The sequence below is a fragment of the Ylistrum balloti genome, unplaced genomic scaffold, assembly GCF_031769215.1.
Source record: "Ylistrum balloti isolate Yb309-2 unplaced genomic scaffold, AGI_CSIRO_Ybal_v1 Utg369600, whole genome shotgun sequence".
NCBI lineage: Eukaryota > Metazoa > Mollusca > Bivalvia > Pectinida > Pectinidae > Ylistrum > Ylistrum balloti.
Window position 1 is genome coordinate 21,099 of NW_026781881.1, and position 72,089 is coordinate 93,187.

Below are 72,089 nucleotides of genomic sequence, written 5' to 3' on the forward strand. Positions count from 1 at the left end.
TATAGAAAAAATCATCATATCTATTTATAGAATCAGAGAATTGTCCTTGTTTCTGATCCTTAACGTTGTAGCTTTGTAACGTACTTGTTTATTCAATTATATCAAGATAACCACATCACTTTGGAAATCCAAGGGTTTAGAAAATTTCGAAAAATGAAAAAAAATTTGGATAAAATTTTCGTTTTGTTTTTTTTTTTTTTTTTCGTTTTTGCATATTTTTTAATTCAGTCAAATATCTATTTTATATCGCCTAAAAAGATATTCTACCTTGTTGCAAAATTACCAGAATCGTCATACTTGATAATGCGCCATGCAGGATTTCGGATTATGAAAGTATAAGAAACGTATGCTGAAATTCAGTTTACAATTCGTAATCAGCTTTTTAAATGCCGTTTATTATAATGTCACCAGTTCTTCTAGAGACATTGTCCTTTGTTGAAGTAGGGATCAAAATTCCTGTGATCACTTAAAACGATAAATACAACGGTCCTAATTCTTAATGTCAAGACAGACTTCTGTCTGAATAACTTGAACGGTGTTAAACATCAAGCTCAGACTTTGTGTACACGCGAGTTTACCTCGCAGTATCTGGTAACCGTATACAAGCTATGGTTAAGACATTCGACGGTAAAACTTTTATCTTTTCCTTGTTTTCACGTTTAGTTCGTGTATGGCATGGTGTTATATTGTCACGTAGCTGTTGTATAATATTGATACGATGTTGTTATTCCAACATGCGACATGTAATTAGATGTGGTTCGTGCTTGTTAGTACATTGTTCTCCAATATGAACATCGCAGGTATCATCGAATAAGCAGAAGACGTTGACTCTTGCGGAACATCTAGACTTATTCTTGTATGTTTTATGAATCTCAGTGTAAATCTTTCTTTTGTTCATATTTTGTCCTGGTTCCATCGAGATTGAGTTTGAATTAAGATTCTGCTGGCATTTCGATATTTTCGTTGTTTGTTTTTTGTTTGTTAGTTTATTATTCTTCTGTTTTGATTTGTTTTTCTTTCTTTTTGTTTCATTTATTTCATGAAAGAAATGAAACACATGTCTTTTACAAAACACCATTACGTGCACACGATTGAATGAGAAAAATGAGGTTGCCGTTCACATTCTTGAAAAACGATTTCGAAATTAATAGAAATGTTTGAAATACATATCTGAAAAATATATATAAAGGATTGCCCAGAATAACACTTAAAGCACAACATACATTTGTATATCTTAACACCAAATATGTTGATATAGCCTAGTACGGCACTAATATTATAATATTTGTTACATATGCGGGTTCATGACTGCAGCCGAAAGAACAAACTGTAATGAAGCAGAAGACTCTTACTCTTACGGAACATCTGGTCTTAAAAGAAGTGAGAGAATAAAAGGTTTAAATACACTTAAACATTTTAGAGAGATGTTAAAATGAATCCAAGTTAAACATGTCTTATTTAACATTTCTTTTAAGACAGATTTGGTCCATTGAAATAAAGGCACAATGATATATATTCACATAGAGAAATTTTAGAAAGGGGAAACCAGAAATACCACGAATGAGGCAACCCTTAAAGTCCCTGTAATCACAAAGTCCCTAAGTATAAAATATATAAATCGTATTCAAATAGTTTATGTTGTAATCTTGCTTTGATAAACCCTATCTACTTTAATGTGATTACGATAACATGGATAGATCGGCGAGCTTACATACCTCTGTTTAAGGGTTTTCAGTACACCATTAGCAAACACGTGTGTCCTTTAAATGACGTCATGAATGTCATAGTAACACTCCTAGTGTACGACGGTCCCGTGTCTAGTGATCCTATCAACAATGATATGCCGTGACCTTGACTTGGTGTTTTAGAATAAACCCCGGCGACAACACACTGAAGTTAGGACATTTCCTACCAGACGTATGGAAAATCTACTATCTTTGATACACCAGGGGTGTCATAGAAACGGAATAAACAGATTTTTTTTATGAAGATTTGAAAAGTTTGTTTATTTTGTTTGTTTTTGTCCTTATTTTTGTTCAATATTGTTATTTTCTTCACGATAAAGGACATTTTGATTTAACAGGGTTGTAAGATTATTTTCACACCTTTGATATCTAGTGTATTACTGATCAATTTAAACATCAGACAACAACAATAGTAATGAATACAGATTTGGGTTTTTTCCGAAAAGTTCTAACACTTACACTGGAAAGGAATAACCCAGTGACGATGTATATCAGCCAATGAGAATGGCAGATCCAGTTGAATTGACGTTTTACGTGGGGCATGCTGATTAAGTCAGATCATCCAGTTTACGATATCAGCAGCTTACAGTAAAATAACATTTTACCATAAAATAACATCTTACGAGAAAGTTAGAGTAATGTAAAGTGATTTTGTAAAAACTCAGTACGTTTATCAGTTTTCCGTTCGATAAATCCCTCTGCACTCGGTACCTATCAACATCCGTAGGTTTTATGAGTTCCATATCCCTTCCGGAATGCCTTTGATATTATCGTGCCGAGTAACATTATCTTATTTTCCGTAGCATTAAGTATTCATTAAGTGATTACTGGCTTTCATCCACATTGCATCTATTACAACAAGGCATGCTCTGTTCAGGGAGGGACACCGAAGGCTTTTCTATCATTAATTGTTTGCGCTTTATGAATAATTTGAAACAGTCCCACCAGCCATTAAACTGATATCGACAGGTGTATTGATTAAGAGACGAAGAAATATATCGACCTATCGCTTCAACTACATGTATAAAAAACAAAAAGGGGAAAGAAAGAAAACATTAGTCATTATTTTTAAAAACACGATAAAACGATAAACATATTAATAATATCTTACTTCAGTTTCCATTTCATATAAACTCAATCATGCATTTACGACGCCTGTCTTTAGAGATTATCTGCTATCTATAGAGAATGTCTGTCTCTAAATGATCACCTGTCTATAGAGAATGTCTGTCTCTTAATGATCACCTGTCTATAGAGAATGTCTGTCTCTAAATGATCGCCTGTCTATAGATAATGTCTGTCTCTTAATGATCACCTGTCTATAGAGAATGTCTGTCTCTAAATGATCGCCTGTCTATAGAGAATGTCTGTCTCTTAATGATCACCTGTCTATAGAGAATGTCTGTCTCTAAATGATCGCCTGTCTATAGATAATGTCTGTCTCTTAATGATCACCTGTCTATAGAGAATGTCTGTCTCTAAATGATCGCCTGTCTATAGAGAATGTCTGTCTCTTAATGATCACCTGTCTATAGAGAATGTCTGTCTCTAAATGATCGCCTGTCTATAGAGAATGTCTGTCTCTTAATGATCACCTGTCTATAGAGAATGTCTGTCTCTAAATGATCACCTGTCTGTAGAGAATGTTCATCTCTTAATGATCGCCTGTCTGTAGAGAATGTTCATCTCTTAATGATCACCTTAACTCTAAAGGCTGTACAAGGGAATAAAATTGATTCGACATTTTAGTGATCTCAATATCACGATCTTCACGAAAGATATCGATAGTCGACAGATAAATTTACAACAGTGTGTTTTGGAAGAAACAAGTTGATAAGTCTGTGGAAGCTCCATAATTGCTAACATGAATTTATCGAAAAATGTTCTATCTCCTCGCGCGAAAAAATGTTCTATCTCCTCGCGCGAAAAAATAAAACCTGACACATTAGATTGGATGCTTGCTGTAACGGAAAGCAGGGGGATCAGGAATTTATATTTCACTGCTAAATATTTGCTAACGTGGCATTACTTATTTGTTTGACATAGATTTTGCATAAGGGTGAGCTTTCATGATCGCCATAGTGATCTTATTGAGAAATATTCTATTTCTTTGTATGATATGAAGCTGGACATATTTGATGCTCGTTAGTTTGCTTGTTGGTTCCATTGTTGTATACCTTGTTCTCATTTGAGAGAGTGACATTACTTACTTGGATTGACCAAGGTTTACATGACGGGTGTCGTCGATGAAGTAGAAGACGCATGCTCTTCCGAAACACCTGGTCTTATTATCCTTGTATTTTTTCTGGAGTCTCCGTGTAAACTTTCTTTTTTCATATTTTGTCCTAGTTTTATGGAATCTGAGTTTGAGTTCTGATTATGTTGCCATGTTGGTATTTTCTTGTTGTTTCTGACCGAAGAGAAGGGGATCACTCCTCCAGAACACCTGATCTTATCATCTTTGTACTTTTTTTATATCATCCATTCAAATAGTTAAGCTCTGCACTTGTCTCGCTGATTTAGAGGTTAAATCAAAATTTTATTTCAACATATCGTCATTTTTATTGTGACTACTTAATGTGGTGAATGAAGACTCTTTAGGAAGTCTTGACCAAATCTCTCGTGAAATCTTGACCTTTGGAGTGATGTTTAGGAGGCGGTAGTCTGATTCTATGACAAATTCTGACATTTCTTTTACTAGGCGTTAACTAAAGTGTTATTAAATGGTAGTGATAACTTACAGAAGGAACAAACATCTGTGTAATACAGATTTATTATCCATTTGATACTACATCCATTATAATATTAACAAGCCAACTACTGAAAAGGACGAGAAATACATATGGATTGAGATTTACAGTATTTTAGTAGACAGTATCTAAATCTTGTGTATAATAAATTTGTTAATACACGTTATTTGTATTATATTTGTAAATATGCATGAAATATTTTATCATATTTGCAAATGTATGTAAAATCTTTTATCATATTTGTATAACAAAAGCTTGTATGTGTAATGTTACAACATGACAGTGTGAATCTTGTTTATCTAGAACCCTTATCAAATCATTATCAAGGTGGCATGTATTCTTTAACTATGTGTAAATACTTTTTTGAAGTGAAGTAATAAACATACATGATAAAAAGTGATAGGAATTTGACTAACGTTATGACGTTAAATGGTACGGGATCACAGATATACCTACTCACATGGGTTTTCTCAGGGAGATTGTTGTACTCCCAAAGAGACAACTTTAATCTAAATCAGTGATTTGTATAAGTCATTAGATTTAAGCTCGTGATTGTATTTATAGCTATAATTTACTACGGCTTACCAGAATAATCAGGGGAAGGGAAGTAACTCCTGTTGTCCTATCGCACACTCCGGCACAGTTAAGAAAACATTCAGCTATAACCGTTAAGGATGATAACCAGTAAATAGTTTAGATGATAAATGTATAACGTCTTTACCAGAAATTATCAATGCTTCAATAAAATAAATAAAGAAATGATAAAATAAACAAATAAATAAAAGAATAAATAAATAAACACAGGTAGCGAATCACAAGTACCAGGAAAACTTGACAGCCATCGATGAGGAAGACATGTCATTATACAACTGTAATATACATTTCTTTTTCCGGGTATGATTTCAAGTTAGTAAATAACAAGTATGGAATCAATAACGCTTCGAAACCTCCGTATAAGAATGGTAAATGTTTCATTTTTATATAATTCTTTACACTTTTCCTACAACATGACAGCCGCACGAACATGACTTTCATACCTACCGTTTCGAACATACTGGGTACATATGATATTTTATATAATTGAAGGTTGTAGATCAGGTGGCTTTGAACTGTAGCAGGACAACATGTTCAGATCAGAGAACTCAGACAGAACATTAGTATAGATAAACTTGGATAATGTTATCATACTTCCTATACATAAATTCCGAGTTTTATTGTCTGAAACGAAGTGGTTGGTCGGGTGGCGCAGTAGTAACGCACTCGCCTTTCACCTAGCCGTCCAGGGTTCGACTTCTGCCCGACCACATGGGTTTTCCCTGGGTACTCCGGTTTCCTCCCATAATAAGACCCCACGCGCGCTTTCATCTGGGCCAACAAGAGTGATCAGTATAAGTTGGATTAACTTGTTTCGCAATTGTTGTGAAATAATTAAAGTTTTAACGTTATTTACTATATGAAAAAAGACGAAAATCGTGATAATGGGAACAGGTCATTGAATATCGAATCAACTACGACATGTAAACACCATACGCTGGGGATGCATGTATGTTGCTATCAAGAAATGGAAAATTCACAATAGAGAAATAGAAATATTCATGCTTACAGCATAATTTGACAAATATAACAAAAGGAAAATTCGAATCATCACACCCGCACCTAGTAAATAGATTTTTTGTTAATGTTTACAGTCGTATCATTTACGGTCAAACGACATCGGAAGTATCATTTCCGGATAAACAGACACATTGAATTGTAGTTTTGTGCTATCATGACATAAAAATCTAAACATTATTTTCTATTTCATGTCTGTCAGTAATAAAATTGTCACAATGTATCATTTCTAAATGTTTTCTCTGTCGTAACCATGGAACTACTTCACGCATGACTACACGCATGAGGCTGGTAAACGTCGGCGTGTGGTCCAGGTCAATATCCTACAGGTAGAAATGTTAATGTCGGAGTTAGGATACATTTCACCTTTCTGTTAATAGCAATGATGGGTTTTTTCATATAAATATTGGTATTTGTCTCCCCTTGATGGTGTTACGAACCATATAATTTGTTTATATCACATCATACATATACTTTTACATATACTGAAGCATGACTACCTAGTATTTCACCTTTTCGAAATACACGATTTCCGAGTTATCGAGCACGCCTGTTTGTTTGGATTTCCTTTCATTTATGGATATTTGTTGTTTCGTTGGTAGATTAAATCGCGTGTTTATGTAAATGTAGATTGTTTAGTGTGGTCTCTAGTGACATCGGGATCAAGAATGCTGACTTACGTTCTGCCTTCATGTAGAAATTAAAGTTGCTACTAAAAAAAAATGTGAAGTAATTGATATTTCACACGTTGTATCAAATTAAACAAACAATTTGTAATAGTATATTTTCATGCTGTATATTATGTGCAAAGTTACGATGAATTGAACTGTGTAAAGAATTAGCTTAATAAATGTATACCTGCATGTAATTATAAGAGAGCGGTTTCACCTCTCTCCTTAACTCGTACACAAATGTTTGTCAGTTCCTGGTGAGGCTACACTACAGGTGTCTTTTACACGTCTTATCATAACAATAATTTTATTATGTATATTAAAGTGCTGGTGTTTATATATACATAGTCTAGCTAGCTCATCAGTATACTTAAAATAGAACAGGTGTGTCAGCGTGGATGTTTCACACCTGTGTTAACAAAGAGATACGACGCAGTCTTTAAAACCTGTTTAAAGCATTATATAATGAAAATTCTGTGAAGAGAGAAAAATGTTTTCTTTTTTTAAAGATCATCATGTTATATGAATGTATATCTATACTGCGATCTGATGTTTTCTTTACGTTCAAACAAGGAAGTTTATGAATTTCAAATATCAGACGATCTATTGAAGATGACGTGGGAATCTAACCTATAAATTCAATGTTTCTAAATGCTTGCGTTACGACTTACTACAACGATTGATATTGAATATTTCCATATTTTGGACTCGACCATACCTTACTGAGCAACATACGGGAAGACCATTGCATGCCATCCAGAGCAATGAGAGTAAAACTTTTTTTATATTTTGGACTCGACCATACCTTACTGAGCAACATACGGAAGGACCATTGCATGCCATCCAGAGCAATGACAGTAAAACGTTTTTATATTTTGGACTCGACCATACCTTACTGAGCAACATACGGGAGGACCATTGCATGTCGTCCAGAGCAATGAGAATAAAGAGAATTGCTCAAGTAAATAATCATATCGGGACAAACCGTTTATTTATTCAGCTTCTTCAAACACAAACCGCCATGGGTATGAAGCGTTGAACCACGTCCCGATACTCTTTTTATTTCTTAAATGAATTCTGTTATTCACTCATTGATCAACAATATCTCAGACCATGGGTAACACATGTTGATGACATGGTCTCTGATTTAAGAGTAAACATACTGATAACAAATATATTTAAAATTATCGAGTTTATGTTAATTTCGTGTGAGGATTACCTATCTGAAGAATACATGTACTCGATTTTTAAGCTCTGTGATTGGCTCAAATAGAGAACAATGTCTTTAGTATCATACATTGTATATCATAACAGTTTTGGTGTTACATTGACATAATAAAAATGTGTGTTGCTAGATATAATATAAACTGGAAGTGTAGATTCTGAGGCATGATATGTGATATATATATTACCCGAGTTAGTGTAGCCTTGAATATCTTGACATATTATTGAATCTTCTGGTGTGTTGAGAATGCAACTCGCCAGCAATTATAAACATTGTGCCATATGGGTAAATCTGTTCCTATATAACGGCGGGATATGTTCCACATGACCATTGCTTCTAGACACCTCGGTTCAGACTCGTCAGCATGTGTCTACGTCTGATGTGCACAGTCCTCTGCCTTCCTGTTCTCGTAACGACGTCAACCATTGACACCGAACCGAACAGTAAACGGGTAACTCGACAACTCGGCATTTTGAAGTTTGAGATCGAGATATTAAAACAAGCTATTTCCTCGAAGAAATTGGTATTGCAGGATTTGAAATCTTGTACCGGAAGTACTTTACGGATTTTACGAAATACTGATGAAGTAAGCACATATCCGACCTCAAAACTCCTTAGGGAACTGATAAAACTGACGGAATTAGAAAGGTCCATGTATCACAGCGTTAGACTGCATATCCAGGAGATGTTCCCGACATTTCTCATAGCGGGTGGTCCGGGGAAATCTTTGGAAATGATAGCTGCACTACGGACTCTCCTTCGGGATATTACGAATGTGACAGTCAACCCGGAAGACCGGAGACACAACGTTTCGTGTGAAGATGGCGATATTCAAAGTAAGTGAGAATGAGATAAAATACAACGTGTTTCTTTAAACAATGGCATCATCTTTTTCACTATTGTACATACACCGTACGTTTGGTTTGTAAAGAAAAAATAACCTTTCAATTATGTTGTCTTTATATATATATTATTTTATTTCATTTATATAAAATAATGTTGTATTTGGAGATATACAAATGTACACTGAGACAAGATTCAGGAGCAGGTTACATATTGTATTAAACATATATATAAATATGTAAAGATTACCATGGTCAGCACAGCTGGTTCATTTGATTAAGTAGAGATATATACGCGATATCAGTAATATATACCAATGTCATGTATGAGGAAAGAAGTTAGCATTTTAATTATAGGACAACTAAGATTATTTAACCCGGATTGAAAGAAGCATCACTATGGAAGCCCATAGATTTAAATGAGGGTGTTTGTTTTTTATCAAGAAAATACAGCTAAAATAATGAGACGTTATATTCATTCGATGGTCCCTGTAAGCTTCCATACGTTTTAATTAGATGTCGTCATCGATAACGTGAAAAGACCTCGGATTTTGTCACAATTCGAATGATTTTTAATATTGGAAGCAAAATCGTTTATTTATACCGCAAATGTGTTCGAGTTTTTTTATAAACAACTTAGTAGTTCGAAGATATTTTGTGAACAACGGACCAATAATTCCTATACCGTATAAAGATTTATAAATACACAAAAGTGAATAACAACTTCAAACAAATATTTAGAATTAGATAGAGTAGAGATACTCAATGAATAATTTGCATACTGATTCAGATGTTTCGTCTTCCTAGGACTCGACAATGACGCTAAGTGTCTGTTGAAATTTATAAGGCACTGAGGAAAGTTGATCGATTAGAATGTCAGTATCGAGATGACTTTATCAAATTTTGTCTTTATGTCATAATCAGTTATGTGTCTATTTTGTTCAATATCTCATTTAAATATATTTCCAGGACCACGTCATCAATTGGTCTCGAGTCATAACATGTCGTACTCCTCCAATCAGTCATGTTCAAGTCCTTCGAATGGCATTATACTACTTCCGGGGGGATCGTACGTACTTCCGTTTTTTGATCATCTCGAATTTTGTGGACAAAACAATACATTGTTTCGAAATAAACGTTTAAGAAGAGATCCGTATAAAGTTGTGTTCTATAAACACCAATCAGTCCTTGTTGAAAGCTTCACACAACGGACAAAGATAATTAAAGTCATGCACTGGCCTGGCGGAAGAGACCGAGTGTTTGCGAGGTCAGGCGGACGAGAGAGCTCGGGAATATCCGTGATCGGCGGAAATGTGTTTATTGTGTCCAAATACACTAACTTAGAAGTTCGTGCCGGTAGGGAATATACATCCATCAATAAAAGACATGGTCGGTATCATTTTGCAGATGTTTTCTTAAGGAATACTGAACCTGGATCAGAATACGGCATTATTGACGGCGAAATAGTTGGACAACTTCCGGTTTTGATTCACAGTTCCGGTATGAGAAGGTGTGTGATACGTCACCAAGGACTATCAGCTAGTGGTTATGTAAATGTTCATGGTGATGCGTACATTGCCGGACCCGGAAATAATCGAGTGCTTATTTTTGACAAAGATTGCATTCCCTATGATGAATATATACAACTGCCACCAAGGCATTACGTTGACGACATCGTCGGGCTTGGTGACGTCATAATGGTTTCGGTTTATTCCAGGAGGCAGAGATATGTATCCATTTACGTCAAAGGAAGCAGTGGGTCGCCATTTTCTTTCAACTGGGACTAGAACAGTCAGATAAATACAAATATACCTTACCTATGCTACTTATAGTGCACAGGTCTAACGTTGTGTTAGTATGTTGTTGTGTTTTGTTTTTGTTTTATTTAGATAAATTATGCATCAGAATTCAAGCGCCATTTCCAGAGTATTTTACCTGAGCGACTTCTCTACAGGCATTTGGGTCATCAGTCAATGTGCTTGTCTTCTGTTGGATGTAAACTACTACCAAATACATGAGTACCATTTTGAGTAAGTCTTGTAGATAATTAGAATATGCTCTCCCAACATTTTCACTTAGGATGTGTACACGTCGACATGCTTTCTTTGTGTTGTTAGTTCACTTAAAAGAAAAATTTCGACCAGACATGTAAAATCAGAAAAAATCAAACTAGCAGAACATGTGTCGTTCTTATCCAGTAAGAATCGACAAACGTAACACATTGAAGACTTCCAATGCCTGTGGGATCAGCCAACTGACCTGCGGTCGATTGATGAGGCTGTGCTGCTACTCTGACGTCACTAATTTTAGAGCCTCGTTTTCGGTCAACAAATATGCATAAATGCCGTTTCGTGATAGCAAGTTTAATATTGAAGCAAAAATCTTTTTCATATCATTTTATTTTTTTTAAATAATTCACCGAAACTTATATAACAATTACTTCTGATATAATATATAGTTATAATCTAGAAAACATGACTTTAAGTAAAAGTCCTTTTACAGATATTTATGTTTGACAAGGGGGCATCTTCAAGGGTTATTTCATTTTGAAAATGAAAATCTCCATCAAGACCAAAAATGTCCACGTGACAATTTTGTTTTAAAAACCTGCTCTTTTTTAGTAAGTTCTTGATGCCGTGGACACTTAGGCTAGTACTAAAGGTCACAAAACTCATTCCATGGCAATTTAAAGATGGTTGCCGCTCAGTTCGAAGCGAAACGAGAGACGACCGTAGTACTCAGGCTAGACGTTATGCTGCCACGTAGCTGTCGAGAAATTCTTCACAATTTCTTAAATATATTGACAAAATCAATTATTACAATTTACTTCCGTTTTTTTTTAAGATTTTTTCAATGTGTTGCACAATCTGATGTTTCTTGAGTAATACTGTTTGATCGTCCTCTAGTCTCATATATCGGACGATATTTTAAAATTCAATTAGTTAGACTTGTACATGTTCTAGTAACTGCAGACTTCGATTTGTTCAAAATAATGAAAACAAACCATCTTAACTGAAATATAAGCATTGTGTCTTGCTTTTGATTTTATGGGGTGATGAATTAAGTTCATTTTGAGATTTGAGACAAATTCAACATGAAACAGCGTGGTTCATTAAATTCATATCAAAAGTAATTCAATTCATTACCCCATGAAATCGACAAAAGGAAGATCTAATGCTTAAATCAACGAAAATCGACAAAAGGAAGATCTAATGCTTAAATCAACGAAAATCGACAAAAGGAAGATCTAATGCTTAAATCAACGAAAATCGACAAAAGGAAGATCTAATGCTTAAATCAACGAAAATCGACAAAAGGAAGATCTAATGCTTAAATCAACGAAAATCGACAAAAGGAAGATCTAATGCTTAAATCAACGAAAATCGACAAAAGGAAGATCTAATGCTTAAATCAACGAAAATCGACAAAAGGAAGATCTAATGCTTAAATCAACGAAAATCGACAAAAGGAAGATCTAATGCTTAAATCAACGAAAATCGACAAAAGGAAGATCTAATGCTTAAATCAACGAAAATCGACAAAAGGAAGATCTAATGCTTAAATCAACGAAAAATCGACAAAACCTAAGATCTGCGCATTTTCGTCCGAAAAGGTTCCTCATTTATTCTTAGCCAATTATAACGCTACTTTCAGTCATTGGTGACGTAGAAGCTCATCCCACTTTCAAGCCAAGTTGTCGATAGATTCGGGTCATGATGTAGGTCGAGGCAATCATGCGAGCGAAATCTGTCAAAATTGCTTCTGGATTGTAGGAAATGACAAAGTTATCAGGAAATGTAACAATGCAATGGATAAATGTGGAATTCATGTTTTGATACGTGTAATGAGACATAGCCGAGTCGGTCACACAAATCACTTTTACTTAAATCGAAGATAGGTAAAAAAAGTGACGAATCTTTACAGGCCATGTAACAAACAGGTCACGGCAACATATCGTTAATATTTGTAATGAGTGATTCCATTTACATTTTCCTATTTTGAACTTGCCATAACTTAGCTGTTACCTATAAATATCTTGATGGTGTAGATGCGTCGTGGTCCCTTCATGTGGATCCTCCTTCCTCGGTTGTTTCGGCGCTGTCCACGACAACCTCTAGAGGTGCACCGACTGGGGTGATCAGGTCCCAGGCCGGAACCACTCGGCTATCCGCTAGTGACACAGGTGGCGTTTTGCTTGGTGTTATTAAATGTTCGTATGCCACCTCCTACGACGTTATGTCTCCGATGTTTCTCGAGATCACTGATGTTTGATCCACTTCTCCTCTCTTCCTCCATAGCCACAATGAAGCCATCTCAGTTTTTTACGGAGACAGCTTATGAGCTGCCGCCTGTCTGCACCAATGATGCCTATGACCCGCATAGTTCTCCACATCAACTGGCCCACAAATCCTCTGCAACCAACCTCCACTGGAAAGCACCCTACTTTCCATCCTCTGTGTTGGCAGTCCTCCACTAGACCCTGATACTTACTCGTCTTGCGCTCATAAGCTTCCTCCATTCTTTCTTCCCATGGCACAGTTCCACCAGGACAGCCTGTTTAGTGGACAAAGACCAGATGACGATGTCTGGCCTTTGATTTGTAAATGCTACCTCTGGGTGAAACTGCATACGACCATTCAAATCTGCTTTCAGCTGCCAATACCCTGCTGTTCCTAGTAGCCCAGTTCCTCCAACGGTCCCTCCTGTGGTAGGCTCTCCTGCCCGGACAAAGTTTACACATTTCAGCTGTCCCTTGCCCCTTTTTGGTTTCCTCTTGCACTTTTCCAAGGCATCTGCAATGACGGACAAACCTTTATCGTGACGCCAGGTGTATCGTCTATCTGTCAAGGCGACTGAGCAAGAAGAAAGCATGTGCTCCAAGTTAGCTGGTCTCCCGCAAAGCTTGCAGCTTGGATCGTCTGACAGCCCCCACGTTGCCAGGTTTGTTGGGCTCGGCAAGACATCGTGTACTGACTTGAGGTTAAGTTGTAGACTCTGTGGTTCAGTATACCAAATGTCTTTCCATGTCAGCTTCCTCTGGCGGGCTCCAGTTCATCCAACTTCCTTGTTTCTTCATGCCAACCGCCTTGACCATACGAAACTGCTTTTCCATGGCTCGTACTTCCCTCTGGACCATGTGTCGTCGGTCTACAGTTGAGGCTGGTCCCCATCTAGCTGTTGGTGTTGCTCCTAACCCTGTTCTTCCCACAGCTACACTGCCAACAATGTCTGCGTGTCTAAGACGCGACTCTGCATCTTTTACTGCCTGTGATGCCGACCACTTCTTCCCTGCTCTGTTCATGACCTTCGCTGCTCTTTACCTTCTCATCTTTGCTGTCTCTAAGCATGATGAATTGTCTAACCTTGGTGACCTTAAATTCCTCTGTTATTGACGTCAGCGGCAACTGGAGCTTTGTTCCTGAGCTATATAACCCCACACTGCTGAAGCTTCGAGGCACTGATAGCCATCTCCTGAGACAACTGCTTGCCTTGCGCTCCATCACTTCCACTTTTGTCAATGGTACGTCGTACACCAATAGAGGCCATAGTACATGAGGTAGAATTCCATGCTGATAGATCCAGGCCTTGTATTTTCCTGGCAGACCACATCTGTCTATTGACACTCGCCACTTCTCCAGCTGTTCCAATGTATCATTGGCATTCTTGGTGTCGTTCAAAGTATCATCAAAATACTTCCCCAGGCATTTGACTGGCTTCTCGGAGACTGTTGGAATGATGTCCTCTCCAATCTTGAATACCTCTCTGCATACTTTCCCTTTCCTTAGTACCAAGCTCCTGGACTTTACTGGCTTGATTCTCATCCGAGCGCAGCTGATGATATCCTTTATTTCCTCGAGAGTCCATTTTGCCTCCACCACTGTCTTGGTACTGCAGCATTCCTAATTTCTCTACCTACGGAATTAGCATGTCGATGCAGTTTATTTGACAGAAAAAAGTACAACACGAGATTTCAAATGAAGGAAGTTGATGAAGATTCTGGATAAGGGTAAAAGTCGTCATTATCATCTCTTTAGGGAAGGTTGGTTTCGCTGTCGTTATATGAAATTATACTCCTAACTGTGCTTGGTGGTTTCTCTAATATCCCGGTTCTCTTCTTGAATACATTACATTGAAATTGGATTTAAACGAGACATGGATTAGTTTCACCAGTAAACTTCTTTTGTCTATTTGTATTCGTAAGAATGTTATTATTTTATCATTTTATCTCCGCACGAAGGGAGGCATATTGTCATCATCATCATCATCATCATCATCATCTCCCTGGAAATACTTCCGAGCAATAAGTTTTTAATTACTAAAGATGTCCTGTTAAAACTGGCCATATAACTACATCTTTTCTTTACTGAGAATTTAAAATCAAAGGTCAAATGACCCATATTTTTTCCAATCATTTATTCTTAAAAGAAAACATTAGAGGCATGCTTTAGATTAATAAGTGTTTGTATCATCCAGAGGCAGTAAAAACAAGAAAATAAAAACGTGTGAATATAGTCATAATCTCAATAAAAATTCAATAAAACTACGGCAAAATATGAACAAAATAAAGATTTACATGGAGACCTCTGAAAATGTCCAAGGAGAATATGGTAGATGTTCCGGAAGAGTAAACGTCTTCTGCTTCATACATGACGCCCGCCATGAAAAAATTAAATAACAGCGACATTCAAAATAAGGTCAAAGGTTAAAGTGTGCAGTTTGTCGTTGACATATGCCAATGTCGTAGTCTTAAAAACATTAGTACTATTTTTTCTACATATACTAATCTTTAAAAAAAACAACTTTCTAGTTACTTTTTTTTAGTTGACAGTCACATTCCGTTATGCTACAGTGAACCCTTTTCGTCAGACATCCGGTATCAGTTATGAACCCGATCATATGACGCAAATTTCACATACGTGCCGTGAAATTTGAATGAAATATTTGTCTCCTTTAAGCAAATGATTGATTGACATGATGATTTAAACCTATCCCATTTTCATGGAATGTATTCACGTGCTTAGGACGAGTAGTTCTTGGTTTTGAGGTACTTTACAGTAAATATATTACTGATGGTATAATGTCAAATTGTGATAAAGTACTGATTCTAAATGAATTTCCGTCGTGTCTATTCCTGTCGTCTTCCTTCTCACTGCCTGTCTATGTATGGATAATGTGTACATACAAAGTATTACAATAGATAAGTATACTTGAACTGTCTGTAACCTTTATATATATATATCTATTTAATACGTTTATTTGAAAGCGTTATAACGCTGTCAGTCTATTTACAAGTTTTTTTTTTATCTCTCACTCGTACAAATATGTCCGTGGTAGTTTAGGAGGTTGCTAATTGAACTTTCTAAACGAGGGTGAATAATCGGGCAGTCTACGGACCTTCCTGTGCTGATGTGTCCCTAATATTGCGGTCCTCTCGCACGTGGTTCAATAAGAGAGCCACCATCTACTACAAGGAAAAGCCTTAAACTGGTACGGCCTGTTCACAGGTCAAGATCTAGTACAATAAAATGTATGTTAAAACAGTGGATTTGTTTTCTTTATAAGTAAAGTTTGTTTCTTGTATACATTGTACTACGTCATTGTAAACAATTTACTATCTTGATTCAGTTTATTTATAGTTAGATACACTAGAATCTAGTACTCCACGTTATCACGTGTATGTATGTACACGGTAGATTTAAAATCATTCAGCCGTTTACTGTATTCAAGAAACACCTAGATATCGCTGTTTATCATCAAAACATAATTTAACACCTGTTTACGTCCGCTGTGACTGAAGAAACGTACTCAACACGGATTTTCAAATAAAATCAATTAGCAGAAGCACGCTGTTGTTGTAATTGAAGTCACACTCGATTGATTTTGCCGCCTTCATTGAAACCACTGATCTGTGACGGAGTGGTTTTCATGGCTAACTGTTTACAGTCGTCAGTTCACTCTACCTTACAATCCGCTTCGCCAAAAACGTGACAACACATACGTCACTTAGAGGGGTACAAATCGGAGTCTGATTTAACGGTTTCCGCTCATTGAATGCATCGGTGTATTTCCTTGTGTGAATTTCACTTATATCCGTGAAGGTCTTTTGTACCGCACGTTTGTATGCTAACGTGTGTAACCGACCGGGACCTCGCAGGATATGTCCTCTTACGTTGGTGCTAATTATGTGCCGAGTTTCCTCATTCCCGTGCTCATTGTTATAGGGACAGTCTACTGGCTGTGGAAGAAAGAAATGGCACGCGTTCCCGGCCCACGGGGCCTCCCAGTCATCGGTAACATACCACAGGTGATCGGTGGACGGTTCGATCACAAGTTACAAAGGTTTAGGGATCGCTATGGAAACATTTTCCGGGTCAAACTGGGCGAGATGACCACTGTATTTGTGTTCGGACTTAAAAATATACAGGACGTTTTACTGGGACCTGAAGAGAATTTTGAGATGCGTCCGAACTGGCTTTATATACCAGATAAAGTCATACAGAAGAAAGGTAAGCAGTCAGATATTTCACTGCCAAGTTAACCATACTTTCCTTGTCCTAAACACAATCTATTTATCAAATGGTGTGTATCTTATTCACTAACACTAAACCTTCCTCGGATCCTGTGGAAACACTCGAGATGAAAACCATTTAAAAACCATATCGAAGGCACATAGTACAAATTATTGTTCGTCTCATCACATAGTTTTAAATCGTGTATACATTCTGTGGTCTCGAGGGGAGGGGGATTGATGTTAAAAATGATAACATAACATCATTTTACCAGTCTCGTTTGGTTCTGTTATCGGTGATTAGGAGGTGAAAAGGTCAATGGTTATACTGATGGATTGCAATGAAGTACGTACAGGTTGAAGCTTCATGATACATGCATTATTATGACATTAGCCTTAAAGGTACTGGTCGATTACCTTACACGCACACACATTCTATCAGACTAGAAAAGACATTATTTGTGAAATACGAAAAAGAGATTATTTCTCTGTAGATATTAATGTTCACGCTTTTGTGGAAATACCATACAATGTAGTTATCAATGACGTGAGTTGAGAGGTTCTAGGAACTCAAGGCGATCGGACGAGTAAAGGCTGTTATAAAATGTCACAAATGGATTCACTAATCTTGACGATGGTTTAAACAATTTTCTCATACGACAATTCAACAACATCTACATACAATACATTTGGGACAGAAAAACAAACTAAAATGTTATGTTAATTCTTGAACCGAATATCGATTTGAATTAGAATCTGAGACTATTTACAATGTTACACAGTTAATTTAGAAATCTTCCAATAATTACACTGTTTGTTTGTCCTAAAGCAAAATACTTGGCCTAAATTCTGTGTGGCTAAAATAACATTGTATGTTTACTGAACCGAAAAGTGTAAATGTCCTGCTACAGGAAGGTGTTGACGTCTCAATGTCGTGGACCCATTGTAGTGTTAACTGTTCGGACAGATGGCCTATAAGCCTTAACACAGTGTAGATGGCACAAAATGTATCATTGTCACTTACTTTTTTTCTTCCTTTCACTCTCGTGACAATTTCACACATGAAAGTTTTTGTGTTACCTTTTGGTCACAGAGGTGTGTTTTAATCTCGTTCTACAAAAACTTCTAGTGGTAAAGTGGTCATGTTTTACGCAAAATAGGTTTAAATGTTGCCTTACGAATTATTTTATTATTTTAAATTCCGAACAAAAACCACATTCCGTTTTAATGTTGACAAATATTGTTCAAATTAGACCAGTGATGTTTGAAATAAATGAACCCCGCTGCATCAAACGATAACATCCAAACGATAACATCTCTTTTCTTTTACAAGAACATGTGGGATCTGTTTAAGTTACATCCAGGAGTCGGCTGTGTTACCACTAGCCAAAGACCACAGTGTTTATCAACTCGTTAGAAGCTGCAAAAAAGTATCGCGTTAGAACCTGAACGTTTTTCCCTTGACAAAGTCAAATCCACTACATTAGATAAGCTTTTAACTTTTAGCAATTATCTCCGTTATATGAGACGTCTACACGGAACGGTATGTTAAAAATCGGATAGACTTGATTCACAGGATTCAGGGCCCAGCAGGAACGGCGTCAACTCTAATCCCCCCCCGCCTCGCGCGAGACTGGAACAAGATCAAAGCAAGCAACAAACACAGAAGTTTATTTACTGAGTTAACGACCCTATAATTAGCTAGGGTTGTTTTGAGGCGAGGTCTCCTTGTAGTAGCTGGTGACCAGATCACGGAACAGCATATGAGAGATCCGCCGCATACCACCCAGAGCAGTTTGAGTTTAAGTGTCTTGCCGAAGGGTACGACCGCAACAGCAAAGGCCGTCCTGTTTGTCAGTCCCCTATGGTGTTTCGTTTTGTCGCCCCGACAGAACGATAATTATCGTCTTTTCGCCAACGCTAAATTTCGTAAGCGACATAACGAAAAGACGACAAAACTCAACGCGAAATAACGAAAACTTGAAGTCGCTATTTAGCGGGGCGAAGTTATTTGCCCCGCTAATTATCGGTTTTTTTCGCAGCGACAAAACGATAATTTCCGTCTTTTCGCCACATCAAAACGATAATTATCGTCTTTTCGTCCCGCTCATTATCGTCTTTTCGCCGCGACATAACTAAAAGACGTCCTTCTAATGACTGAGCTATCATGACCCCTGCTTAGGAGATATCTAATAGAGTGTTCTAACGACATGTAAAAGTCATATTCTGACATACTTATCACTGTCCCGTAGTTTCTCAAAATACCAGAAACACATACTTGTTTACAGATATCAGAACTGAGAAACACACCTCAATTCCCAAAACAACGACATTTTCAGCGCTTTAGGACGTCCCCTGTACTCTACAATTTCCACATTATAACACCCACTCAAGTTTGACGAGCGCGTATCTACACGAATGTGTAATGTTTTTTATGTATATGTTGCACGTATTCTAAGTTTGACGATGCATCATAATAATGACATCGTAGATATAACATTACTTTCAAGTGCTATACAAGTACAATTACATGTATGAAGGCAGCTTGATGTCGCCGAAACTCTTTTTTTCCAGTTACATGTGCATGTCTGTGGGCCTAACAAGAGGCCCATAGAGCCTGTATCTGGAATTGTTTTTTATTTTTTATTAAAACTAAAAGTAATTCTAAAGGGCTGTAAGTAATTCCCCCATGAGACCCTACACCTCGGCCACAGCGGACAGCGAAACATTCCTTATCTTTCAGCCGACCCTCCTGTCCCAGGACTCGAAACATTTCACCCATGGGTGCTCTGGATCAAATCGGGACATCTGATATTCCTTTTGAAGAAGAGATATATTTCCCCCTTGGGGCCCCGCTCCTCTGGTGGGCCCCGCTCCTCTGGCCGCCGGTAGTTGAGATCCACCGGCTACACAACATTTCTTTCCCTAGCATGGGTCAGACCAAATAGGACAGAACCGTGATATTCTTAGAGGCAAAGAATTATTTTAAAATAACTGCTCTATTTTCCCTTTTGATACCCGTCCCTCCTGCCTCAGGAAACATAGTCCCGTCGTTTATATTAAACTGATTTCTCTTCATCCCAGGATGCATCAGACCAAATTGGTATTGAACCTGACATTCTTACAGAATTAACGGTTTCCAAATAATTTACCCTATGTGGCCAGTTCTAACTGCTCCAAGGGGTAGGCACACATAATTCATACAAAATCAATTCCTCTTCATTCAAGGATGTTTCTAATCAAACAGTTAAGAAATCCCAACATTTCCACCGACAGATATTTAGTATATGTTTCTGTATCTCGTATATTGGGCCTAGTACTCCCTGTCCCAGGCGACCGACACCCAACATATTCAGAACGATTTTTATTCATCCTCATCCAAAGATGCTTCACACCAAGACCACACGATTGGCCAGACCAGTCGAGCTTCGGATAAGTCTGAGAACTCATGTCAATTAATCACAAACATGTAGCTGGCCTGATCTGTCACGCAAGACAGTAAAACTACCGCAAAATTCATGCTGCTGTACCACAATTTTGACGTCATAACTAAATGACGTAACACGATTGTCTCAGCGGCGGAGAAGAAATTGATTAGACATAGGTATGTAATCTTTACCAGAGTTGTCGTTCCTTAATGCTTACAACACACCGTTATTTAGGGCACCACAATGTACTCTTGGTGATAACTGCACAATTTCCCTGTTATGGATTTCTCAATTGCTTGATAACAATATCCAGCATCACGTATGGTGTTTACATTTCGCAGTTGATTCGATCCACAAGGACATGTTCCCCTTATCGCGATTTTCGTGCAAGAAATCATCAACTGACTCAACAGACTGACAAACTTGTAACACAAGGGTTCAAAAGATACAGGCTGATGAAAATAATTGGGAAGTTTTATGGTCGCCATAGTGATTCTCATTGAGAAATATTCTGTTTCTTTGTGCTATATGAAGCTGGACGTGTTTGATGCTCGTTAGTTTGCCTGTTGGTTCCGTTGTTGTATACCTTGTTCTCATTTGAGAACGTGGCATTACTTACTTGGATTGACCAATGTTTACATCGCGGATGACGTCAATGAAGCAGAAGATGATTACTCATCCGGAACACCTGGTCGTGTAAATCCTTCATATTTAGCCCTAGTTTTATGGAATTTGTGTTTGGATTATGCTTATGTTTACATTTCTCTTGATTGTTTTGCCTTTGTTATTGAGAGACGCATTCGAATTACATGTATATTCCATTTACGGAAGAAGGTGATTGTTGATAAATAAAATCCTACACTTGGTTGGGTGGTTGGTTGGTTGATTGGTTTGGTGGTTGGTTGGTGGGTTGGTTGATTGGTTTGGTGGTTGGTTGGTGGGTTGATGGGTTGGTTGGTCGGTTGGTTGGTTGGTAGATAGGTTGGTTGGTTTGGTGGTTGGTGTACTGTCTCCGTTACTCATCCCATTGCAAGGTGTTATCTCACAGACATCACGATAAAGTATACATGAAGAGATATTAGTCTATTTCGATGGGAATTATGAGGCATGACTGAATAAATGCAGATTGAACATGAATGTTACATTTTTAAATAGGATTTTTAATAACTTTTAAAAATCCCGACGACGCTTATATCATACTGACATAGTATATTGTATCAACACTACAATACAGCGGATACACTTCCTTCATATAAGAACACCACTTCAGTCTCTTCCGTAAGCTCAAGTATTACTGATTTGTTTGATCCTAACCGCATGTCATGATTAATATCACTTTCTCTTTTTATTTGAAAACAAGGAAATTTTAAATTCACATTGAATTCTGGTTACAAGTGCATGTTATATTGCTGGAGTCAATTCCGGTCTCGGGTCAATAGTGATCTTGCGGTTAACAAACCCGATGAAGAAAATGGCGATTTTTTCCAGTTAAATTAATACTGATGACTCGTTAAGACTGAGACCTTGATTGAAAAAGACTGTTTTAACTTTTCTATATGTGTACAATTGAAAATGCAAGGGACATAATACCAGGTTCGAAAGCATGTCTTCTGTGTCAATCTCAGAAATGACAGGTTCACCAAAAGAGAACAAGGCTGATAACAACGAAGCGACTTGATTTATTACTTCGAATCGATCCACTCAACTTAATAGCGAACAAAATCTATTTCTGGATGTTATAGGTGTTCCTCCATAAATTCACCCTTGTCAAAACCCGTAAATTTGCGAAAGTACGTGTCAATCTTCAATTGCCCTTTGAACCGGAAGTACTTCCCGAAATTTAAACTCTTGTACTTTTTAAGTCGTTAATGTATCACTTACACTTTACACCTGGGTAATAGACGTCGTAAACAGGTGATACAGAGTTAGGAAATAAAGTACTGTTACATATTTGAGCACTCACGTGAAATAAACTCCGTTGGCAATACATGGTACATGTACGATTTGTCTGACTAACTCGTGGAAAATGTTCCGTACTATTTAGTTTATAGGTATCTTCAGATAGAAAACGCAATTTTAGGTTCAGATTTTTTTTAAAAGAAGCAAAGTTTTCAATGAATTATTGATACAAATATTTATTACCACGAATTGTCAGGATGCCGACTAACATAACGAGGAAACTCTACATCAACACGAGAATAATTGACTGGGTGATAAGGATGTGTTTGAAAGGAAACCGAAAAAATATGAAGATTTGAATTTTGTGTCGATCCTAATAGAAAACCCTGGTATACTACTTGCGGATCGAAAGACCCCGTTGCATATTGTTTTTGTGCTGTCTGATTCCTATTTGACAAGTGTTTCTTGTTACAATGTTAAGTGACCTTTGACCTACAATTGAAAGTAAAAAAGAATCATTGCCACAACGAAGACGCAAGTGTTTCACAAAGTGAGCATGCAGTTAGCACACGCCTTACACAGCACAGTTCTAGTGTCCCAATTCAAAGTTTTGTTGCAGCCGAGGACATACTGTTTCACAAACACATATTAAACTCTCAAGGCCAAGTTGATTTTTGAAACTTTATAGTTTACGGAAAATCAAACAATAATTTGACGGCGTTTATAATGTTTCAAACAATAATTTATATCTGTGTTCGTACTGTAATACTATAACCGGTATTTTGTCACTGAACAAGATTTTAGAGTTTTATGGCTGGGCAAAGAAAGTCCACATTTGCCAACTCGGATACAATATCATGGTAAGGGATTTATCAATCTGTGAATTTTTTTTTCAAAAAAAAAATAGAAAAAAATCATGCAGATAATGAAAAAAGGGCACAATTTATGAAAAATATCGTGGGGGAAATATATTAACTTAGAAATTGGAAATTAAATGATTTTTTTCCATAGTGACATCCCCGCAAATGTATTTGTAGAAATAAAAATATCTATTTTGAAGTTACGCGCGTAATGAAGATTTACCTGTTCACTGGTATAGTGCTATCCGGAACTCCCAAAAAGTCGGAGTGACCGCCCTTGAAATGGCATGTTACTTCCGTCAAAGATAATTACATGGACGATAAAACGGTTATTGAGATGTTAATCTCATTACGTATTGTGTTGCCTGTAATGTTATGCACCAAATAAAAGGTAAATATACACACTACCTACGGATACATATTGTTTTACAAGGAACTTATCATAACTACTTTTTTTGAGCCAGTTTCCAAGCGAGGGGTCGATTTTTTAAAATCTGGAGTTGCTTGCCTTGTGTATTTTTAATGACCGTGGACCTCGGATTTGTCAACCGGCACATAAATTTGAATTCTGCTGATATTTCGTTTAAATAACGTCAGTCATGAGTGCTAAAACAAAAATCAATGTTTAAAAAATAATATCCTGGCCTCGAGTGCCTGTGGTATGAACGCAATCTCGACTTCCGTTTTATATCTCATAGCCAGATTTCAATCATACTGAAAATAAATACATTTCTACAATTTCACAATCGTTCAATAGAAATATTAACATTTTAGATAAAATTATTTCATATATATGATGTCTAAGATTTATTTTTTACGAACCATTTTAGGGATAATTTGGACGAACGGTGAGATGTGGCAGAGAATGAGAGACATAACGACCACTACACAGACCTCTCCGGACAGCAGTCAGCATACAGAGAAACAGACCATGGCCGAAGTAAACCACGTGGTTGACCTGTTGAACAAAGGAAGTGAATCAGATGGTTCCGGTGTTGACCCCAACAGTCTGTTCAGTTCTTCCACATTCAACATACTGTCTGCATTCGTATTTGGTCAGCGGTAGGTCAATACCACACATACCTTATAATGTTGTAATGTAACATCGCATAACCCAACCCAACCCCCCCCTTCCTCCACACACACACACACTTTCTTTTATTTATTTCTAGACGCAAAATATAATTAATATAGGAGACATGGGAGACACAGGGCACAGATGCACAATCCACAGACAATAACACATTCGTCCCCAAACCCTGTAATGTGCCACGCGTCATCTTTACCCAGAGTTGTCGTTCCTTACACTCACAGTCACAGCAACTGTTATGAATAGACAGTATATTATGTCTGTTAGAGGGGAAGGATTGGAAAATGTTATAAAATTATTGAAAATTAATGCAGAATCCATTCCATTGTTTTTTTTTAACTCCGCACTTATGTCACACCTTGTAATTATGACTTTTTTGACAGGTTTGATGTGACAGAGAAAGACTACAGTTTACTCAAAGATGGTATTGCTGATATAACAGAGAGAAACAAGACTCAAAATCCTGTTAACATGTTTCCGAGTCTGGGGGCTTGTATGAAACGAAAGGTGTGTATCCTACTTTATTTATTAGATTAAGAAGTGATGGATTATGGCAGCATAGACGTACTAAAATGACATTGTTTGGACTTGTGTTAGGAATTGTAGTAAAAACTGCAGGAGTTATCTCCCTTGGTTGGATCTAACCTCGACACAGAACGGACGTGATTCGTTTAACTGTATCACGTGTTGCTTAGGAGATGGGATTACCTTAGACAATCCAGTGTTACACCTTGTGGTAAATTTCTATGTGGAGTTCATTCGACATATTAATGTACATATGCTCTTGTATGTTCTGTAATATTGCGTGGTGTTATTTTTCTATCTCTTGACAGAGGAAACGAATTCTCCTTCGTCTGTCCATCACACAGTAAGACATTCTATTTAGCTTCATGAATAGAGCAGTAATTAAAGTAATACAAGTGTTCGATACCATTACATAGAAGTGTCAATTCTTGATAAATGTTTGTATAGTCGTTCGGAATAGTCCACTTTCAGATAAATACACAATAAAACACGGATAAGTCGAAGTCGATGGGACCAAATGAAATATTCGACTTATCCGATGGTCCGATTCAGCCGTGCTTCCATAAATGGAGACATTATGCATTGAAGATTGACTCCTTTTTTCATCGGTTGTTTACTGAAAACGTGTCTCATAACATTACATGACACAAATGAATTAATAATAAATAAAAGTATTCTGTGATTTTATACTTTAATGATATCGTTTATTTAAATATATAGATTTAAGCACGGATGTATATAAGATAGGTAATCTGAATGGCGTGGATACGCAGTCACTCTGGTCAAAATAACTTCGTGAAATCGATACCAGAAGTAATAAAAATATTGTGCTCACATTTGTATTCTAACAAGTCTCGACAACAATATTTTAAAAATGAAACTTCATAAATACGTAACATGGATAGCGCTGAGGTAGGTGAAGGCCGCGGCACCATCACTGAAGCGTAACGTACGGCTCTGTAAGAGCGTAATCGTTAAATACAATAAAATAAAATTTGTAAATGTATATCCAGTAAATGAATTTAAAATCATAAACAAATTGTCAATGACAAATAAGTGTTTTTATTAATCAGCATAGGCGCGGTAGTTATTTGTGTTTTCCCTTTGGTTTTCTGCAGCCATGTGCATAAAAGTAAACAAAGCACAGTAGATTTACGGTTAACAGACTACAGTGTATTTTTTATGTTTAATTATCTAATATGTATTGTGCACGTAGGTAAACGCAAGAATTAATCGATCGAGAAGTACGATAGGGCTCGTTAACACAGATCAATGGACAAACTATTCTAGTACCATTTTAAAAGTCATTGATGCATATCCAGAAAAAAATTCTGCCTTTTACCATGACAGTGTTTCCTTTCCAGAGAGATGAAGCTATTGTTAAGGAAAACGACCTGTTTGTAATTCTTAAGAAATATTTGATCTCTCACGAGAACCGGTGTTGCCATGGAAACGCATCCCTTGACCTGATGGACACCTTTATACAGCAGAAGGAGCATGGGAAGGAAACTGACCAAGAAACAGGTTTGTCTATATCGGATACAATTCTTTATCACGGTGAATCTGCTCTGTGTTTGTAGACTGATCCACGGTCCTGAATGTTCGGTACTGTGAACACGGACCTAAATACCACAGAGAGATGCCTTTAGACCGAGTAAACTGCTAAAGATTCTTACATTTTTCAGATCTTTCTCCTTCGTATGAGTACGGTTTTCGCGAATTATCGTTTTTTTTTAATTTCGACACGAGGGTAAGTTTCTCAAGTTAGCAAATATGAAGCCAGTCCAGTGATTGCCAACTTAAGTATCTTTTCCGTCTGGTTGAGAAAACTCACCCTAAAGGAGACCTCCTCTTTTTTCATCACGAAAGGTTTCCTAGAAAATGTATCTATCCAAACATAAAATAAGAAATCAAATCTTAAAAGACGGACAAATAAAGGATGTCATTAATTTTGGAACATTTAAGTTGGTGGCTATGACAATGATATTATCAAATAAAAACTTCTTTTATAGCCAAGTATCATAACCTTCCTTTGTTATGAAAGACAAAACGTTGTCGCAAATACAGAGAATGTATCTTATTCAGGACAAAAATGAGAATGATATGTGAAAATGAATAAGTTTCTGCTAAATATTTTCTGATGTCTGTACCGGAAAAAGAAGTGAAGCATCACATCTATGTTTTGCATCTGGACTATTTTCTAAAATCAAACTTATAAAAAAAATCATCATCAAATAAAAGTGTACTACTGAAATTATTTTTACTTCTCAGAGGAATACATCCTTAATAGTTGGCGTTTCTGACGTTGAATTGTTGACATGATGTCATTGAATTAAATTGTTGACATTACGTCATTGAAATGATGACATTATGTTATTGAATTGTTGACATGATGCCATTGAATTGTTGACATGATATTGAATTGTTAAAATGACGCCACTGAATTGTTGACATGAGGCCATTGAATTGATAACTGTTGTCATGACACGGAAATCCCCGTCTCAAGCGTATGCGACGACACATTGTATAGTGTGAGAGAAATTTATTTAAGCTGCGAACTCATTTGGACTGTGTATGTATATGTACATGGGATTATTTTACTTAGAAATATATATCACAATGATCTATTCTCCTCTGATACAATTTTTCTCAACTGTAAATCTTGATACTGACGCAAATGTATTTTTCATCGATTTTGATATTTCTGGATTAAATTGATTAAACTTTCCTCAGTAATTCTGTATAGAAGTTGTTAATGTAGGCAGATATGTGCAGCATGTAGTTATTGTCAACTTTCTTTCCTCAGAGAACAACTTCCTTAGGTCAATACTTGACCTGTATATATACGGGTCAGAGATGACAACATCCTTACTTCTATGGACAATCGTGTACCTTGTCAGATACCCGGATGTACAACGAAAATGTCAGGAAGAGATGGATTCTGTAAGTGTGACTGGTTGATACTTTCTTGTCATTAAAAAGCTGCGCCTTCTGTTTATAAGAGGTCAAATATATATATACCGGATATATATATATGTATATACATATATATGTCGTTTTCCTGAATACTAAACTATTCACATATTCTAACAGACATCTCGTGTGATTTTAGATAACACGCCCTGTGATACAAGACTCACTTTTTGTGATTTCAGTCTATAATCTATGATTGAAGATAATGTTTTTTTCGTTCACTTCCTTTGATGTTAGGTAATTTCCTGTGATGTTAAGGTTATTTCCGGTGATGTTGAGGTCAATTGTTGCGAAAGTCAAGTCACTTCCTATGATGCTTTGGACCATTCCAGTAATTTAGTTAGTAAATTTACAGATGTTATGATTAATACGAGATAGATATGTCATAGCTTTTTCTTAAAACGTTAACATCAATGTACGAACAATAAAACTAGAAAGGAAATGTTGAAAATACTTTTTCATAGGTTAACAAACCCTTTGTGTTACAGGTTGTAGGAGATCGTGACGTGTCGTCAAATGACAAGGCCAATGGTAGTCTACCATACTGTGTAGCAGTATTGAAGGAGATCCTGCGAATATCTAGTCCAGGTCAGGGTTGCTATTGTTTTGGCCTTTGAGACAGATTTTGAAAAATAGAGCATTTGGTTATAGCGGTCGGATAGGCTTGAAAATGGTGTGTCCTGGTGAATGTTGCTATGGTAACAAATGGTGATAGCTCTCTGATATATTTCAAAATGGTGTGTCCAGAGAGTGTTGCTATGGTAAAGGTGACGATAGCTGTCAGATATATTTCAAAATGGTGTGTCCAGAGAGTGTTGCTATGGTAACATTAAGATATATTATTATTACTTTAAGGAGAGCAATCTGTTATCTATATCAACACTGGTCGTGAGAACTGACCTTCAAATTTATACAGGATCCCAATCAAGCAACTTGCGTCCATTGGAGAAGTAATCAGTGTCCCGAGAATGTCCAACGGCATTTTACACGCCTAGGAATTCAACGTAAGAGAGATATTATTTTGATCTGCTTTCAACACTAAGAAATGGTTGTCTAAGACTCGATCACTTACATTCAGGGTAATAGTGTGTCGATATTTCCTTGTAGAAGCTGGTTGCTACCTTACTGAACAACATGCAGGAGTGCCGCCACATGTTTACCATGGTGGTAAAGTTCCTTGCATTAGGACAGCCCTGGCCTGTGCTTCCTGACAAACACAAATCGTCCCCATTAGGGAACCACAAACATTGGGTCCTCATCTTAGGTTGCAGATCCTATTGACTGAACTATCACGTAATGACAATTTTTTTGGACAATGAATTATCTTGTATAAATTCCGATAATAATGATGACATCTAACGATTTCTCTCAACAGCTGTCATGACAACGCTACACACCAATAAGAAGAGTTCCATTGTGGATGGCTACATGATTTCTGGACGTTCATTGGTCGTCTGTGACCTTCACAAACCTCGATTTGATGACACAATTTGGGAAGACCCTTTTGAATTCCGACCTGAAAGATTTTTTTCTCAGTTGAGCGAGACACAGGAACGAGTTGCGTCCCTTTCCTTTGGTCTTGGTTTGTATCTATGTACATGTATATATACCCAACAAAAAAGAAACGCACAAAGTTCCCCCCCCCCTTAAATTACACCTTAGCTTTAAGGAAATAATGGAATATTTGGTCAGGTATGACATCAAGAATGATCTCCCTTCTCGAAAATCTACCCTAAAATCAGCCAAGCGTGACGATATCATTATCTGACTTTAAGAGTTTCTGTAGTCCAAATCATGTCTCGTGGTCAAACCACGACGGATTTTTTCAAACGAATAAATTCAATGGATACTCTAAGTTCAGCCACATGATTTTTCCACGTTAGCATTTTGATTTCGCCATTGATCGAGATACCACGCTAAACGCAAATCCAAAGGGGTAGAGCAATTGCGATGTTGATGGATTGTCGTAGCCAAATTGTTGTCGCACAGCAGTTTGGAGTTGCTCTGTGTATAATTAACCGTTTGTATACACATCTCCTTGCCACTGGGTCGGTTTCTGATCGTCCCAGGAGCGGTCGTCCTCGTGTAACGACCGCACTACAAAACAGGGCGATTCGATTGTCGCACTTGAGCAACATATTCAAGACTGCTATAAAGACTGCGTCGCATACCTTAGGTACTCATAACAGACCCATTTGTGCTCAAACTGTCAGGAACCGTTTGCGTGACGAGAGAATCATTACGCGCCGGCCTTATGTCGGGCCACCTCTGACACCAAGGAGGCGGCGTCTTGACTGGATGCGAAGATTTGGCCCGAATAGGTTTGAGATGCGTCGAAGGAGGCGTGTAATGTTCACCAATTTTTGTTTAGATTCTGTCTGTATCGCTTAGACGGAAGAAAAGGGGTATATCGCCGACGCATGCGGGGTTGAACATGATAGATTCGGTGGGGCTTCTGTAACGATTTGGGGAGGCATCTCCCATGGAGTAAAATCCCCTTAGTGGTACCGGATCCAAACTTCAAAGCCGTTTGATACAGAGATCAGATCCTTCAACCACAGGTCTTTCCTCTTCCTAGACGTTATAACCTAATTTTTATCACGGCAAACAATGTTCAGTCTCTCGAATGACCCATATATAGCCCCGACATATCTCCCATTGAGCATCAGTGGGATGAGCTGGACAGGCGTATTAAAAAACGTCAACCCCCCAACCTACCGCGCCCAGATGATCGTAGCTTTAACACAAGAATGGAACAACATTCCCTTAAGGCGATTTAATGATCTCATGAGTTCAATGATCCCACTTTGAGAGACTACTGAAGAGACGAGTGACGTCACAGACTTCTACAGTATTGTAAAGAGTAGGCTTGTCCCTTCTCATTGATATAAAATTTTGGTACAAATTTCCCAAAATATCATAGGCTATTGATTGCATAATTTAATTGTGTATTTCTTATTTTGTTGAGTATATATATAGATATTATGAACAATTCATTAAATGGGAACTAATTTTGTTAAGATTGTCAGATAAATATATATATTGTTTACACATTTTGACTCTTTTTTCCCTTTTTTATGTTTTGTTTCTATTTAAAAAGACAGTAAGGTTGTTTTTTGATTATTGAAATTTCATAAACATTATGAAACAGACTAGATTTCTGTTGATTTTATTTTTGGTGTTCCTAAATTTAACTAATTTATTCCTACTTAGACAAATGAAATAATTAAGAAAGTAAGTATCATAAAAGAAATGCATTATTTTTCAATAAATTTGTTTCAGGTCCGAGGTGTTGCCCAGCACGGAAATTATCTGACACTACTCACTTCCTGTACAGCATGAACCTCATACGTCACTTCCACATTCAACATCATGACAAAAATATTCAAATACCTTTGACCTCAGACTATAAAGGAGTATCCCTGAAACCCCGCCCATTCCGTGTAGTATTCAAACCAAGGGGATTTCCTGGAAGCCGTGGTTGAATGAAACTGGACCAAAGACAGCAATTAAAGGTGACCTTTGGGAGTTAGTAAATTATATAGCAGTGGTACATGAAATTGGCCACACATGGACAGAAAGTCAACAGACGTCACATGAACCATATATTTATTCATGTCCTGGTCAAAATGTAGATGAATGCTTAATATAGTATTCTTTCAATTTTTGCATAGCGAGAATTAAAAATGAGAGAGACAGAGAGAGGGACAGAGAGAGTAGAAAGAGAAAAGAGAGACACAGAGAGAGATAGAAAGAGAAAAGAGAGAGTGAGACAAAGAGACAGAGAGAGAGAAACAGAGAGAGAGAGAGAGATTACTCAAACGATAATCTAAAACGTCACACTCAGTATCGCACAAGGAAACAGAATATGTCTCCCTGAGATCGTTATGATGACCGTAAAACATCCCAATGATTTTCTTCAACCTACGTCTCCCTACATTGTGAGTTTTATCTGTCAGTTGCCGAAAATAATGTGATAATAAGAACAAGCCCTTGAATGATTGATTTTATAATTTGAATTTGTCCACAAGTCCTGTAAAAAGCTTAGAGATGTCATTTTAAGCCAGTGTGTTTATGATGTTTTCCATTTTACTACTTCTAACAAAGTTATTCTCATGTTCATCAAACAGAAATTAAAGGCTTAACCCATTAAACCGTTAAAATTCGTGCAGTAACTTCGGTAGTTGCGTATCAACATTAATCCATGGTGTGTTGTGTCCTTCATAACATAGTTACTGTTACACAATTTCTGTATTGTAGTAACTTTTGTATAACTTCTACATTGTAGTAACTTTTGTATAACTTCTACATTGTAGTAACTGTTGTATAACTTCTACAATGTAGTATCTGTTGTATAACTTCATTCTAATAACTGTTGTATAACTTCTACATTTTAACAACTGTTGTATAACTTCTACATTGTAGTAACTTTTGTATAACTTCTACAATGTAGTATCTGTTGTATAACTTCTACTGTTGTATAACTTCTACATTGTTGTGACTGTTTTATAACTTCTACATTGTAGTAACTGTTGTATAACTTCTACATTGTAGTGACTGTTGTATAACTTCTACAATGTAGTAACTTTTGTATAACTTCTACATTGTAGTAACTGCTGACTAGAGTAAATCATTAGCAGGTGTTTCTCTTTGCTTACAAAGCGTTTTTTACGTTTCATGTTTTACGTACGTTCATATTATTTGTCTTTCATTATAAAAAACGATAATTATGTTTTCATTTTTAAAAACGAATTTCCAAACAATGGTAATAAATGGCGATAATGATATTCGTGGTGTTATATGTTGTTTAAAATGCATGAAAATTTATTCACTATCGTTAACACCATTTCTGGTAAAATTTCATTGATGGTCTGATCATTTCATTTTTATTGATTTATTAATTGATTTTTTTTTTGTGCCGGCATCGAAGTGTATATTAATGGGAGTAACAACATATTTCTTGGTGCACGTTAAATCGCACTAAAAATCTCAAGGCCTACATTTAGCCTATCATATAAAACATTTCGAAATGATACAGAAAAAATATAGGCTTACGTTTATTCCATCGTATAATACCTTTTGAAGTAAGTACAGTAAACTGGAAAACAATCCTTATCATTACATTCGCCATCAAGAGATTTTCACTAATTCTCTAATATGCATCGTAGGAACAGCGGGCAATTCAATACAATAGTATTTTACTGGGAAGAAAGAGTGGTAATACTTGGTTGTCATTGACGGTGTCCATTTGAATGAAGAAGTTCCAAGTGCATGCCAATTAGTATCTTTTATTTCAGTTGGATTTTGAAAATGAACATGTCGTGTTGCAATATTGATATTTAACATCGCTCTTGACACACAATAGAATTAGTGACAAGTCAAGCCTCCCATAACAACAAGCTCTCATTATTGAATCGTGCATAAATAGTAATATGGTCAAAATTTGTACAGAAAATGTGAAAGTACATATCTAATATCATCAGCTCCTACACAAAATTCTTGATTTCCACCTTTAAGCCAAGCATCGATATCGTCATATAAGCGTCTGTAGGATTCTGATCGATGTAACCTCCGGCATAATATACAAAAAGGATTAGGCTCATAGCTGTAGGATTCATAGAATTGTTTCCATGTAAAGTAATTTTCAAATGCCGTCATATTATTTGAAAGTTTTGTTAAATACTCGCCGAGTTTCCCTGGGGACGAAAATTCATCCGTACTTATGTAACTTCCAGGGGGTAAGAACATCCATGATTGATTTTTGAATCCCCGAACTACCGGAATTGTATTTGAAGCGATTTGGAAAATATTGAAAACTTTCTCGGTAATATAGTCCCGACATATAGCGTTCTCAAAAGACAAATAAAACTTGTAACGATCCAAACATTCCTTAAATTTATCGAAATCACAAACTAATTTTCCACAAGCACCGTATATATCCGTCTTGACGTATTTAGTAAGTTGTTCGACGTATAATTCACGTTGTGATGACGTGACACAATGACTAACAAACCAACCCACAGGATTGAATGACGTAGGAATATTTAAAGCGGTCGGAATTTTTGAAAGGACACTTTGACGTTTCCTAAAATCTCCATATGAATGGCGAATATCGGCATCACGACGGTATGACATGGTCCAATTGAAAAGACGCCGCCATGGTGACAAGGACCCCATCCAATATACAGGAGCCTCGCTTCCGTGTAGCACCCAGATCTGACCTCGGATTTTCGTTGGTGGTTGAGGATTGGTAATCCCTAGCGGCGGGCCCTGAAACATCACAGCATCACTGGTAAACAAATTACCATTAACGCCATAAGTCATTGTGCATGCATCCGGGCATTTATCGAAAGACGTAGGTGACACGTGGTCTGGTTTGTTAAAATAATGGACTTTGATGATTTTTTTCTTAATTTCATGTTTGTTTTTGGAAATCGCGTGTTGGTCATTTGACCTGTCCCAATTCTGAACGCCTTGCTGTAACCATGCCTTGTTTTCTTCGAATTTATTCCTCCTTAATATAGACCATTGACTGTACGTGTCTCTGTTAATTATCTGGTAGGTGTCGTGTAAGAGTTTCATTGACAAACATACAGCACACACTGCCAACACTTTTGTCAAATATTTCCTGTCAAACAAATAAAGAAAATATTAATTTCATAAGTTAAAATGAGATTGTCATTGCATAGGGGTACAGATAACATGGTCGTATGTGAACAATAATTACTTCTGTTATTCATAAAGCGTGAGATAAAAACATTTTGAAGAATATAAGATATTCCTGATAATTAGTAATATAGTGACAACTAGCTTTGCCATTTTACCATACATACACGTTGACTCAGCAAACGTTATTGCCGTTTAAACTTCTAGAACAGAGGGTTGTTTGCGGAGACGTAGCTGACATGTGTTACCCCCCGCCCCCTCCCAATCTCTCTATGTAAATTAAATCCGCAGTTAGGGAAGTACATTAACTCTGTTGACGTTTTATATGTAAGTTTTGTAGCAATATTTTACCATTAACCAACGAAACATAAGCGGGAATGCTTTGCCCTTAAATAGTCAACCCTTATGACTACACAACTATTCATTTTATCTGAGCAGTTTTGGGTTGTTCACTGGTTTAACGCTATCTTAATACCATTAGTTTGAATGCAGAAGAATGTTTCTGCGTTAGTGATATTGTATGAGACTTCAAACATTTATTGTAAATTAAGTAATGAGTACAGAGAAATAGGACGGTTAGTGGCATAAGGATGTGTTTGAAAAATGGGAACATATCTAACAGATTAAAAAAATCAGACTATCCTTTTGAAAATACATCTTAAACAAGTAAATCTAGTACCTTATTAAAATAATAGGCAACTCTGAAAAAGGCAAATAAAAGAAAACTTTCTAACCAAAAATATGAAAATCCAAACTTACACATGACCCACCAATTAAACTGTGTATACGTGTTTATTATATCGCAATTTCCAGAAATCTCAATTCAGAAAAGCGGTGTCTGGAAAAATCTCTCTAGATACACGATCATAACTAAACTTACTGCGGTTTATAATTACACTTTAGGGAATGTAGATCAGGTGACGTATTTGTGTGTCAAAATTAGATAACATTTGAATATGATCTCTCAAAGTAACAACCTATTCTCTCAAGTTAACTCCAATTTCGGCTTTTTTTTGTTGATCAGAACCTCTAAGTAGAACGTGAAGCTTCAGAAGGAAATGTACTGTGAATTTCTTTGTCAGATTGTTTTTCTTTTTCTGAGGTTTTTCCGGAATTTTGGATGCGTTTTTTCTCATCAAAATCAAATCAAATGAGAAATAATGTTTTCTCACATTTTCATTGCATCAGCTTTAGCCATTTATTTCAACCCTGAAATAATAATTAGAGGACTCTTTGATAATAATATCTTTAAAGAACTAGGCAGTTAAAGGATTGTATCACAAATTGAACTCAAAGTCAAATGATATAACAATCACTCACAGGCTGTAAAATCTACCAAACCAATTACTGCTATCTAATTCCAAACAAACTCGAAATTTTCAATTTACCTGAAATGAGCCTATAATTTAGACCTAGTCTATGAAATCAATTCTCTTATTCATACAAAAGTGTAAACAATGAACAAAAATCTTTGCTGAAAACGACGACCATTTAAAACAGGTTGTACAGTTTACGTGCAATGTCAATACTTACAAGTTTCCTAGCCGTAAACGAAACATTGTTCCCAGTTTTCCCAAAGTTTTCCCATCACACTGGTGTAATTCTTTGACTCACTGAAATACCCCTAGCCTTATCAAAGTCACAAAATAACACGCACGCCTGCTCAACTAGCGGATTAAATGTCACTATGGACCGTTTTAACAAAGCTGCACACCGTCTTTCCATGCGATCTTTAAGTACATAGTATACCTAATGATGCTGTTATCTCGTGACACTGAATGTTTTAACCCTATCGTACAAACACTGGCTATAAACACGTGTTAATATTGATCCCAGAGTTGACCAGGATGCTGATTACTTACTTAATCTCCACATATTTATACACATGTTCTACTTTACACACTTGCTTCCTTGTAAGGAAGACGTTTTTTTTAGTTTTTAGTGGCGTACTTGAAGCAGTTGTGAGGTGCAAATTACAGTCACTTGTGCAAAAGCTAAGCGTTTCATTGTTAGAATGTTTACAGCATTGCAGGCCAACATAAAACTCACAATGAATCTATTTTTAAACTTGTTGTCTTCACCTCTAACGACAACGCTTTAGCAAAACGACATGATATCACTATCTAATTCCAAAAAATTAACCTGAAATAAACATATAATTTAGACCCAGTCTTTGAAATAGATTTAAAAACCTACCTACTACCTACTGTAACCTACCTACTACCTACTGTAGTCTACCTACTACTTACTGTAACCTACCTACTGAAACCTACCTACAACCTACTGCAAACTACCTACTTCCTACTGAAACCTACCTACTACCTACTGTAACCTACCTACTACCTACTGTAACCTACCTACTTCCTACTGTAGTCTACCTACCTACTACCTACTGTAACCTACCTACTGAAACCTACCTACTACCTACTGAAACCTACCTACTTCCTATTATAAACTACCTACTACCTACTGTAACCTACCTACTACCTACTGTAACCTACCTACTTCCTACTGAAACCTACCTACTACCTACTGTAACCTACCTACTTCCTACTGTAGTCTACCTACTACGTACTGTAACCTAACTACTGAAACCTACCTACTACCTGCTGTAACCTACCTACTTCCTACTGAAACCTACCTACTACCTACTGTAACCTACCTACTACCTTCTTTAACCTACCTACTACCTACTGTAGTCTACCTACTACTTAATGTAACCTACCTACTACCTTCTGTAACCTACCTACTACCTACTGTAACCTACCTACTGTAACCTACCCACTGTAACCTACCTACTGTAGTCTACCTACTACTTACTGTAACCTACCAACTATCTACTGTAGCCTACATACTGCCTTCTGTAATCTACCTACTACCTACTGTAGCCTACATACTACCTTCTGTAACCTACCTACTACCTGCTGTAACCTACCTACTACTTACTGTGGTCTACCTACTACTTACTGGAACCTACCTACTACCTACGGTAGCCTACATACTACCTTCTGTAACCTACCTACTACCTACTGTAGCCTACATACTACCTTCTGTAACCTACCTACTACCTGCTGTAACATACCTACTACCTACTGTAACCTACCTACTGTAACCTACCTACTACCTACTGTAACCTACCTACTACATACTGTAACCTACCTACTACCTACTGTAGCCTACATACTACCTTCTGTAACCTACATACTACCTTCTGTAACCTACCTACTGTAACCTACCTACTACCTACTGTAACCTACCTACTACCTACTGTAGCCTACCAACTACCTACTGTGGTCTACCTACTACTTACTGGAACCTACCTACTACCTACTGTAGCCTACATACTACCTTCTGTAACCTACCTACTACCTACTGTAGCCTACATACTACCTTCTGTAACCTACCTACTACCTGCTGTAACCTACCTACTACCTACTGTAACCTACCTACTGTAACCTACCTACTACCTACTGTAACCTACCTAATACATACTGTAACCTACCTACTACCTACTGTAACCTACATACTACCTTCTGTAACCTACATACTACCTACTGTAACCTACCTACTACCTACTGTAACCTACCTACTACCTTCTGTAACCTACCTACTACCTACTGTAACCTACATACTACCTTCTGTAACCTACATACTACCTACTGTAACCTACCTACTACCTACTGTAACCTACCTACTACCTACTGTAACCTACCTACTACCTACTGTAGCCTACATACTACCTTCTGTAACCTACCTACTACCTACTGTAACCTACCTACTGTAACCTACCTACTACCTACTGTAACAATTTTCTACTATATCAACCTACCATCAAATGTGGATTTTTTCTGATGTTAGTGAATAGACAATGTTGAGAATCTATTCATTCAATACTATGGTATTAATATGGATATGTATTGTATGTTGTGACCTCAACTATATTCTTTATCATGGATGGTTACAGAAAAAAAAATTTTGTCGAATTCTCTGCATGACAATTAGAAATTATATAAAAAGGCATACAAATTATTAAAAGAGATATACAGAAAGACATTTAGGCTTGAAAAACACACAGTGAGGTTTTTTTTTTGCAGACACAGAAGCAACCCAGAAGGTTGGTTTACTGGTTGACTGGTCTGTGGAAATTAGACTCTACAAAATCTATATCTCCCATCTCCTTCGTCATTTCCGAGTCATCTCCTGTCTCATTCTTTTTTTTTCGTTCTCTTTCTTTTCCGCTCCTTTCATTTCTGAATCTATCCTTGTTTTACGTTCCACCTTGTTCAGCACGTGTTCACGTCTTGTCTTGGCAGCATATCATATAAGTCACAGCAAATATGTGTATCTATCGACATACATGTACCTGTATGATGGTGTGATGTTTTTAGATATAAAGTGACTATTTCGATTTGAGAAAATGTTTCCGTATTTTTCCTGAACCCTGTGTCTAATTCCTACGGTACAACTGTACTGAACAAAAATAGTGCATTTTATGATCAGAAAGCCACTCGGAGATTTCCGTTATTCTTACGAAACCACCCGAACGTTTTCCGTCAACCCAACACGATTCCGATTAATCTTAAGCTTTATACACAAAAGGAAATTAGCCAAATATTGAATGTTTACAGATTTTCAAAATATTGTGCATCTGTAAATTCTACATTATACAGCGGATGCAATTTAAAATACAAAGATCGGATGTACTATTCAAGATGGAAGGAAGGGACTTACATTTTGCTCTTTCTTCCGGGAAATTTAACTCTAGAAAACATAGGTTGTTATGTGATGACTGTTCTATCTAGTGTCAGGGCCTGATGTACTCTCGTCCTACATCTTTAAAAAAATATGTAATAACAACCAGATTGTTCTTCTAAATCCGTGATTTTATTTTACCATGACAACGATAACATAAAACCAGTTATATATATGCATGTATATATTCTTCCAGATATGGTAGCCTGTGCACCAAGGATTATCTTCGCCTTTCAACATATACGAATACGTAAGGTAACTATGGTCCATCCAAAGACGGGAAATGACAACTTCGTGATTGTGGTCGTCTCTATAGCCTGGAGACCATTCATGATATATTTAGTGAAGTGAATTTGATTATTGATATATTGATTCCATTCCTCCTGCCACTGAGCTCTTAAAAAGTGTTTGATAAATGGTTTAAAATTAGTAAAATAAATAAATAAATAAAAAAAAACAACAGGTGGTAGCGATAAAGTTTCCGTTGCATCACGATCTGTTTTTCCATTGCCTGGTATTCCCAAGTGCCCAGGAACCCAGCAAAAAGCAATACAAAAGTTAAAGGCAAGTACATGATATTGTAATAATGTATTACGAATGAAAATATTTTCGATATTTCTTTTGCAGAGTAGTACAGAAAGAGAGCCTGAATAGATAACAGCTCTTATCAATTTGTTTGATTGTGTTCAAGGGCGAGGTAGATAGCTCGCGCTTCTGCCGAGAATATTGAGGCGTTGTTCGGTAGCCGGCATCCATAGGTTTCATCTTGTGTAACCATGGCCGAGGCAACCTTATCATTATCTTTTGAACCATCAGTATATAAATGTAGATTGTTTTATATTTCAACTGCAATTTCGAGAAGATTGAACGAAATGTGCAACTGTCAGTGTCTGATTTAACCATTTCATGAAGTGAAAAGTCAAGTTCAGGTGAATTAAAGAGCCAGGTGGCGTTTCTATCGTTCCAAATGACTGAATTGGTCAATATCACTATCTGTGTTTTGTTAAAGAGCGGAAATCCGAATACCGAATGGTGGAATGGTCTTAGGTTTGTTTTGAAACAATGTTTTATATTTTGGATAAAATTTAAGTGAAAAAGCAGGATTTGAAGGATTTGACCTTAGCTGAGTGGTGTATTGCAAAGCCAATTTATTTCGACGGCTATATAGTGATGGTTCGTTAGCCTCTACATAGAGGCTTGCTGTAGGTGTGGTCTTAAACCTCCGAGAGCGAGTCTCAGACCCTGGTGATGAACAGTGTCTAATAATTTGAGATATGAAGGTCTAGCAGATCCATACACAATGGAACCTTAGTCTAATTTTGATCTAATAAGAGCTTAGCAAAACTTTTCTATCAGCTCCCAAATCAGTGTGGAACACAACATTTAGAATATTGAACAAAAGAAAAAGTAAAATAGATTTTTTTTTTTGCAGAAGGAAACGACACCCTTCACGTATATATTATTCAATCTAAGATCGTGATATTTTAGTCATATTCCGTATTGGTTGTAAAGTTAACTGTAAACAGGACGCCATTTCTAACCTTTGTGTTTATCAAGTGGCCCTCTTTTTTGATCAAATGTTGGAGTTACTTTCTGTTGTGATATTCTACTGCTATTTAGCGTATTAATAGGACATAACGAAAATAAGAGTTTGATATGAATGGTCACTATTACTTCAAATATTGTAGGCTATCTTCTGTGGTCATGATACAAACACAGATGCCATTATCGACGAAATGACCAAGAAAGACCGAAGGTAAAATTTTAGTGTCTTTCATGATATTTCCACATATATTCACCTGTTTAGGTAAACAATGTGTTTATGAGTAAGGTGTTAGAAGCAAAAAGGCTATCAGGAGTGGAACAGGGTGTTTTAGGTTTTGCTATGTAGTTATAGCAAGGAAAACAGCTGGATTTAATCACAGACATTTGTATGTGGAATGTTAGCAACCCAAGTAGAATTCATAGTCTATTATACATCATACTTGGGTTGTTTTATAATATATAAGTGCAAAGTGTTCATTCACCAAGTCGAACTTAATATCCAAAATTCTATGCATGTACATCGTGCGTCTGTATTGATATAGAAGCGGTTGAAATTGACGTTTTGTAAACATGTCTCAATTCACGATCGTTGCCGAATCAAAGTCGGAAAATTTCGTTTGCGTGGGATGACACATTTACAATATAATGTTTGTCCCCTTCAGACTACACACAGAGCCCTTGAATGATTATACACCTGCATTCTTCCTGTGATATGACTTCAATTAAAACATACAGCACTTGCGATATCGCACTATACAAGTAAACGCACTTACCCCATATGTACTATGTACATTTTTTCGTGACGGCTTTCCGAATTTTGTGTAACATGGACTATTGAGACTAACCTTTATTCGCGAGCTCAGCGAGCGCTTTATGCTATTTTGTGTTGTAATTCTAAACCAGCAAGCTTCAGCTGTCGATCATACATTTTTTCATTAAATAATCAAACATCCATTTTTGTAAAGATCAGTAATAGCAACACTCTAATATATAAAGTTGACTTTATCTATTGATTTATCTAACAGGTTTAAAGTCCGCCTTATGGCCTTTCAACATTTCAGGACACGCGATAAACTCAACAATTAGGTTATCATGCATATAAAAAAATGTCTGTACCCAACTTATACAAGTACATATGCATTTATTAATTAATATAGGTGTTCCATCCTTGTTCATTATAAAGTCCAAACTTGTAGTAAAGAGGAGACGCTTACGTAAAAATTTGTGAAAGAACGGAAGAAATTGGAAATGTCAACAAAAACTAACAGGAAAAACACCTATTTATGTTAATTGTTATATATTTTACATACAATATGCAATGATAAAATACGACATAATTCATAAAGTTGTAATTTTCATTACATCAGTTTCCAGATCTGATGTGATTGTCGTGAATAAGACGGCAATGACATCACGGAGATAGATCGAAGTCCGTGGTAACACACTGGTATATGCAGATATGTCGACGTGTGTTTTGTTATAATCTTGCAAAATTTAAGTAAAAAAGAAAATTGCTAACTAGAAAAACACGCTCCAGTGAAGCCATGAATCATGCGGTCCAAATGTTTATCAACTTACGATCTTTTAAGCAGTGTCGATTTCATGTTGATTTAAATCTGTTTCTATTATCACACAAAGTTTATGTTAACTGATACATCACCCAGCTTAGTATGTTGATATACGTCGTGTTTGCCTCACAACCAAGATTTTGATGAAAGCAACCGACGAAAAAAATACGACAATTATTGTGTTCATATATATATATATATATTGTGTGATAAGAATTTATAATAAGTTTAACCAAAAGCCTATATCAGTAAAGTCAAGGTTAATACGTAACCATAGTAACATAAACATATTGTGCTGAAAATCTGACATTTTCTCACATCAAGGAGTTTGCTGATAGCAACTGACGACAAGACTACAACAACCATAGTGTTTATTAACATTAACGACAGGCCATATCTCTGTGATTGCTTGAACATCGTCATCCATACAGACGTCCAATATTTCTATTTTTCTAATTTTTCTATTTCATTTCATTTATTTAATTTTAAGCAGTGAACATCCAGTGCAGCCGGCCTTCCCAGTTTTCCTCATTATGTGATAGTACAGACAGAAAAAAGTGTAGTTAGTAATATCTTATATCTCTTTGTTTTGATCTAATACCTGTACTGGAGTAGATCATCTTTATACTATTTTGGTCACAGATTATTGGTCCCATTTTATTCATACTTAGACAAATACAAATACCGATATGTGAATTGAGAGGGGCTATTTCTGTGAGGCACGTAATATCATGCAGTGGCTATTATCTATAGGGGGATTCGTTCACTTATATACATTTCATGTGTATAAAGATAATGTAAAAATAGATGTAATATTCATCATGAAATGTAATATTATTGGATGTACTTCATATCAGGCAATTTGTCTATGTATTGTGCTATTTTATTCACATAAAAGAATTATTTTAAAACAATTATTATTCCAATACCTTTCATCCGGCGTTGTGCGTCGTGCGTCCGTAAACAATTTAACACTTTCGACTTCTTCTCAAAAACCCCTAATACGATTCCAATCAAATTTTGTGGAAACCTTCCTTGAAGAAGATGAACCAAAATTGTGATTTATACAGTCCCCATCCCAAGAGGCCTGAGGAGTCGGACCAAAAGGTGTCAAATTGACTCGGATTTCGAAACTCTTCGTCTCAACACCCAGATATGATAGAGTCAAATACTCTTCACGAATGGAAGCATCGTAAGGTGCTTTACCCAAATTGTGAATTTCATGGCCCAGGGGTCTCACATATCTTCGTGGGGAGGGGGTAAAGTTAACTTTAGTTTATATAGGAAAACTAGATTTTTGAGCACAATTTATTCAATTTCCATTGGAAGTATTTCAAACTTGGTTAGAATTAAGAGTAAAGGATGACGGCTTGATGGTTTGCCCATATCGATCCAGGGACTGAGGGGTGGGGCCAAAGTTGGTAAAATTGTCAAAAATTACAAAATTCTTCTTAAGATTCAGATATGGTAGAATAAAATGCCCTTCATGAATGGAATAATTTATGGTGCTTTAATTACCAATGTGAGTCTCACATTTCTTTCTGGGGAGGAATTTTTGTTTAAGACTTTACTGTAATTTTCATAGAAAAAAAAAACATTTTTGAGCATAACGTTGGTTATTTCCCACTGGAATTAACTTTATAAGAATTATCAGTATAGGGTGACAGTTTTGATGGGATGCATGTATTGACACTGGCTTACTATATACAGTGTCACAATTTCTGTTACATGACACTTGATAAATATCATTTAACATTTATATTCAATATTGCTAATCTCAGTCAACCGTCAAGGCCCTTAGCCTCTTGTTTGTAGTATGTAGTATAAGATCTATAGTACCAGAAAAATAGGTAAAAAAACATAAGTATAGGAACTCAGGTGAAATATATGGTTAGTATGGAAATTACTTTGCTTTAAAAGTGGGCAAATCGGGAACTTCCCATGCTACTCTGATTCCCTGCACTGAAGGCTCAATGCTTCATCTGACCAATTTGAGAGTCTTTGCAAGGTCACACCTTCATGGCTCATAACAGGTAACAGGCAGGTGTGGGTAGGGAAGAGATCAGTCATATACTTCGTTTTACCTGTCCCTTGTTACGTCATGCTGTGTACTCCTGCCAGTCTGAGACGACCATATCTCTGCTCTGTGAGCTACTCCACCTTGTGGGAGAAAAGCATAGCGACGGATCCAAGATGGCGAATTTCCCTTAGCAACGCCGTAAACCTAATGCCCCATAGAAACATATATGGACTAAGACCACAATTAAATACTTCCGGGTTCAGTACCCACGAATGAAGTCCCTAAAAAATGTATGTATATTTGGGAAAAAAATAATATGCCTTTTTGAATTGGATTTTTGCCTATAAATTTGATGTAGATGTGTTATAGAGATGATAATCTAACTGTCAGTGTGTAAATCATTCATATTGAACATGTATTTTGTGCTGCAGGATCCGGTGTAAAAAGTCCTGTTTTCACCTTTACCCCTGACCCGGATGTATATAATTGACGTTGGTGACACACATGGAGGTATATCTCCAGAAAATGCCCAACATGGTGGGTTGAAACTTTTACATTTTGCTTCTCAGATGTTGATCTTGGCCAGGTGAAATGGAAATTTGCAGATGAAACTTTGGGACTTAGTTATGAATTTTAATGTTACAATGAAACATATAGTGAAATTAATTGTGGTCTTAGTCCATATTCATCACGGCGAGGTGTGACGTATTAACTCACCTTATTGTCGCCCCTGATACTAATTGTCTCCCTTGTTCTGTTTGCCGTGTTACACGTACGCCATCCTATGCTATTCGACTGAGTGGTTGGTTTTGACGACGTCATTGATATTTTTTAGCTACAGTAAAATATGTAATTCGACTGACGGGTTGGTTTTGATGACGTCATTGATGTTTTTAGCTATAGTAAAGAATGTAATTCGACTGACGGGTTGGTTTTGACGACGTCATTAATGTTTTAGTTATAGTAAAGTACGTAATTGGACTGACAGGTTGGTTTTAATGACGTCATAGATGTTTTTAGCTATAATAAAGTATGCAATTCGACTGACGGGTTGGTTTTGACGATGTCATTAAGTTTTTGGCTGTACTGTATAGTGTATAAATCATTTTTTTTACAACGGAATATGACTTGTATGGCGTGTATGGCGTATTTTGGTGTGTATATTGGTATTTTGCAAGCAAGAACATAACTTTAATTATTATATGCATGAAATTTTCTCGAAATCGCATTGGCTGGATCCTATACAAGTGAGCAGTTCTCAAAAACTGATGAGGACTGGTTTTCCGGTGAATATCGATTTCTAAATATAGCCTAAATGGAAATTCCCTACAGCTTGTCGCAGTGCCTGCGCAGTTAGACCGGAACGCGATCTGTCAGACGATCACAGACGTTGCGATGGCTGCCGGCGAACGTTTCGCCTCTGTTACAGATGAGGGTTTTGGACAACTGCTGGAGGATAAAGATGCTGTAAACACCAAAAAGGCAACCGAGCACGCAGTGCGTGTTCTTCATTCGTATTTCAAGGAAAAAAACCTGGATCTTGAACATGTAATAAAACAGTTATGGACTTCTGTGCTGGTAAATATGATGTGATATGAATCTTCGCCTCGGTCAATATCATTTTTTCAGGTTCATATCACATCATATTCACCAGTACCGAAGTCCATAATTGTATATTGATCTCTTTATTACGAAATATTACTATTTTCCTGAGAGAAGAAAACACAAAATTATAACAAATGATCACATTTTGTACTTGCAATATTTACATTTTTCACCTACACCATTACATTTTAAATATTTTTTCTCAAAATATGTAACGATGACAATACAATCAAACTTTTGCTGCAATTTGCTGTTGTTTTACTGTTGTTTGCTGCTTGCTGCTGTTTCCTGTTGTTTGATGCTATTTGCTGCTTGCTGCATCTTACATTTCTTATTTGCAAAACTCTACTTACGAAATACATTTTTGGCCCAGTATAGAAGAAACAGAAGGGAACCTCAGGGTACAACGGTCATGGACCTGTTTGCTGTCGGGTCTTCTTCCCTGGCTTGTAGCATATAGAACTCTGTTAGGTAGTACAATACGGACAAACAGTTCTCGATATTTTATACAGAACTGTTTATTCAACACTGGTTATAAGGTCAAAAAGTAAACACAACACAACCTGCCATGTAGAAAACTAGAATCAGATTACACACAATTATACTCAACACACAACACACAACTATACAAACCAACTAAACCACCCAAGACCCACACCACCACCCCTACCACATCTCACATCCTGTATAAACAGTACTTTTACTCAAACCGTGGGATGTATATAATAAAATATAGGTTAGATTAAACAACCTTCTTCCTCTCTATCTATACTCAAGATGTAACCAGTTAGAATTAACACATTACTCCTGCTAAACACAACCATCCTACCTGCGCATGCGTAAAGACTATTTCTCTTTTCAAAAACTTCTATCTATATTAGACGGATGGGACTTTAAACGGTGGCCCGTGTGGGGATTGTCCAATGTCGTGCGTTAAAGATCCGTCTGTGGTTTCCTGAGAAAAGTAGACGTGATAACGCCGGTCTATGGGTCTAGAGATAATGTAAGACTATACAATTATTTTAAGGCATTAGACGGAGTTCAAAATTACCCTAACAGAAACCAAATCAGATAGGCCACCAACTCGTCCTTTCAGCTTATAGACAAATCAGAAAAATGCGACGAAAGGACTCGTTAGCCAACAACCTCCTTTCGAACCTATCATACGCTGTAATTTATGAGTTATTGAAAGTGGGCGTCTCCAGTACACCACAGGTAAAATCTTGCTGAAACAGGTCGGTAGTTAGAGGGAGCTAGCGTGAACTAGTTTTACCTACAGCAAAAGCTATTAGATTGGAGTCTACACAACATACCTGCCGGGTGTGAACTGTCCATTCTACGTTTTCAATTTATTTCGGCCTACAGCCTTGAATTGTTGTTATCGTGTCAGGTGTGTCTGTCAGTACGTAAGATGGCCGTCAGTGAGGAAAAATTCATGGAGTTATACAAAAAGGCCGATGTTAAAAATAACGGGTTTTTAACGGTTGTGCAACTCAAAGATATGATCAAGAAGGAATTATGCAACACCATCAGCGACGAAGATGTGACGGTAAGACTATTTTTAGTTATGACTTTTAAACTCCTAGCGTAGTGTACAACGCAAGTTCTTCGTGAGCAGTCTGGGCTCTTTATTTAACGAATTTATAGCTATTTGTTAAACGGTTTAGATGTACTTATGGTTAAGAGCCCAAATTATCACATTCATTTCTCCGATTGAGTGTATTTTATTCGGAAACATGTCAGAGAATTCTTTTGTCACTTGTTTACGGGGTTATTCGCCCCGTCAAATACTGATTATAAACACCTCTAATCAACACCCCGGGTTAAACAGCTCTAGACCGAATATTTCTCTCTCCAGAATGATAATAAATGTCAATATTCACATCTATTTTAGAGACAGATCGAGTTGGTACTAAAAATTGTATTAAAAGTGGTAGGAATACATCCACAATGGATTTGGGGAATTAAACAATTGTTCCTGCGACGTACCCAGAAAACTTGAGCAAATTTATTAGCCTCACTTGTTTAGACTTTACAGCTTGCTGTAGTAATGCCATTTTAGTGTGTGCCTTTTCTCTCTCCGCCATGACCAGTTTTACTAATAACAGCTTTGCCTCGCCCAATAGCACTGGACAGTATATATTAAACTGTCATTTTAGAGACAGAAATTGTCGGCCTAACTCAGCTCTACAGAATGAGTTGTAGTGGCTGTTATTAGACTTACCAATCAGATACCAGAACCCTGAATTAATACGTTATATTACAGTATATACAATGATATCCCGACAAGCCTGTCAAATTTCAGTATAACAAGGCTTACTGAAGGTAAGACCACCTGTTGGCTCTACAGATCAGGACGAGTAAATTTTGTATACATGTGGACACTTAATCTCTTTGATATCAGATGTCGTTCATTTAGAGATTTGAAGATTTTTTTTCTTGAAATTTACTTGATAATGTTAGTTTGCTGTACATTCAAATCAGATTTCGATATTATAGAAAGATATTCTTCAAACTCTTTTCAGCAGAACTAAACAGGTTTTCGGAGATTACAAGTCAATAGGCCCTTGTCGCCAATCACTAACTTAAAAATAGACGGATAGGCAATTGCCCCAAATCTTCGCCTGTGTATTGTGTAATTGCGCGGAGAAGCGTGACGACTTGCTTCCCACACAATCAGAATGACCGAGCGGTCTTGTAATCGTAACATCTTGGAGAAATTTCTGGGTATGTTTTCCGAAGATCCCCGTAAATTTTTCCGGGTTGTGATTGAATATTATTCGATAAAAGTAACCTAATTTTCTTTTGTTTTATCTTAACGTAGATTTGCCATCACAAGAATTGAAATTATTTTATGCTTTTGTCACCATGTACAGTGATACTGTAAGAAATGGAGTGATATATTCAAGCTATGGAGCACGGCGCACAGTTCATTCTCTACTGACATGCTGGGGCGGTTATATCATCAGAGAGCTGAGATATCAGTGCGCGTAGCTTGCCGTTGTGATTGTGTCCTTTACGAAAAGAAAGAAAGAACATGAAAAGGAATATATCTACATAACATTTGAATTCAGTGCAAAATTAATGAAAAGATATCAAAGTGTGAACAAAGGAACGAGTCAAATAGAATCCTTTTCTGCTGAATGAACGACATCCACCATGTAAATATTGGTTAATCCATGTATCTTCATACAGATCACAAAATTAACCAAATAAGGAGTTACTTCCCCTTTCAATATTTTATAGTTATGTAGCATATGCATAAAATAAAAGGATTAACATAAATGTTTACTATAACGTATACATTTTACATGCTGTTCCTACTTGGAATATTGTAGGCTATTTTCTGTGCCATTGACAAAAATGGAGATAATAGAATCACCTGGGAGGAGTTCAAGACAGAAATGTGCAAGAAAGACCGAAGGTACAATTTTAGTGTCTTTCATGATATTTCCACATATATTCACCTTTTTAGGTAAATAATGTGTTTATGAGTAAGGTGTTAGAAGCAAAAAGGCTATCAGAAGTGGAACAGAGTGTTTTGGGTTTTGCTATGTAGTTATAGCAAGGAAAACAGCTGGATTTAATCACAGACATTTGTATGTGGAATGTTAGCAACCCAAGTAGAATTCATAGTCTATTATATATCATTATTGGGTTGTTTTGCTACATTATAGGTACAAAGTAATTGTTCATTCACCAAGACGAACTTACAGAAAGGTGGAACAAAAAGTGGAAACCAGACGATCAGTGCTTTTCTATACCTACCCGCGCGCGCGTATGTGTGTGTGCGCGTGTGCAGTGTGCGCGTGTGTGGTGTGCGCGTGGGTGTGTGCGAATATCAAGGCTTCCAGTTTTAAGGCAGGGTGCAATTTAGTTTTTGAAAATGAGAGCGCCGCGCCCTATTGTCCTGTTTTAGCTCAAATACAGCCGTACTCTATCTGTACTTGTAATAACAGGTTTATTTAATTGATATTTTCTTCATTAATTAAACTACATTATCCATCATATATAACAACTCGGATTGGAAATAAATTTGAAGTTTAATGATTAATTCACAAAAAAAATGTATATGTTGAATGTTCCAGGACAGCGTTTTCAGAGCAGTTTAAAGCACTTGACAAGGAAGGTTGTGGGAAACTACCCAAAGGTTTGATCTGTCAGATGCTGAAGGAGGAAAACCTTGACGACGACCAAATCGAAGCTATGTTTAGTCGTCTTGATGCCAATGATGACGGCGTTATCTCTCGCGAGGAATTTATGGGCATGGTGTGACGTCACTAACTACAATCTGCTAAGGTGTAAATGTTCTGTTAGTAATTCATCTCGTGTTGATAAAAAGAACAAAACAAAAACGAAGCTAACATAAAATTTACATTGTATACATCTTTAGGCAATATAAACAAATAACAAGATCACATTTAAACGGTGTGTAATTTTCTAGCTTTCCTCCTTTCTCAATCTTTGTTGTCGCAGAACATTTCATATTTTACTTTCACAATACTCAATGAAGGAATAAAATGGTCTAAAACATTTTGTTTCGTTATTCTTGTATTTCATTTTTATCTTTTGACCATATCGTTCTTAGATTTTTATCGGAAAGTTTATTTATACGTCAATGTACAGAGAATATTATTCAGAATGTAAATTTGCAGTATCTCGAGTTCGAACCTCGAGATACCCAAAGATATGTCAGTTATCCAATGATCACAATTCCAGATATCCAGGGTTCACTCGAAATATCGATATCCAGTGATTACACCTACCAGTGTCACTTTTATCTCGATATCAAGTTATTATACTGTACCGTCGAGATACCTACTTACCACACCTACCAGTTTACAAGATAATCAGTAATAAAACTTCCAGATATCCGTGGTTTCATCTGCAGATATAGTGTGATCACTGCCTGATTTCATGTATCGTGTTGTTAATTGCTTTTTCATGACTTTTTGCTTTCTAATTCACCTTCATCCAATCGTCTTGGGTCTACCCCCAATCGTCTCCTCGGATACACAGCCATACCCTTAACATCACAGACGATGGAGCTGTATGATACAATTTCTTATTGTTAAGAATTGCAATGCACTGTTCACTATTCAGTCACACACATTTCTATAAAACTCTACCGTGTTAATCAAGCTATATATATTCATTCTGGACCCTCTCGCTCCTGATAAGGCATGAACAAAGAAATCGCATGTTTCATGTTTCTAGATGTAGGAAGAAAATGGCGGATTTTTTTAAAACTTTCGAGCTTCTGTACTGTATTTACTTTTCGATGGGCAATGTGTTACAGACATGTCATAGGAGAAAACCTGTTTTCGTTTACTATGTAGGCTTTCTATATACTGCCCTTACTTACATACGGATGTCATTTGTGTAGAAAGGCTGAATTTCGAAACGGATACCGTATTGAAATAATAACTCGCAAAAAACTTCGATGGAAATGAGTCGGTAAGAGCACATTGCAGGCGCGTTCGGTAACAAACTCTGTCAAGCTCTTGTGTCAAATTGCAGGCGCGTTCGGTAACAAACTCTGTCAAGCTCTTGTGTCAAATTGCAGGCGCGTTCGGTAACAAACTCTGTCAAGCTCTTGTGTCAAATTTCAGGCGCGTTCGGTAACAAGCTCTTCCCACCTCTCGCTTATTGGATGAAATGGGTCTCTGATGTAGATAGAAAGGAAGGCTATTTGAAAACAGAGCTGTATTTCTTATGATAACTTTAATCAAATTTTAAATGGATTTGCAGGGAAGTTGACATAAAGCAATAACGTTTTTTAATCAGCTGTTGAATCTTAATATATTCAGGGAAACCCAATTTCGTCATGTCATAGTTATACATTATAGAGTTAGGTCTCCAAACAAAATTAGAAAGCTGAAAAAACTAACCCAGAGCCATACCGTTTCTTACAGTTGTTCAGTTAAAATGCCATTCGAGAAAAAAATTAACAAGATTCCACGTCAAGATTATAAATCCAACCAAATTTGAAAGAGATCAGTTGAACAATGGGAAAGGGACACCTTCAGACAACATTAAAATGCTGAAGAAGCAAAGGGGCATAGGTCTTATGATCTTCTGGTCATTTAAACGCAGTTTAATAAATAAAATGTCTGTTGAGGTGGATGTTCGTTGGGGGATATAGGGAAGGAGGAGGATGTCTACAACTTCAAAGCTATTTGAATGGAAACAAAATCACACCATATATAACTTTCCGTCGAAATGGCCAACGTATAAACGAATTTATTTCACTCCTACATATACAAAATGAAGTACGACAGAGTAAAATTCTGGATGGAAAATTTCAATGAAATTAACCATGCATGTAACCTAAGGCTAGCGTGACTGTCTGGTAAGGTGATACCTTCAAGTTTAAAACCCCACCTGTAGCTGAGCTCAGCCGCGCCGTGACATGCCTGAATGAGCAGGTTGAAATTTGGGCAGTATGTCTACTGTTGTAACTACCTCTCAAGTTTGATAGCAAGCACGGCGGAGAGAATTGTTGTTTTGTTCAACAAAAGTAAAACCTTACAACAGGAGACGGGGGTACAAAGGCAGCAGAATCAACAGGGAAAACTGTAAACCTGTCCGTAACTGGGAAGAAACAAGTTGTGGACTAAACAGAGGTCCTAGTATGGAGTCGTTTTACTTCACACAAATCATAGAATCCATACCTAGATGTGTAGGTTATGTGTATATATCATTGTTATGTACATATAGTGTTGTTTTGATAGACCGTTTGACACAGTTCTTCATGTAAACCATCTCCTCGATACTCCAGGAGTTACGATCACTTTCGCTTTCTGTACGTAATAGTGGGCGTGGCCCCTGGAGTACCGAGGATCGGAAGTCGAGTGTACAAACAAGGGGATAGATATCATAAACGTCAGTGATATTCTACATCATAAAACCATCGACGCTAGTATTCCACCAAACACTTGATAAACAAGTTCTCCGTTCATTTCTGTCATATTCCTTCAACCCCCCCCCCCCCCCCCCCCCCGTCAACTGACATAGGATACCCTGAGTATGATAATATTTCACCGTAAATACGTAATGTTTGAAAAAAAAAACACAACAAAAGTTACATATCCACCGAAATGGACTAATGTTTTGTTTATTTGTTTTAAATCAACAGACTTGATGATCTAACTACTATCAATGAGAGGTGTGTACTTCACTTTTTTTATCAAACATTACGTATTTACGGTCACATCCGGTAGTAACTGTGTGGTGAATCAACCAAACACACTTTAGATAAAGTATGTGATTCCTTAACGAATACTTATAGCGACCTCTGACCTGCAGTAAATACAATGTAATACAATTAATTCTTGACACCAAATCGGACGTCACCGGCTTGTTAATTTATAAAAAAAAAATATATGTTGTTTAATTAAGTTTTAAAAAATACTCAAAACAGATTACTGTATCATTAGGAATTATTAGGGAAATTTAAATATAAATTATCGATGTTATATCTAAGTCTGCCAGTCAAGTGTTTCCAATTTTGCTAGATCAGCCGTTTATCTAATCACCAAAGGATCTCCAGTGTTACACATTAAGACACATTAATATATGTTCTACTCCGTAGGTTCGACCTGCTGTGTCAATTTAACTACAGTAAGGAAGAAATTGATATTTTTTTAAGTAGAGGAACCTGTATGTTTAATCGAATACAATACGAGATACCATTCATAAAACCCTAAATTGTTTGCATCAGATTTCGGGTCAAAACACCTTGCATTCAACATAATAGGACAATCAGACAGAATTCCTGAGCTAGCGAGAAATTTGAAACTGTTTTCGAACACTGTTTACACTCTTCTTTTACTAACGAATTCCGCATGATAGCACATAATGAAAACACATATACCATGTGAAATGACCTTCCTTTATACAATCCGCCAAACTCCTGTGTATAACCTACCGTCAGGTTAATTTATACGACGATATATATATATATATCAGCCAAGGGCTTCTGTATAGTCACCAGCTCCACTTGAAATCATTATGTTTATACGAAAAAGCAAATTATAGTAAGGAGCGAGAAAAAATAAGACATTATCAACAGTTATTACTCATTATAAATGTACTCTCTCAAACTTTGTATATGAATAAGATATTGAATAAAAATATACATCGTGTGATTAAGTTTTTAAAAAAAGATATCAACATTGATTTTTTACATGCAGCTAATTTCAGGTATACGTGACGTCGTAAATCTGAATTAGTCTTGTTTAGTCATGAAATTTCCACTTCCTGTCTCGACAATCTTTCATTCTTCTAGTCTCTCCTAGCCCACGTAATCGTTGTCACCAGAACGCTGACGTGGCTGGAGAGCCTGACCATAAAAAGGGGGAGAGGTCAGAATAATACTGACAAGAGAAATTCCTGACTCGTTAGACACCAAGCTACACACACACACATGCTTTAATTTATGACTGCCTGTTATCATGACGGACATACATACATCTATTTTGATGAGCGCCTCCAGTTTGCTATAGGGAAAGTTTGCTGCTAGAAGTGCTTCCAATTATCTGTCGGGGTTTGCGTCACACTGTCCACGCATAAGCTCTGGAAACCTGACCGTATATATTCATTGTGAAGTCAGCTACCGTGAACATTGGACTGTCCATTCGCTGTGAACTGTCCATTCGCTGCTTTCAATATATTTCGGTGTACAGCCTTGAAGTGTTGTGACCTTGTCGAGCGTCAGTACGAAGGATGGCCTGCAGTGAGGAAAAATTGACGGACATATTCCAAAAGGCCGAAACTAGTGGAGATGGGGTAGTAACGCCTGTGGAACTCAAAAAGTTAATCCAGAATGAATTTGGGAATGACATAAGCAACGAGGATCTTGTGGTAAGACTTTAAGTTAAAACTTTAAAACTTCTAACGTAGAGTACAACGCAAGTTCTTCGTATGCCGTTTATTTTCATTTATTTAACGAACCGATAGCTATTTTACGGAGCCCGTTAACTGACATGCTCCATACTTATTTTATTTCGTTTTTTCGAAATACTATTTCGTTTAAACGAAATAATATTTCGAAATAACGAATTAATATTCCGAAAAAACGAAATAGAATAAGTATGGAGCATGTCAGTTAACGGGCTCCGTACTATTTGTTAAAAGGTTTAGATGTACTTATGGTTAAGAGCCCAAATTATCACATTCATTTCTCCGATTGAATGTATCTTTTTCGGACGAATGTCAGAGCAGAAATTTGTGAACTAAGGAGTTTTTTGTCGCTTGTTTGCCGGGTTTATCGTCCCGTCAACAAACAAATCATCTTGAGGTGCATTATCCTTGTGACAATTGGTTGCTACATCACAGAACAATATGCGGGATATCCACCGCATGCTGTCTAGAACAACAGGTCAGCAGAAGACGACATCAACTGATCCAAATACTGATTATAAACACCTCTAATCTACACCCCGGGTTATACAGCTCTAGACCGAATATTTCTCTCTCCAGAATGATAATAAATGTCAATATTCACATCTATTTTCCTGATAATGACATTTACGTATTTATTGACTATGCGCATTTTAGAGACAGATCGAGTTGGTACTAAAAATTGTATTAAAAGTGGTAGGAATACATCCACAATGGATTCGGGGAATTAAACAATTGTTCCTGCGACGTACCCAGAAAACTTGAGCAAATTTATTAGCCTCACTTGTTTAGACTTTACAGCTTGCTGTAGTAATGCCATTTTAGTGTGTGCTTTTTCTCTCTCCGCCATGACCAGTTTTACTAATAACAGCTTTGCCTCGCCCAATAGCACTGGACAGTATATATTAAACTGTCATTTTAGAGACAGAAATTGTCGGCCTAACTCAGCTCTACAGAATGAGTTGTAGTGGCTGTTATTAGACTTACCAATCAGATACCAGAAACCTGAATTAATACGTTATATTACAGTATATACAATGATATGCCGACAAGCCTGTCAAATTTCAGTATAACAAGGCTTACTGAAGGTAAGACCACCTGTTGGCTCTACAGATCAGGACGAGTAAATTTTGTATACATGTGGACACTTAATCACGTTAGATAACAGATGTCATCCATCCAAAGATATAAAGAATTTACTTACAATTTGTTAGTATGAAATGTTAGTATGTTTTACACTAACATCAGATTCCCTTATAATAGAAAGATGGACTCTTTGCAGCGGAACGAAACATTTTTTGGATGTTTCAAGTCAATCGCCCCGTGACGCCTATCACGGACTTAAAATGATCGCTTGTGTATTGTGTGTGTTGTTTGTGTATTGTTTGTGTATTTGCGCAACGAAACGTGACGGCTGTCTGCCCTCAGTCGTGATCCGATAGTATGGTGTCTTATAATTGCAATATACCCGAGATATTTCCGGCATTTTCCGGAAATCAGTTCCGAAGATTCCCGGAACTTCCCACAGAATGTGATTGAATAATATTGTATATATGTGTCGGTGCATTTTCTTTCCCCAGTTAACATTGATTACTTAAATGTAGATTGGTCATCGCGTGAATTAGAATTAGTTTGTGCTTTTGTCATCATGTACAGTTGTACTGAAGGAACTAGATACTGTGTACGGTCTATGGTTCTAACTCTACTGGCACTCTCTGCCGCTTTTCATTTATCGTTAAAGTGCCGTAATATACTGAGCGTTCCGCGCCGTTGTGATTGTGTCAGCAAAACAAAAAATAAAACATGAAAATGACGACATATCCCAACATTTTAATTCAGTTCAAAATTGATGAAAAGATATCAAAATATGAACAAAGGAACGAGTCAAATAGAAACCACTGAAAAATATCTGGAAGGGTAAGAAGCGTGTTCTGCTGACAACGACACCCACCATGTATATATTGGTCAATCCATGTATCTTATATTTGAGTCACATTCCATATAGATCACAAAGTTAACCAAATAAGGAGTTACTTCCCCTTACAATATTTTACAGTTTTGTAGCATATGCATAAAATAAATGGATTAACATAAATGTTTACTATAATGTATACATTTTTCATGCTGTTCCTACTTGGAATATTGTAGGCTATGTTCTGTGCCCTTGACAGAAATGGAGATGGCGTTATCACCTTGGAGGAGTTCTTGAAAGAAATGTCCAAGAAAGACCGAAGGTACAATTTTAGTGTCTTTCGTGATATTACATTCAAACAATGTATTTATAAGTATGGTAATAGAAGCAAAAAGGTTATCAGAAGTGGAACAGATTTTTTTTTTTTTTTTTTTTGGGGGGGGGTTGCTATGTACTTATAGTAAGGAAAACAGCTGGAGAGAGAAAGAGACAGAGAGAGATAGAGAGAGATAGAAAGAGAAGAGAGAGACAGAGACAGAGAGAGAGAGACAGAGAGAGAGAGACAGAGACAGAGAGAGAGAGACAGAGTGAGAGATAGAAAGAGAGACAGAAAGAGAGAGAGAGAGAGAGAGAGAGAGAGAGAGAGAGAGAGAGAGAGAGAGAGAGAGAGAGAGAGAGAGAGAGAGAAAGAGAGACAGACAGAGAAGAGAGAGAGAGAGACAGAGAGAGAGTTACATAGAGAGAGACAAAGACAGAGACAAAGACAGAGAGAGAGAGAGAGATGTATGTTGATAAGAGACAGAGAGAGACAGAGACAGAGAGAAGAAACAGAAAGAGACAGAGAGAGAGAGACTGAGACAGAGACAGAGACAGAGACAGAGAGAGACAGAGACAGAGAGAGAGAGACAGAGACAGAGACAGAGACAGAGACAAGACAGACAGAGAGGAAGAAACAGAAAAGAGAGAGAGAGAGAGAGAAAGAGAGAGAGAGAGAGAGACAGAGAGAGAGAGAGAGAGAGAGAGAGAGAGAGAGAGAGAGAGAGAGAGAGAGAGAGAGAGAGAGAGAGAGAGAGAGAGAGAGAGAGAGAGAGAGAGAGAGAGAGAGAGAGAGAGAGAGAGAGAGAGAGAGAGAGAGAGAGAGAGAGAGAGAGAGAGAGAGAGAGAGAGAGAGAGAGAGAGAGAGAGAGAGAGAGAGAGAGAGAGATATCAAAAAGATAATGAAAGTTACCCCAAGTAGACTCTGACAACATTTTTGACAAAAAATGACGGGATGGTGAAAACATTTAGTTTTTACTCTGCTCTCCCGTTCTAGCGAAACTACTGCCGTACTGTATACATAATAGAAGGTAAGTATAATCTATGTCATATATCATCATATATAACTGGGATGGAAAATTAATCTACAGTTTAATTATTAATACACATCAAAAGTTTATGCTGAATGTTTCAGGACAGCGTTTTCAGAGAAGTTTAAAGAACTTGACAAGGAAGGTTGCGGGAAACTATCCAAAGATGTGATCTGTCAGATGCTGAAGGAGGAAAACTTTGACGACGACCAAATCAATGAAATGTTTAGTCATGTGGATACCAATGATGACGGCGTTATCTCTCGCGAGGAATTTATGGCCATGGTGTGACGTCACTAACTACAATCTGCCAAGGTGTACAATAATTCTTATAAGGTAGATTCTTAAAAGAGTAGTATGTAGCTTTTAATGACACATAGTGATCTCAAATATCCAACATATACACTGAAAACGTCACCATTGTGTAAGAATATCGACGTAAACATCATTCCTGGAACATAGACCGAGTACCAGTCGTGTTGTCGTAATTTTGTCCTTGACTAAGATGGGTAACCCGTATTGCACTGAAGGGACGGACCTCCCATATGTTGTTCAGGAAGGTGGCTTATAGCTACTGCCTCAAATATTTATCAAGCTGTTCAAGGGGAGATAAACCAAACAAACACACATAAAGATGCCTTTGCCAATTACTTCTTTATCATTGTCTGAAGACTTTGGTTCTTGTATAACAGACAAAAAATATGTATATTTTTATAGAATATTTATATATATGACGCATTCCATTAGTCCTTAGTTATCGAAAAAAGTAGTATTTTTAATGTAGGAATTAAACGTTTAAAACGTTTTGTTTCGTTGTTTTTATATTTCATTTTTATCTTTTGATCTTAAATGCATATCATTGTTAGATTTCCATGGAAAGTTTTTATATACGACAATGTACAGTAATTATTCTTTAAAATATATATTTATAATATTTCGTGTTCGAACTTCAAGATACTCAAAGATATCCCAGATATTCGATGATCACAATTTCAGATATCTAGGATTCACTCGAAATATCGATATCCAGCGATCACACCTACCATTGTCACGTTTACCATACTTCTCGATACCAGTTATTTTCCTTACCTAGAGATATCTACTGATTACACCTGTCACGTTTGACCATATATACCAGTTAATTTCCTTACCTAGAGATATCTACTGATTACACCTGTCACGTTTACCATACTTCTCGATACCAGTTAATTTCCTTACCTAGAGATATCTACTGATTACACCTGTCACGTTTACCATACTTCTCGATACCAGTTAATTTCCTTACCTAGAGATATCTACTGATTACACCTGTCACGTTTACTTCAGTTAATTTCCTTACCTGTCACGTTTACCATACTTCTCGATACCAGTTACCATTGTCACGTTTCCTACTTCTCGATACCTAGAGATACTGATTACACCTGTCACGTTTACCATACTTCTCGATACCAGTTAATTTCCTTACCTAGAGATATCTACTGAACACACACCATTGTCACGTTTACCATACTTCTCGATACCAGTTAATTTCCTTACCTAGAGATATCTACTGATTACACCTGTCACGTTTACCATACTTCTCGATACCAGTTAATTTCCTTACCTAGAGATATCTACTGACACACCTACCTGTCACGTTTACCATACTTCTCGATACCAGTTAATTTCCTTACCTAGAGATATCTACTGATTACACCTACCATTGTCACGTTTACCATACTTCTCGATACCAGTTAATTTCCTTACCTAGAGATATCTACTGATTACACCTACCATTGTCACGTTTACCATACTTCTCGATACCAGTTAATTTCCTTACCTAGAGATATCTACTGATTACACCTACCATTGTCACGTTTACCATACTTCTCGATACCAGTTAATTTCCTTACCGTTTACCATACTTCTCGATACCAGTTATTTTCCATACCTAGAGACATCTACTGATCATACCTACCATTGTCACGTTTACCATACTTCTCGATACCAGTTAATTTCCTTACCTAGAGATATCTACTGATTACACCTATCATTGTCTCGTTTACCATACTTCTCGATACCAGTTAATTTCCTTACCTAGAGATATCTACTGATTACACCTACCATTGTCACGTTTACCATACTTCTCGATACCAGTTAATTTCCTTACCTAGAGATATCTACTGACTGAACACACTACATTGTCACGTTTACCATACTTCTCGATACCAGTTATTTTCCATACCTAGAGACATCTACTGATCATACCTACCATTGTCACGTTTACCATACTTCTCGATACCAGTTAATTTCCTTACCTAGAGATATCTAATGAACACACCTACCATTGTCACGTTTACCATACTTCTCGATACCAGTTAATTTCCTTACCTAGAGATATCTACTGATTACACCTACCATTGTCACGTTTACCATACTTCTCGATACCAGTTAATTTCCTTACCTAGAGATATCTACTGATTACACCTACCATTGTCACGTTTACCATACTTCTCGATACCAGTTAATTTCCTTACCTAGAGATATCTACTGATTACACCTGTCACGTTTACCATACTTCTCGATACCAGTTAATTTCCTTACCTAGAGATATCTAATGAACACACCTACCATTGTCACGTTTACCATACTTCTCGATACCAGTTAATTTCCTTACCTAGAGATATCTACTGATTACACCTGTCACGTTTACCATACTTCTCGATACCAGTTAATTTCCTTACCTAGAGATATCTACTGACCACACCTACCATTGTCACGTTTACCATACTTCTCGATACCAGTTAATTTCCTTACCTAGAGATATCTACTGATTACACCTGTCACGTTTACCATACTTCTCGATACCAGTTATTTTCCATACCTAGAGACATCTACTGATCATACCTACCATTGTCACGTTTACCATACTTCTCGATACCAGTTAATTTCCTTACCTAGAGATATCTACTGACACACCTATCACGTTTACCATACTTCTCGATACCAGTTAATTTCCTTACCTAGAGATATCTACTGATTACACCTGTCACGTTTACCATACTTCTCGATACCAGTTAATTTCCTTACCTAGAGATATCTACTGATTACACCTGTCACGTTTACCATATATCTAATAACAGTTAATTTCCACCTAGAGATATCCTGAACACACCTACCATTGTCACGTTTACCATACTTCTCGATACCAGTTAATTTCCTTACCTAGAGATATCTAATGATTACACCTGTCACGTTTACCATACTTCTCGATACCAGTTAATTTCCTTACCTAGAGATATCTACTGATTACACCTACCATTGTCACGTTTACCATACTTCTCGATACCAGTTAATTTCCTTACCTAGAGATATCTAATGAACACACCTACCATTGTCACGTTTACCATACTTCTCGATACCAGTTAATTTCCTTACCTAGAAATATCTACTGATTACACCTGTCACGTTTACCATACTTCTCGATACCAGTTAATTTCCTTACCTAGAGATATCTAATGAACACACCTACCATTTTCACGTTTACCATACTTCTCGATACCAGTTAATTTCCTTACCTAGAGATATCTACTGATTACACCTGTCACGTTTACCATACTTCTCGATACCAGTTAATTTCCTTACCTAGAGATATCTAATGAACACACCTACCATTTTCACGTTTACCATACTTCTCGATACCAGTAAATTTCCTTACCTAGAGATATCTACTGATTACACCTGTCACGTTTACCATACTTCTCGATACCAGTTAATTTCCTTACCTAGAGATATCTACTGATTACACCTACCATTGTCACGTTTACCATACTTCTCGATACCAGTTAATTTCCTTACCTAGAGATATCTACTGACCACACCTACCATTGTCACGTTTACCATACTTCTCGATACCAGTTATTTTCCTTACCTAGAGATATCTACTGATTACACCTACCATTGTCACGTTTGACCATACTTCTCGATACCAGTTAATTTCCTTACCTAGAGATATCTACTGATTACACCTGTCACGTTTACCATACTTCTCGATACCAGTTAATTTCCTTACCTAGAGATATCTACTGATTACACCTGTCACGTTTACCATACTTCTCGATACCAGTTATTTTCCTTACCTAGAGATATCTACTGATTACACCTACCAGTTTACAAAATGATCAGTCATAAAACCTCCAGATATCCGTGGTTTAATACATATGTATCGAGTGATCACACCCAGATTTCATGTATCGCGTTATTAATTTCTTTTTCATAACATTTCCTGATTTCCCCTTCATTCAATCATTTTGGAAAACTATTTTAAAACAGAGCTCAATTTTTTTTATAATAATGTTTAACAAATTTTATCAAATAAAGCAATAACTTTTTAAATAAGTTGTTGAATCTTGACATATTCAGGGAAACCCAATATCGTCATGTCATAGTTATGTCATTATAGAGTTAGGTCTCCAAACAAAATTAGAAAGCTGAAAAAACTAACCCAGAGCCATACCGTTTCTTACAGTTGTTCAGTTAAAATGCCGCTCGAGAAAAATTTAACAAGATTCCACGTCAAGATTTTAAAGCCATACATTTTCAAAGAAATTCGTCAAAACTGATGGGAGATCTCCGAAAACAAAATTCCAACAATAACTCCACCAGAATTGTTCAATCGAAATGCCGTTACAGAAAACACACTTTCTTATCAGAATTATAAAGCCTACCAAGTTTGAAAGAGGTCAGTTGAAAATGGGAAAGGGACACCTGCAGACAACATTAAAACGCTGAAGAAGCAAAGGGGCACAACTCTTATGATCTTCTGACTGTCTGGGTAGGTCATATCCTAAAGTTTTAAAACCCACCTGTAGCTGAGTTCAGCCGCATCCGTGACATGCCTGAATTAGCAGGTTGAATTTTAGACAGTGTGTCTTCTAATGTAACCATCTCTCTGATTTCAAACGAGTTTGAATTAACCCATGAATACATTTAAAGAGGAAACAGATATCTAAATATTTCCGGTGCGTGTTTTCTAAACAAGGTAAGTTAACTAATAAACATAAGAATATCAACAAATATCAACGTTCGCATTAAATGATAGACACTTAAAACTCTATACCATTTCTTGCTGTCTTTGTACCGTTTCTAGTAGGTTTATAATGTAGATTGCTGCGGAGACCAGGGTCCGTATTCATGAAACCGTTCTCATGCTCAAGCATGAATTTTATGCTCAAGCCTTATGCCTTGTTTAAGATAAAAATTAATAAATAAGACTGATTTTGCCAAACATGTTTTTAAAAATTTGAAAGGACTTCAAGTCAAAGTTATATTCAATATTTATATTTGACATTTGTATTATTTTATGTGATTTAGGCGAATTATAAAAAAGGTTGCTTGAGCACAAAATCTATGCTTGAGCATGAGAATGGTTTCATGAATACGGGTCCTGATCTCGTTAGAATAATCAAAACGATTTCTAAACTGATGTTAAAAACCTTATGAAACATACTTTTTTCAGATATTTACAAGAATATTTTGAACTATCTGGTCACACTATTTCCGACCTAAGTGTACATAGGATTATTGTACAGCCGAAAAAGTTGCTCGATTCCGTGATATCTGAATGAAATCTGCCCTCCTATCAAGTAAAGATAAAGGGAAAAATTGCATTTTAAGTACAATTTAGCTCTATCAATATAATCCTGTAATTGATCATCTGTCGTGTTAATTGATCAAACATCAAAATACGGAATGTTAACGGCTAAAGGATAATTTGAGCCCAATTATGTAACCCCAAAGGACACCAGGAAAATCGTTACACCACCTGGATGTCGCCCTATGTACAGTCATACACCACCTGGATGTCGCGCCATTTACAGTCAAACACCACCTGGACTCGCCCCATGTACAATCACACACCACCCGGATGTCGCCCCATGTACAGTCATACACCACCTGGATGTCGCCCCTTGTACAGTCATACACCACCTGGATGTCGCCCCATGTACAGTCATACACCACCTGGATGTCGCCCCATGTAGTCATACACCACCTGGACTCGCCCCATGTACAGTCATACACCACCTGGATGTCGTCCCATGTACAGTCATACACCACCTGGATGTCGCCCCATGTACAGTCATACAGTCATACACACCTGGATGTCGCCCCATGTACAGTCATACACCACCTGGATGTCGCCCCATGTACAGTCATACACCACCTGGATGTCGCCCCATGTACAGTCATACACCACCCGGATGTCGCCCAATGTACAGTCATACACCACCCGGATGTCGCCCCATGTACAGTACAGTCATACACCACCCGGATGTCGCCCCATGTACAGTCATACACTACCCGGATGTCGCCCTATGTACAGTCATACACCGCCTGGATGTCGCCCCATGTACAGTCATACACCACCTGGATGTCGCCCCATGTACAGTCATACACCACCCGGATGTCATGTACAGCCATACACCACCTGGATGTACAGTCATACACCACCTGGATGTCGCCCCATGTACAGTCATACACCACCTGGATGTCGCCCCATGTATGTACACCACCTGGATGTCATACACCACCTGGATGTCGCCCCATGTACACAGTCATACACCACCTGGATGTCGCCCCATGTACAGTCATACACCACCTGGATGTCGCCCCATGTACAGTCATACACCACCTGGATGTCGCCCCATGTACAGTCATACACCACCTGGATGTCGCCCCATGTACAGTCATACACCGCCTGGATGTCGCCCCATGTACAGTCATACACCACCTGGATGTCGCCCCATGTACAGTCATACACCACCTGGATGTCGCCCCATGTACAGTCATACACCACCTGGATGTCGCCCCATGTACAGTCATACACCACCTGGATGTCGCCCCATGTACAGTCATACACCACCTGGATGTCGCCCCATGTACAGTCATACACCACCTGGATGTCGCCCCATGTACAGTCATACACCACCTGGATGTCGCCCCATGTACAGTCATACACCACCCGGATGTCGCCCCATGTACAGTCATACACCACCTGGATGTCGCCCCATGTACACAGTCATACACCACCTGGATGTCGCCCCATGTACAGTCATACACCACCTGGATGTCGCCCCATGTACAGTCATACACCACCACCACCACCGTGGATGTCGCCCCATGTACAGTCATACACCACCTGGATGTCGCCCCATGTACAGTCATACACCACCTGGATGTCGCCCCATGTAGTCATACACCACCTGGATGTCGCCCCATGTACAGTCATACACCACCCGGATGTCGCCCCATGTACAGTCATACACCGCCTGGATGTCGCCCCGTGTACAGCCATACACCACCTGGATGTCGCCCCATGTACAGTCATACACCACCTGGATGTCGCCCCATGTACACAGTCATACACCACCTGGATGTCGCCCCATGTACAGTCATACACCGCCTGGATGTCGCCCCATGTACAGTCATACACCACCCGGATGTCGCCCCATGTACAGTCATACACTACCCGGATGTCGCCCCATGTACAGTCATACACCGCCTGGATGTCGCCCCATGTACAGCCATACACCGCCTGGATGTCGCCCCATGTACAGTCATACACCACCTGGATGTCGCCACATTTACAGTCAAATTGTTGTTTCCTGTTTCTGAGATAAAACTTAAACCAGTTTAAATATTACCTTTGATTACTTTTGCGGATTCGTGCCACTTAGAGGCGAAATTCTGTTTTCTGAATATTGACGAAATAACGAAATGGCACAAATCAGCCACCTTACTGACACTATAAGCATGGTTTATCTTCATACATCTTGATGTTCTTGGTGTCAGATGGTTCCATCTTCAGGTGAATCCTCCATACTTGGTTATTACGGTGTTGTCCACTACAACCTCCAGAGGTGCCCCTAGGGTGATCAGATCCTAGCCTGAAACCGTCTAGCCTGTTCCACCATGTACCACTGCTGATGTTGTCACAGTCCTCTTGTGATTGATGTTGTTATCACTATACAGATATCACACATACTTCACTCCAAATCACAAAGTCTATATTGGAGTGATTCTGAAGAGTCACACAACACTACTTTGGATCTGTGACGTGAGACATAGACAGTACGAATCCGGATCTGTGACGGGAGACATAGACAGTACGAATCCGGATCTGTGACGGGAGACATAGACAGTACGAATCCGGATCTGTGACGGGAGACATAGACAGTACGAATCCGGATCTGTGACGGGAGTCATAGACAGTACGAATCCGGATCTGTGACGTGAGACATAGACAGTACGAATCCGGATCTGTGACGGGAGACATAGACAGTACGAATCCGGATCTGTGACGGGAGACATAGACAGTACGAATCCGGATCTGTGACGGGAGACATAGACAGTACGAATCCGGATCTGTGACGTGAGACATAGACAGTGCGAATCCGGATCTGTGACGTGAGACATAGACAGTGCGAACCCGGATCTGTGACGGGAGACATAGACAGTGCGAATCCGGATCTGTGACGTGAGACATAGACAGTGCGAATCCGGATCTGTGACGTGAGACATAGACAGTGCGAATCCGGATCTGTGACGGGAGACATAGACAGTGCGAATCCGGATCTGTGACGTGAGACATAGACAGTCCGAATCCGGATCTGTGACGGGAGACATAGTGCGAATCCGGATCTGTGACGGGAGACATAGTGCGAATCCGAATCAGTGCGAATCCGGATCTGTGACGTGAGACATAGACAGTACGAATCCGGATCTGTGACGGGAGACATAGACAGTGCGAATCCGGATCTGTGACGTGATACATAGACAGTACGAATCCGGATCTGTGACGGGAGACATAGACAGTGCGAATCCGGATCTGTGACATATTTACATATACGGGCAATTTTAATTGTCCGAGTCACGCCATAATTTTGGAATTTCTTTCACATGTATATAAATGTATATAACGCTGGTTAATAAACTTGTAAATATTGTATAACATATCGTCCTGTGATCTCTCAGCTGCCGACCGATCGTCCTACGTTACAAGTGTTATTTTGAAAACTGTCGAATTAAAAATGACATTTACAACCACCGGTGCGATAACGACTATGAAACAGTAAAGTGCGCGGACGATGTACGATTTAGTGTTTGGTGCGTTGTACGTCTCCACAACAGTATAACACTACCAGTATTATGGTATCTATTTGCATATGACGAAGTTTCCTTTAAATATTAAAAGCTCCCTGACTTCCAGTTCACTTAAAAGCTCATTAAATATTAAAAATGTATTCCCAATAGTACAATTAATTAAGATACGACTGGCGGAAAAAGTGTTACCGTGACATTCAATATGTACGTAAACAAGAAATAATTTTGAAAACTGCTTTGTGGTACCATAAGGATAATAAGGTAGATGGTAAACCTGATTCTACTTGGTTTGAAGCTGGTGTGATTACATTAAGTGACTTTATCAAGATTTCAGATGATTTGACTTTTCACTCTTTTGGTTAATTTATACAAATTTTTCATGTGAACACAAACTTTTTATGGTATCATGGCATTGTCAATGCACTCAAACATTTTCTAAGAAATCGTAATTCTTATCAAGGAAAACCCAATCCGCCTGTGACACTTCAGAATTTGGAATCATTTTTCAAGAGTTTAAGGAGGAAAAAGATTTTTATAATTGCATTATTACTCCACCACTGCTGCCAGCTGGGATCTTGACTTTGATACAGGAAGATGGGCCAAAATATTTAGAGTTCCTTTTTCAGTCAATGATAACTCAAAACTACAGTGGTTCCAATTTAGAGTTACACATCATATTTTGGCTACAAATACTTTTCTTTATAAAATAAACTGAAGTGCTAGCCCTACATGTACGTTATGTTTCGAATAGTTACACAATATTGTAATCATGCGGGTAAGGATTTGTTTGTTCTTCTCATACATATCTACAAAACTGGTGCCTCAGCAAATTCGTACACCTCAATGCTCTCATCAGTGTTATAAAAGATCATTTCCTGGTTCAAAATTTGTAAATAACAGTAGATATAAGTTGATTGAATGATATTTTGAAAAAGGTTGGAAAAAATGGGAACCTCTTTTGGAGCTAAAATGATTTAATCCAAAAAGTATTTTTTTTGTTTGTTTTGATGTTATTATTATCAATATTAGCGTTATTGATAATCCTTATATAAATGCCTCTTATTTATGATTTTGTTTCTAATTGGATACTGTTTCATGATCATTTTAACCCAGGTCTCGCCCTATTAGCTCACTATTTTGCACACTTTTATATTTATATACCATGAAACCGTGCCTCTCTGATCTCGTCTCTTCTTTCTCTTCCCCTTCCTGTCTTTGCTATACTTATCTCCTCCTTTTTCTAAAATGTGAGGACATGTATTTATGATATAGGTTTGTATATATGTGTGACGGGGTGTAAGTGTGTGTGTGTGTGTGTGTGGAATATGAGTGACAACTATTGACATTATAGATGGGTGTAATTTTGAAATGAAAACGAGGTTATCATCAAGCAATTAAATACCAGTGTGAATCAGTGGATTGATGGTGGTGATGATGATGATGAAGCATGTTATACATCCTTATGTTTGAATACCGTGTTGTGTGTGAAGGCCAAGTGTGTATGCTGTCTGGTATTTGTGTAATGTATGAGATAACTGAAAAAAAAACAAGTTTCAAGGACATGCAAGCAGATCTTGCAATTTAGGCAAAGCATCACCAATCACACCTTATGATGTTGTGCCCAGAATGTGAATCTGATGGTATGCCGTATTTGTTTTATCGTTAAACACGGATCCTGTCAATTGTAGGACTAATCACGAAGCGTCTTCAGAAAACTGGACTCGTCGTCAAGAGCTAATATTCAATGTCTGGTGATCAGGTGTCTATTGAGGTCGTTTTTGTATGTGACTTTCAGTCAACAGAGGGCGTTTTACTGGTCGGTGAGAGAGAAAACGCCTATTATTCAAAAGTTTTAGGACGGCGCTCCGACTTCTCTACCTGTGGTCTTTAGAGGTCTACTAGACCTAGAACGCCCGTACACATGCACGGTTTGGTTCAGACGCTGAATTAACCGCGACCTAGCAACATGGCTGACATTAAAACATGCAACTACAAGCTGGAATGGTTCAACGTCTCATACCAACTTGAACCATTACAGAAGTTTGCCATCTTTCAGTATTGGTCAATTTTGCCATTTTTGGAAATACATCATGAGCATTGGTATAAATTACCAACTTTCCTTATCTTCTTGCAAATATACCAGTTGTTCGTTAGATCACGATGGATTTTCAAAAACAACTCTTCATGTGTAACTATAAAGCGTAAGTACAAATGAATTCTAAATCATCTTAGATAATATAGCAGCATTTAAAACATTGTCGTGTTTTAGCAAACAAGCCTAAAACATGGCAATGTCTATTAATCAAGGACACGACTAACATTTGTGACTTGGTTTATGAGTTTGGGGGCTAATGATTGAATTAACCCATAATGCATTCTTGGTAGTGAAGGTGGTAAAGTGAACGACCATTCTTTTCCCCAAACATTGCTTATCATCACTACAAAGAATCCCAAAATGGAGAAAATAATGACACCAAATTTGAAGTGACACCAACTGACAAGAAAAAATTAGTCCCATGGTTGGTTTTAATATAATACATAACAACGCCATAATCTTAAGCCGATTACATCATACTAATAAAATTCTCGCCATAGAAAAACATCGGTCAATCCTGATACGCATTATTATGTTCTCAAACAAGAATAACTCAAACCCGAGAAAACTACCGTAAATACAGGTGTTGAAATACTTTTACCTTCATGTCAGTCTTACAACTTTCATCTCACGAGACCACGTGTTATAACTGCATCTGTCAGCTTTTACAACTTTCATTTCACGAGACCACGTGTTATAACTGCATCTGTCAGCTTTTATAACTTTCATCTCACGAGACCACGTGTTATAACTGCATCTGTCAGCTTTTACAACTTTTATCTCACTAGACCACGTGCTATAACTGCATCTGTCAGCTTTTACAACTTTCATCTCACGAGACCACGTGCTATAACTGCATCTGTCAGCTTTTACAACTTTCATCTCACGAGACCACGTGTTATAACTGTATCTGTCAGCTTTTATAACTTTCATCTCACGAGACCACGTGCTATAACTGCATCTGTCAGCTTTTATAACTTTCATCTCACGAGACCACGTGTTATAACTGCATCTGTCAGCTTTTCCAACTTTCATCTCAAGAGACCACGTGTTATAACTGCATCTGTCAGCTTTTACAACTTTCATCTCACGAGACCACGTGTTATAACTGCATCTGTCAACTTTTATAACTTTCATCTCACGAGACCACGTGCTATAACTGCATCTGTCAGCTTTTATAACTTTCATCTCACTAGACCACGTGTTATAACTGCATCTGTCAGCTTTTACAACTTTCATTTCACGAGACCACGTGCTATAACTGCATCTGTCAGCTTTTATAACTTTCATCTCACTAGACCACGTGCTATAACTGCATCTGTCAGCTTTTACAACTTTCATTTCACGAGACCACGTGTTATAACTGCATCTGTCAGCTTTTATAACTTTCATCTCACTAGACCACGTGTTATAACTGCATCTGTCAGCTTTTATAACTTTACCGTAAATACAGGTGTTGAAATACTTTTACCTTCATGTCAGTCTTACAACTTTCATCTCACGAGACCACGTGTTATAACTGTATCTGTCAGCTTTATAACTTTCATCTCACGAGACCACGTGTTATTACTGTATCTGTCAGCTTTTATAACTTTCATCTCACGAGACCACGTGCTATAACTGTATCTATCAGCTTTTATAACTTTCATCTCACTAGACCACGTGTTATAACTGCATCTGTCAGCTTTTACAACTTTCATTTCACGAGACCACGTGTTATAACTGCATCTGTCAGCTTTTATAACTTTCATCTCACGAGACCACGTGTTATAACTGCATCTGTCAGCTTTTACAACTTTCATCTCACGATACCACCTGTTATAACTGCATCTGTCAGCTTTTACAACTTTCATCTCACGAGACCACCTGTTATAACTGCATCTGTCAGCTTTTACAACTTTACCGTAAATACAGGTGTTGAAATACTTTTACCTTCATGTCAGTCTTACAACTTTTATCTCACGAGACCACGTGTTATAACTGTATCTGTCAGCTTTTATAACTTTCATCTCACGAGACCACGTGCTATAACTGCATCTGTCAGCTTTTATAACTTTCATCTCACGTGACCACGTGCTATAACTGCATCTGTCAGCTTTTACAGCTTTAATCTCACGAGACCACGTGTTGTAACTGCATCTGTCAGCTTTTATAACTTTCATCTCACGAGACCTCGTGTTATAACTGCATCTGTCAGCTTTTACACCTCGTGCTATAACTGCATCTGTCAGCTTTTACAACTTTCATCTCACGAGACCACGTGTTATAACTGCATCTGTCAGCTTTTATAACTTTCATCTCACGAGACCACGTGCTATAACTGCATCTGTCAGCTTTTATAACTTTCATCTCACGAGACCACGTGCTATAACTGCATCTGTGCTTTTATTTTACAACTTAACTCATC

The 72,089-nt window shown here is 37.4% G+C and overlaps 4 protein-coding genes and 1 long non-coding RNA gene across 5 annotated transcripts; 3 read left to right on the forward strand and 2 right to left on the reverse strand.

The window, feature by feature from the left end:
• Positions 1–16,988: 16,988 nt before the first annotated feature.
• LOC132545841 (cytochrome P450 2B1-like) lies at positions 16,989–32,496 on the forward strand. Its single transcript, XM_060209515.1, has 8 exons — positions 16,989–17,351; positions 24,371–24,602; positions 25,014–25,137; positions 26,520–26,679; positions 27,962–28,098; positions 28,617–28,716; positions 29,504–29,710; positions 31,411–32,496. Exons 1-8 carry the CDS (start codon positions 17,003–17,005, stop codon positions 31,611–31,613), a joined length of 1,512 nt encoding a protein of 503 aa, XP_060065498.1. The 5' UTR covers positions 16,989–17,002; the 3' UTR covers positions 31,614–32,496.
• Positions 32,497–33,516: 1,020 nt separating this feature from the next.
• On the reverse strand, positions 33,517–34,467 carry LOC132545880 (glycoprotein 3-alpha-L-fucosyltransferase A-like). The gene has a single exon (XM_060209556.1). It carries the CDS (start codon positions 34,450–34,452, stop codon positions 33,565–33,567), a length of 888 nt encoding a protein of 295 aa, XP_060065539.1. The 5' UTR covers positions 34,453–34,467; the 3' UTR covers positions 33,517–33,564.
• Positions 34,468–47,626: 13,159 nt separating this feature from the next.
• Positions 47,627–50,818, forward strand: LOC132545862 (calmodulin-4-like). The gene is made up of 3 exons (XM_060209537.1): positions 47,627–47,833; positions 49,623–49,708; positions 50,373–50,818. The coding sequence occupies exons 1-3, from the start codon at positions 47,696–47,698 to the stop codon at positions 50,557–50,559; spliced, it is 411 nt and encodes a 136-aa protein (XP_060065520.1). The 5' UTR covers positions 47,627–47,695; the 3' UTR covers positions 50,560–50,818.
• Positions 50,365–54,957, reverse strand: LOC132545873 (uncharacterized). Its single transcript, XR_009554051.1, has 3 exons — positions 54,758–54,957; positions 51,253–51,332; positions 50,365–50,575 (listed from the first exon to the last, which is right to left on the reverse strand). It is a non-coding gene; the product is annotated as an uncharacterized LOC132545873 (long non-coding RNA).
• Positions 54,707–59,207, forward strand: LOC132545851 (uncharacterized). Its single transcript, XM_060209526.1, has 3 exons — positions 54,707–55,149; positions 57,337–57,422; positions 58,551–59,207. The coding sequence occupies exons 1-3, from the start codon at positions 55,012–55,014 to the stop codon at positions 58,735–58,737; spliced, it is 411 nt and encodes a 136-aa protein (XP_060065509.1). The 5' UTR covers positions 54,707–55,011; the 3' UTR covers positions 58,738–59,207.
• The last annotated feature ends 12,882 nt before the right edge of the window (positions 59,208–72,089 follow it).

What these genes read in the sequence shown, in the direction of transcription:
- LOC132545880 (XM_060209556.1), bottom strand. Translation starts at nt 34,452, where the DNA reads ATGACTTATGGCGTTAATGGTAATTTGTTTACCAGTGATGCTGTGATG.
- LOC132545841 (XM_060209515.1), top strand. Translation starts at nt 17,003, where the DNA reads ATGTCCTCTTACGTTGGTGCTAATTATGTGCCGAGTTTCCTCATTCCC. An exon ending in GGGCTTGTATGAAACGAAAG is followed by an intron (nt 25,138 to 26,519) that starts GTGTGTATCCTA and finishes TTTCCTTTCCAG; the next exon opens with AGAGATGAAGCTATTGTTAA. An exon ending in CCTGCGAATATCTAGTCCAG is followed by an intron (nt 28,717 to 29,503) that starts GTCAGGGTTGCT and finishes TTCTCTCAACAG; the next exon opens with CTGTCATGACAACGCTACAC.
- LOC132545851 (XM_060209526.1), top strand. Translation starts at nt 55,012, where the DNA reads ATGGCCTGCAGTGAGGAAAAATTGACGGACATATTCCAAAAGGCCGAA. An exon ending in TAAGCAACGAGGATCTTGTG is followed by an intron (nt 55,150 to 57,336) that starts GTAAGACTTTAA and finishes GGAATATTGTAG; the next exon opens with GCTATGTTCTGTGCCCTTGA. An exon ending in ATGTCCAAGAAAGACCGAAG is followed by an intron (nt 57,423 to 58,550) that starts GTACAATTTTAG and finishes TGAATGTTTCAG; the next exon opens with GACAGCGTTTTCAGAGAAGT.
- LOC132545862 (XM_060209537.1), top strand. Translation starts at nt 47,696, where the DNA reads ATGGCCGTCAGTGAGGAAAAATTCATGGAGTTATACAAAAAGGCCGAT. An exon ending in TCAGCGACGAAGATGTGACG is followed by an intron (nt 47,834 to 49,622) that starts GTAAGACTATTT and finishes GGAATATTGTAG; the next exon opens with GCTATTTTCTGTGCCATTGA. An exon ending in ATGTGCAAGAAAGACCGAAG is followed by an intron (nt 49,709 to 50,372) that starts GTACAATTTTAG and finishes TGAATGTTCCAG; the next exon opens with GACAGCGTTTTCAGAGCAGT.